Source organism: Gymnogyps californianus, chromosome 1, assembly GCF_018139145.2.
Source record: "Gymnogyps californianus isolate 813 chromosome 1, ASM1813914v2, whole genome shotgun sequence".
NCBI lineage: Eukaryota > Metazoa > Chordata > Aves > Accipitriformes > Cathartidae > Gymnogyps > Gymnogyps californianus.
Window position 1 is genome coordinate 132,540,753 of NC_059471.1, and position 56,686 is coordinate 132,597,438.

The 56,686-nt window shown below is 52.1% G+C and overlaps 3 protein-coding genes and 1 non-coding gene across 5 annotated transcripts; all 4 read left to right on the forward strand.

The window, feature by feature from the left end:
- Nucleotides 1-27,350: 27,350 nt before the first annotated feature.
- On the forward strand, nucleotides 27,351-36,706 carry ATN1 (atrophin 1). Its single transcript, XM_050904801.1, is given in 12 exon segments — nucleotides 27,351-27,431; nucleotides 27,630-27,767; nucleotides 28,152-28,265; nucleotides 29,631-29,883; nucleotides 29,886-31,088; nucleotides 31,091-31,594; nucleotides 31,597-31,636; nucleotides 31,913-32,135; nucleotides 32,243-32,960; nucleotides 34,256-34,399; nucleotides 34,682-34,862; nucleotides 35,455-36,706. Coding segments are annotated over 12 exon segments (3,630 nt in total). The 5' UTR covers nucleotides 27,351-27,353; the 3' UTR covers nucleotides 35,489-36,706.
- A 700-nt stretch (nucleotides 36,707-37,406) lies between these two features.
- LOC127029799 (U7 small nuclear RNA) lies at nucleotides 37,407-37,466 on the forward strand. Its single transcript, XR_007768231.1, has one exon. It is a non-coding gene; the product is annotated as a U7 small nuclear RNA (small nuclear RNA).
- Nucleotides 37,467-37,554: 88 nt separating this feature from the next.
- Nucleotides 37,555-38,463, forward strand: C1H12orf57 (chromosome 1 C12orf57 homolog). 2 transcript variants are annotated; one of them, XM_050908666.1, is made up of 3 exons: nucleotides 37,555-37,622; nucleotides 37,695-37,784; nucleotides 37,964-38,463. In XM_050908666.1, the coding sequence occupies exons 1-3, from the start codon at nucleotides 37,574-37,576 to the stop codon at nucleotides 38,110-38,112; spliced, it is 288 nt and encodes a 95-aa protein (XP_050764623.1). In that variant the 5' UTR covers nucleotides 37,555-37,573; the 3' UTR covers nucleotides 38,113-38,463. The 2 variants fall into 2 exon arrangements, with proteins under 2 accessions (XP_050764623.1, XP_050764617.1); XM_050908660.1 differs by having other exon boundaries at nucleotides 37,695-37,871; nucleotides 37,964-38,461.
- Nucleotides 38,306-54,661, forward strand: PTPN6 (protein tyrosine phosphatase non-receptor type 6). The gene is given in 19 exon segments (XM_050908650.1): nucleotides 38,306-38,329; nucleotides 38,332-38,368; nucleotides 39,187-39,193; nucleotides 39,341-39,360; nucleotides 39,661-39,736; nucleotides 45,039-45,161; nucleotides 45,469-45,663; nucleotides 48,846-49,068; nucleotides 49,781-49,897; nucleotides 50,064-50,177; nucleotides 50,590-50,686; nucleotides 51,103-51,182; nucleotides 51,267-51,416; nucleotides 51,532-51,663; nucleotides 51,945-52,099; nucleotides 52,397-52,464; nucleotides 52,858-53,009; nucleotides 53,719-53,816; nucleotides 53,932-54,661. Coding segments are annotated over 19 exon segments (1,977 nt in total). The 3' UTR covers nucleotides 54,041-54,661.
- The last annotated feature ends 2,025 nt before the right edge of the window (nucleotides 54,662-56,686 follow it).

The window sequence follows — 56,686 nt, forward strand, 5'->3', positions numbered from 1 at the left end:
TACACTGGAACTGCAAGTCTTTGGAAGAGAAAAAGCTGATCCTCCTCCTCCCCCAAAAGGGGCTTGCAGAGCAGTGAATGGAGGGGTAGGTGCGATGTCAGTCTCTCTCAGCTCCATCTTGTTTCACAGGGGCAACACAGCAGTACTCGGGGAAAGTAGCCCGTGCTCCAGCCGGTGCCCCAGCAGGCTGAGTGCCAGCAAACCCCAGTGCCTGCTCAACAGCGTTGCTCTGGACAGACTCCAACGAAGGCAGGAGGCTGGGGGGTGCTACTGTGAGAAATCCAACCCAAGCTACGACGGAGAATAAATGATAAACCCACCTTGCCCGCCGTTATCGGTTCATGTCAGCAGCCCCTCTAAGTACTTGGGCACACTCAGGTCCTGCAAACCTCCTGCCCCACTTCACTACAGAAAGTTTCCGGACCCTCTCTTAAGCCACACCGCCTTGTCTTTTGTGATGAGCAAGGACAAGGGTAAAGACCGAGGTTGCTCAGCAAGTCCCAAGCCCCCTCGACTGCGTCCTGATGCAGACTTTAAAATCAAAAGACAACACTTTAAAACATTGGCATTTCACTGCTGATTCTTTACTAAAGAGCATAGAAAAGGGAGTAAGTTCAAGAAGGGAAGACAAAGGCTAGGGCACACATGCCCAGAACAGAAAAGAGGGTGGGAGGGAGAATGTAAGGGTAGAGACAGGATTGGTTTCTAGGGGATCACTCGTGAATACAGAACAAATTTCGGTGGTAATGAATAGCTTGTGTCCTAGCTGCTGCAGGCCATCTCTCGCCCATGCTCTCTGTGAAGTCTCCCCCTCAGCCTCTCAGAGCAGCAGCGTAGCTGCGGAGCAAAACTCACCCCAAACTCAAAGCCTGCACCTAAAAGCCAGCGTATCCAGCTCCACACCTTATGCCCACGGATGAACAAACCCACGCAGACCCCGGAGATGCCGGGAGGCACACGGAGGCCGCTGCTGGCCATGCCGACGATCGGCAACAAAGGCGGACACACTCCTGCAGCCGGGCGGCGAGGCTGGCTGCCGGACGCCCACCCCCTGGGGAGGCAGCGGCGCCATCGGCCCGGGCTGGCAGCCCGGACGAGGGGACGGGGACGGCTGAGGGCCGGCGGGTCCCACGGGCGGCTGCCAGCCCCGCAGGGCGGCAGGGCCGCAGCGGCCTTCTGGGAGCTGTAGTCCGGGCGCCGCTCGGGGAACGCTCCATTTTCCCGTGCCGGAGCCGCACCGCAAAATGCGGCCCCCGGCAGGGAGGGGGAGGGGGCGGCGGCGGCGGCTCGCGCTCCCGCCGGGCGGTGGCACCCGCCGCCCCGCGCCCGGCCGCGGGGGCGGAGGGCGGGGCAGGAGGGGGCGCGCGCCCGCGGGCGGGAAGGGCGCGCGGTGTCCCCTGCAGCGGTCCCCCGCAGTCACGTCTCCCGCAAAAGCGTGTGTGCGCGACAGGGCTGTTTTTGTGGAGGGAAGTGCATTCTGGGTGCGTGCGTGAGGCACGGGCAGCCCGCTGTTTCTTCCCGTTGCACGCCGAACTGCTGGTTTCCTTTGTTTTAGGTGCTGGGGTTTTGCAAACGGTATGGCTATTGCTGAGCAAGCAGGACAGTTTTTTGGAGTAAAGTTTCTTAGCTTTCATGTTCCCAAGAGCATCTCGCCCCCCTCCTTTGTCTTTTTTGTGCAAGGAAGGAAAATGAGTACCCAAGGTAGCCTGTGTTGCCCATTTAAATGCAGCAATGCTGTAACAGCAGGGAACCGGTATATATGTCCCTACATTGTGCTAAGAATTTGTTAGTGAAGAGTTATCGCCAGTGAGGTACTGCCACGTCCCTGTGTCAGAGAAGATGCGTGAAAGCACTGAGATGATGCGAATGCATTGTGCGGTAGCAGTGCCTCACCTTGGTGCCTTTTCTAAATCAAAAGAGTTTGTCATTGATGGCACAATGTATATAAGGAATATGTGACACTGGTATGTTTGCTTGGGTCACTGCAAATATTTATCCTTAGCCAATGTATCATTAGATATAAGCTGCTTTCTCTTTGCCTCAGTGGCAGAGATTTGGTTATAGTTTCCGTGTGATAGAAATGTCCAAACACTTCGCTATTCCCGCACCTGTGGACTGCTGTTGTATAAGCTGATGTCTCCATCAGATTGCTGTGCGACAATGTGCATTCAATCAGAATATGAGGAACAGCAGAAAGATGGGCTGAGATGTGACAATATCTGTAAAGGGAAACATTTGTTGGATTGGTCTTCTTTTAACTCTCAAATCATACTCTGTTTAGATGACATTTTCAGAGCAATGTCGAGCTGTTAAAGGGATAATTTAACACTAGGTTCCCCCCCCCAAGCCTGCAGAATTGTTTTCGTTTCTAAATAGGCGCGTGTGCCCATAAAGGAGCTGGAAGGGGAGATGTCACTGAATTAGGCTTGTTGTCTACTCTAGTGCACAGGGAAGCCTTAACGATGAAGAGCTACTGAATTTCTCCGGTGCCTTTTTGTCTCTCTCAAGAACAATGGAGTTGTATTCAACCTTGGGAAACCAACATCTTTAACATAGGAGCCTGTCAGAGATACTCTTCTGCTGAACATCTGACAAGAGGTCCAAAAATTTGGGTGCTGGGTAATTCCTGTAAGGTGCAGGACACCTTACTTGAATGAAGAGTACTTGGCTCTGTTGCTGGAAGACTAAGGACAGTGTGGACAGGTTGTCAGGAGGGCATTATGAAGCTCGCTCTCTGGGCAAAGATCAGCTTACTAGACCATTGCATGTCTCGGTGTGGAAGCAGCTAAAACCGTGTGCTATGCCATGTATGGGGGAGATAAAACACCCCTGTAAATGATGCCGGTGCCGCAGTTTTGGATAAACTGTGTGCATCTTAGGGGTCTCTGCTGGCACAGCGCACATCCTGCTGTGCCTCAGAAATCAGCCGTGCAGCTATGACATGGCACATCTAGTGGACAACTGAACTAGGGTGATGGGTAAGGTTACCACCCTTGCCCCTCACTTCTAGAGGCTGCCAGAGTGGCACATGAATGAAGCTCCACAATGAACAGCTCCCTGAGCTGCAGCTCAGGCCCAATTAGCTTGATTAAATGGTAAACTGAGGCAGCTCATTGTTTCATTACCAGTCACTGAGCCGTCTCGGCCATGGGGACAGCCATTGCTGGGAGACTGGTGAGACTGGGCAAGGAGATTTATAACCTTCTCAGTGTTTCATTTACCAACAAACACCATTTTGCAGGTATTATTTGTCTGAGTTTGAGAGAGCAAGCCTGTCCTTGCATGCCACAGGCTCTAGCACCTTAACTATCTTATTGCCCCCCTGCAGGACTCTGTCCGGTTTATCAGCACCTCTCTTGTGCTCTATTTCTATGAGAAGGCTACATCCCCGCCAAGGCCTCTCATTTCGCAGGCTACTGTTTGTCCCCTGGTAGAACTGGAAAGCAGTGGGATGATGCAGCTGGAGAGACCTCGCGAGGCAGCGTGTCCCATCCCCCTGCTCCGAGGCAGGACCAGCTGCACCCCAGCAAGCTTGGTATCTGCTTGCCGAGCCTCCTAGCTGGGTCACAGACTCCCCGAGTCATTTATCCATCCTGAAAAGATACAGCTAATAATACTCTTGATTTGCCCAAGGTCTTCAACCTGTTGATTTCAAAGGTGAGATAATTTTATTTCCCATGTTCTGTGGCCAGTCCACCTTGGTCTCTCCGCACGAGCACACACGACCGCTTGTGTTTCTCTTGTCTATTTTCCCCTTACACTAACCGCCCTGAATCAGAGTAGAGTGTGGTTTTACCTAGGAGCAATTTGGCTATGAGGATTTCTGAGCAGGGAAGGGGAAATGGTTTGTCACCTTTGGGAAGGCTGACAGCACCCATGTCAACACTCCTCACAGCCCTCTGGAAGCCTGCTCCTGGTCACGTCTTCCATAGCCTGTCCTCAGCCAGCCATAGATCCCGAGAAGGTCCTGACCAGCTGCACTTGTCTTCAACCACTCCTCATTTTTCATCCCTCTGGCCAAAAACCTTGGACATTAGTGGAGATGCCGCTTTTTGTCCACAAGTAAGCCCTCAGAAGTCAGGATTATACAAATGCAAATTGTTACCCTGCCCCCCTGGTCCAGCCTCTCTCGTGAATCACCTCTGATGTCTTTTCATAAACTAAGACCGCAGGTTTTACAGGAGACAGACCACCTTTGGCTGCCTTCTTGAAATAACGCTAAACCTAGTAAGATTTTCATAAGGCATTGTCATGTCTGCCTCTTCTATGGAAATAATAAATGACACTAAAATCTTGATAATAAATTTAACATTTGTTTAAGTCAAGTTTTTGAACTCAAGCAGCTGACCAGGTTATGGGAGATGATGACCTGAAAACCATTTGGGGCTTGACTTTGTGGTTAAAAAAACTTCGTGTGACATGTTACTGATCCAAGACCCTGCGACTGAAGCAATACCAACCACTGTAGCTTTCACAGAGGCTTTTCCCCAAATCACAAACCTTAGGGATCTAGATATTTTGTTTAGCATCCAGAAAACAGGGGTTTTGACAAGATCTTCCTCCTTCATGAATCATTACTTTGGCCTCTAAGGGTCACACTCATTAGGAGCTCGGGATGGAAGGCTGTCAGCTCCTAAGGTAACAGTTTGAAGCAGCCGTGACAACTGCAAACACTCCTACCCCAACAGCAATAATAACCTTCTTTCTTGTTTTCTGGGGCTCAGCTTGGTGAGGCACTTTGTGAAGCAGATAATGCTTACCTCTGTGCTTGGGATCAACAGGGTGTTCTCTTCAGCATAGCACCTCTGCAAAATAATATTCTGAAATGTTTCTGACTGACCACCCAAAATCAGTGGGCATTTTTGCAAATGTTAGCCACGGCTTTTTCAATCCCCCACTCCACGTGGGGAAACCAGAAAGTCCTAGGGAACAATAGCACCCCGGGATTACTGCGCACAGGGCGGAGGCTCTCGGCGAGGGTCAAGACAAAGAGGTAGGTTGGGGAGAAGGGTGGATGAAAGAATGACTGAAGGCTGGAGACATGAGGCGTGCTTATGTTGTGCAATGGGGTGCTGCGTGCCAACGCGGCTGGCTCGGGAACGAGAGGCACCAAGAGTAACACTGCGTCCAGGGTACACAGGGAGGCCCCGAAATGGCACAGTAGCCCTGGGAAGAGGGTGTGGAACAAGCGCGTCGGGAGCCATTGGCTTACAAGGGTGTTGCAGGGACATTGTTATTAATGTTTTTAAAGTGTTCGGGTGATTAGCACTACAGAAAAACCCACGAGGAGGAGATGAATACATCTGTAGTCAGTGCCGAGTTTGGATGCCATACAGTGAATAGCGCTTGGAGCCATGTAACGGACAATAAGCATTACTGAATAAAAACCCGTTGAGAGAGCACCATCCAGCCTGCTCACTGAAAGGTCCTGCCGAGGAAATATTTCGTGATTAAAGGCTATCAGAGTGCAATACAGGGACTTGCCCATACGCACACAAAGTCTCTCTTCTTTATACGTGCAGGCAGACATGCCTGCGTCTGCACGATGCAGCCTGGGATTTGCTTACGCGACCAGCCTTAGCTTCCGAATCGCAAACGGTCGGGAAGGGCAGCATTTGGTCACTCGCAGCTTCTCCCCGGCCCACGCTCCCCACCTCCAGCCGGCCACGCTCCCAAAGAAGTCAGGGGCAGCGGCTGTAGTTGGATCAGACCCTTCCCGGCCTTACCGGGTAACAAAACCAACGGGCTCCCCCCTTCCCCCTTCCCGAAAGTCTTCCGTCGACGGCAACTTTTCCAAAATGGCCATGCACGCCCTCGGTGGGGCTGAACTTCGCCAGCGAGGGGAGGCGGCCGGTTTCCTAAGCACACCGGGGAAGGACGCTTCACATTCTTAACATCTCGGCGAACCGGAGCTCCCCGCAGCCCCGGCGCGGCCGCCGCTACCCCCGCACCGCACGGCCGCGTTTCTGGCGGCGGCGGGGGGCGATGTGGCGCCGCTCGAGGCCCGCCCGGGCGAGGCCCGCGCCCGCCGGCTCTCCGCAGCCCTGCCGCTGCCGTGACCGCGCTTTGCGGGGGGGGGAACCGGGACACCCCCAGCCCCCCCCGCCCAGCCCCTGGGGCGGCCCCGTCGCCCAGCGCGGTGCGGGCGGGGCGGCCTCCCCCCGCCGGCCCCCGCGCGAGGCTCTCCCTTTGTGCCGTTGCCTGGTAACCGGGCGGGGGATGGGAGGCGGCCGGGCGGGCGTGGGGGGGAGGGGGGGCGCGCGCGCGCGCGCCCCGCGGCGCGCGCCCGCCCCGCGCTGCATACTGATGAGCGCCAGGCAGGCGGCCGCCGCCCCCGCCCCCCGGGAGGCCTTGCCGCGGGCCCCGGCTCCGTGCCGCCTCCCCCGCCGCCCGCCGGGCCCGCTCCCGCCCGGCGGCAGAGTCCCCTCCCGCAGCCGCGGGGAGCCCGGCCCCGGCCGGCGGTTCCCCCCCCCCCCCGCCCCGGGGGCTCGGTCGCCCCGGCCCTGTCCTGCCAAAAAGGCTCCTCCGGGCTCTCCACCTTCCCGGCCTTTGTGCCGGCGCCGGGGCGGGGAGGCGAGAGCCGGGGGAGCGGGGCCCGGCGGCGCGGGGCGCGGCCGGGGCGGGCTGGCTGCTCGCCCCGCGCCTGGGTCTCCTCCCCCGTCCCACGCTCCCCGCGGGCCCGCTCCCGCCGCCCCCCACCCCCCGGGTGGGTTGGGAGGGGGGTGTGTGTGTTTCGCGGGGCCCCCGCGGCCGCCGCGGGGAAGGGTGGCGGGGAGGGGCGGCGGCGAGCGCGGCTGGGGGGTGACAGAGCGGAGGGGCGGGGGAGGGGGGCTTGTTCTGGGCTCTTCGGAAATGGGAGGTGGCTAAGGCGGGCAGCGGTCGGAGCGATGGGAGGGCGGCGGGGCAGAGGCGGCGGCGGCTGAAGGCGGGGTGCGCGGCGGGAGAGGGGGCGACAGAGCCGCGGGGCGGGGGGGGCCCCGCTCCCCGCCGCACCCCCCGGAGCCGCTGCCCCGCCACCGACTGGTTATTCCGGAGACGCGAGAGGAAACGAGGGAGCGCGGAAAAGGAGGAGGGAGGAAAGGGGAAAAAAAAAGGGGGGGGGGGGCAGCGTTTAAATCCCTTCCCCCGCTCCTCGCCGCCTCCATTCCTCCCTTCATTCGACCTCCCCTCCGGAGCCGCCGGTGAGTCCCTCGCCCGCTCACAGCCGCTCCCGCCCCGCTTGTCATTTTCGCCCACTCGCTGCATTCTTCCGCGGGTGTTTTTTTTTTTCCCTTCGGTCCCTCTGTCGGGAGGGGGGGCGAGGCGGCGGGGGGGGGAACAGCAAAGTTGGGGGGCGGGGGGGGGGGGCGAGGGCGGGATGGCGGTTAACCCCCGCGGCGCTGGGGAAGGGCCCCCGGCGGTGCCTACCCCGGCGTGGATGCGGCGAGGGGCCGGGAGGGTGCCGGGCCGCCGCGGGTCACGGAGTCTCGGCTCGGCGGGGGCGCCGATCGGCCCCATCCCGCTCCCCGCGGCGGCGGGTCCCGGCCGCGGCTGGGAGCCCTCGTAGATCACCGGGGGGCGCTGCCCGCCCCAGCCCGCCCGGGGCTTGTTTGCCTTGGACGGTGGCGGCGGCGGCGGAGCGCCTTCCCTCCGGAAAGGGGAGGGGGGGGGGAGCGGGCAGGGGGCTCCGCGCCCGCGGCGGGGGTCCCGGGGCGGGGACACCCCCCGCCGCGCGCCCGGCGTGACGTCACCGCCCGCGGAGCCCCCTTCCCTGCAGCAGAAAGTTCGGCGGGGGCCGGGGGGTGAGTGCCCGGCGGGGGGGGGGGGGGGGGTGCGGGGGGGCCGGGGCGAGGCGGGAGTTGTGAGTTTGCGGCCCGGCGCCGTGCGGGGAGGAACGCACAACAGTGCTGGGGGGGGATCAGCCGGGGCGCTGCCGGCCCCCAAAGCCGCCTCCGAGCGGCCCCCTCCGAGCGGCGAGCCTCGTATTGTCCCTGCTTTCCCAGGTGCGGCCGGGGAGCGGGCAGGAATATTGGGAAATGATGTTTCCGCTGGGACCTGACCGGGGGAATCGGGGCACCGAGAAGCGTGTTTGCTCCCACTCCGTTTCTGTGGCAGGCACGGGTGGGATTCGCCCCCCTCCCAGTGCCACCCTCAGCCTGGGGACCCGCTGACCGCTCCGCTGAAATGCCGGGTTGCTACCTGGGGACCAGGGAGCAGACCAGACCCATACGGTTGGGCGGCATCAGGATGGTGTTTGCACTCCCTTTGAGCCGGCCGAGATCCCTGGGTGCGCCAGGCTAGTTGTCCATTTGCTATTTAGTTTTTTTGGAGAAGTGGCATCTGTATTTCCCACGCTGTCCTTCTGGCTGTGCCATCGAGCCGGTGGCGGTTCTGCCCTGCTGGCTTCTGCAGGCTGCTGGCCTGTGGCTGCCTCGGCTGTTGTTGCCCAGCGAATTGCTGGTTGTATTTTGCCGAGTGGCCGCTGTGCTGTTGAAGTGGCAGCCATTTGGTCACCGTGGCATTACTTTACACGCTGCCTTTGCTTGCCGTTGAGTTCTGCCTTGATAGCTATTGTATGTTCCTGAAGTTGCTTTCCAGGCGGGCAGTGTCTGTCTTTGCATTTGGCTCTGTGCTGTGGCTGCCTTGAGTTATGCGGCAAGTTACTTAGTTGCCAGGATGGCTACTGTAAGAATTTCTATGGCTTTTGTGTGCAGGGTCTGTTTTGCAGTGCTGTGGTTCTTCAGGAGCAGCATGTCCTTACCGAGCTAGCCACTCAAATCTGGTTTTGGTATTTCCGATTGTATTGGGTGGATTGCATGGGAACCGCCATGCTTTCCAGCACTGTAAAAGTGAGGAGAAAGTAGTGGGCCATTATCGTAAGGTGTGTAGCAGGAGAGCAGAGGAGGAGTTGGAAATGCCATTTGTTTTGTGTCCACCTGAACGGTGGAGCACAGTTACACACCCTGCAGGTATGCATATGCCTAAAGCTTCAGAGTTCAGCCCTGACTTCCCACCAGAATCAGTGGGTCGGTGTCAGCGTATCAGCCAAATCCCAGCCAAATCCGTGCCTGGTTACCTCAGTTTCGTAACCCAAATCCCACAGTTGTTTGAGCTGAAAGCGGGACCCTCCTTTCTTCTAAGCCTGAGGGTGTTGTGCATCACTGCTGTGCTGCACATGCATCCCTGAGGGGCTGGAGCGCCAAGTTCATCACCCATGGATGGGACACTTGTAAATGTGGATGGTCAGATTGTTTGTTGGAATGAATTTCATCCTTTCTTCCCTGTTTCTTGCCCAAGTTGTTGTTTTTACGTTTGTTATTGGTGACTGCACAACCAATCGTTTGTGTATTTCCCCAGCTTCTTGGGAATGATCTGGTCTTTCAAAGCAGACTTTTCCAATTGTGATTCATGATGGAGTTTTTCAAGTATGGCCATTAAGAAGTGAACATATAGTACCATGGTTTGTGCTGAAACAATAAAAACCCTCCAAACATTTGAAAATTAAATGTGCAGTGAATCCTAATGAAGAAGATTAACAGGTTTAACCTGCTGCGATGGCCTGCCTTTACCTCTCTTCATATGCATTTACCTCCTCCCCCAGATTTTGTACCCCTTGGATACCTCTGAAAGGTTCTGGCATTCTCACCTTTAGGTTTGTCTGCACAAGGAATTACAATAAGGTTTCTTGTGGGCATACTTGTATTCCAAAATAATAATGGGCATGCAAGGAGCTATGATTCTATAGCGTAGTGGGATCACTATACTAAAAGCAACCTGATCTGTATTTTTCTTCAAGAGGAGGAGCATCTGGTCCAGTTGGACTAGATGATCATTGTATGTCCCTTCCAACTGAAATATTCCATTCTGTTTTTATTTGTAGCTGAAATGAGTCAGGCGGGCTCTCCTCTTCCCAAAGTTCAGCCTCTGTCACTCCTTGTATACCTTCCTGATTTCTCCTGGAGCTCCCTCATGGTCATTAGCATTTTTCTGGGGGGTGGAGGTGGAGTTGAGGGGAGGAGTCGCTGTGGAATACAGAGCTGTGTAGGGAAGGATTATTTATGTACCAGATCTGGGGTGTAATACCTTTGCAAATGCACTCTCTGGAGTTGGTCTGAGCATTTATTCAGCTGTGTCCCTCCTTAAATATCTACCTGAATGTTTACCCAATCTTAAAGTTTTCTCTTTGGGTGTCTGCCTTTTCTTCTGATAACCTGCTTTCCTCCTCTGTCAGGCTGTGTCTTCCCCAGTTCTGTTTTTTCTTTCTCCCATTCTCTTTTGGACAAATAAACTACTTTCTTGCCTCCAGTGGATTTTCTGATCTCTTTCTTCCTCCATTAGGAGATGCTATGGAAGTATGAAGTATATTTCCTGCATTTATCTCTTCATCTCTTCCATCTGTACTTGAGGACTGTTCCTAGTGAAGTACGGAATAGTAATGCTTTACAAATTTCTTAAAGGCCAAAGGAGAAGGCAACACAAGTTCTGAGTGTGTTTAAAAGTAGAGGCATCTCTGAAAAAGTCATGCTCTTAACCAAGTGAGCTACACCGAGGGTATGTATTCTCTGCAGAATTAATTCATGTAATCACTGCCCGAGTCTGGTCACAGCGGATGGTTTAACATGAACATGAGATGCTCCATCTCAGTGCCTTGCCTGAGTTACTGAAGCTGCAGCGGTGCCCAAGATGTGTTGCCAGGTTGGCCAGGTACATGTCCCATTGCTCTTTGTGTCATGCTAAGCTGAACGCCGGAGAATCTTTCTGTCCTTCAAGTCATGTGGTGGGCAATTGTGGGCCCACAGCCCATGTCCTCAGTGAGATGTGTATGGAGAGTGATGAGACAGAAGGGGATGTTTCCAGCTCAAGTGGTTTGCACTTCACCTCTCTCCCTTAGTCTGGTTGGCTGATTCAGGCTTCGAGCATTTGGGGGTGAGGATTTGGCATATGTTAAAAGTTTAACACAAGTCAACTTTGTGAGGAAGCGATCCCTTCAGAAGCATTGCCTTGCTTCCAGTTCTGATAATGCTCCTGCAGAAATCTCTGGCAGTCTGTTTTCTGTTTGTTGTGGCAGCAAACACTGATTTGTTATTGTCTCCTGTAAAAATACCAATGTTTGATTGATTGTTGTGGCAGTATTTTCACCTACAAATGAAAGGGTAACTGCAATATCTTCTCCGAGCAATTTCAGCCAATGATGGTCTGTGTGGGCTTTGCTGAAGAAGAGTAGCTGGTTGCTTTCAATCTTCCTTCATGTCTCTTGCCCTGGTGACATTGTTCATCATAGATCAGTTTAGCTGGAAAATTTTAGTCTTGTACTTCCCTGCCTTACAAGGCACTTGGTGATACCCTGTTTCTTCCACAAGGTCTCTCTGTGTTATAGATCACTTAAGTGAAGGTTGCATTTGAGCAACCTTCATCGCTTTGGACAGTGGATTGGATATACTGTGTATATATGTATTTATGTGTGTGTGTATATATCACTATATATATAATAGTCTGTATAGTATATGTTATATAATACATAATGTTATATCTTATATTAAATTTTATATTGAGATATATAGCAGAGTGTATTGGATATAAAGTGTATCTATAGCATAGTATTTTGGATATACTACTGTTTTTCTTTCACGCAGTGCAATAGATGAAGTGATTTTCCTCAGAATTATTCAGAGTTTGCCGGACCCATGAAGAGGGTAAACCCTCTATGAAGAGTGGTTTATCCAGTCATGATTATCCACCAAGCTTTCCTCATACATTGCTAGACCATTGCTTTCAAAGTACATTTTCACCCAGAGCTAGACCCCATCACCTCTTGGCCAACATCTCTATGACTGCTAATGACTTTAGTATTGAAAAACCTGTTCTGATCAACTGGCTGGTCCTCTCCCCTGCCCAGGACATGGCAGGGAATGTCACCTGGCAGTCTTTGGAAAAAATATTAAGAGTATTTATTTTAGAATAAAATAATAAAAAACACCCTTAAAGATTTCCAGGGATACACTAGATCCCTATGCAAGTTTTTCAAGTGATTGATTTCTCCCACTTTTCAGATTTTGCACTATTTCTGTGTGGAATTTGTCTAGCTTCAGCTAGATCCATTGGATCTGGGTTCTGGGGTCTTTGTCTTGTAGGTTAAAGAGCCCTCTGCTGTCAGAAATCTTCTCCCTTTGTAGTACTCATAGGCCATCTTCAAGTTGCCTTTTAACCTTTTCTCTGATAAATATATTGAGCTTCTTAAGGCCCTTACTGTAAGGGGGAGGAGTTACCAGACTTCGTTCCTGTTCTTTTTTGGAAGTTTTCAATTTGTCAGCATCCTTTTTGGAGTACACAGGTAAAAACTGCATGCGCGACTCCCATAATGGTCCCACCAATCCTGTATATAGTCAGGTAAAAATAATCTCTCTATTCCTGCTCCTGAAGAGTATTCCTCTCCTTATGCACCGGTAGGTTTCATTCATTCAGGAATAGCCCCCTTAGAAGTCTCGTGCTGGGAACTCATGTTCCTTTTGCCGTTAATTACAAGGCCTTTTCCAAGCTTATGTGTATCCTTGGATCTTCGTCCTTGAAAGCATTCTACATTCTTCTGTTCTTGATGTAAAAATCTTCCATAATTAAAACGCTTGTCTTTCTGTGCGAACCCCGTTGCAGCAGTAACGCCAGCTGGTCTGTGCCAGAGTTTCCATTTCATCGTTTACCATCTCACCTGCCTCAGCACCACCTGCAAATTTTACCCATGTTTCTGCAAACTTTCTTCAGTCGGTGCCTTCACCAGCTACCAATGATATTCCATGATAGGCCACCATTGCCTCTCAACAGCAAGCTTTGGGGGACTTGCTTTTTGACAGTGGATCCATGCATGAGGTCTTTTTGCTGGGACAGGTCATGCTTGTGCCATAGCTGTGCGCCAAGCTTCAGCTCACAGGTTGTTACATGCTGCTTTACAGAGATTACCCAAGGCATTAAAAATATCTCAGGCAGTAGTTTCACTTGCCATCATGCCTTTTCTCCTGGCAGTCCAGTCTGAGCCTAATTTGGGTTCAGTCTCTGGGCTCAGGTGCCCACTTGAGAGGTGGAGGCCTGTGTCTGTGGTCGGTAAAGTAGGTTATGTATCTGTAGATGGTAGCTCTTTGGCATGAATTGCTTGCTTTGAATTCTCTTGGGATCAGGGAGAATTTTGGATACTTGTGACTTTTAATTCTTCATTGTATCATGACCAGGAAGACCTTGATTTAGCCATAAACATGGTGTTTTCTGATTTCATAAAACCGTAAGAACTAAAATCGTACTTCACTGTGAACTTGGTGAAGTATGTAAGACAAAACCTCTCCTTCCTCCCAGGGGTAGTTCAGCACTGGCACAGGTTCCCACGGAGACTGGGGACACTCTGTTCTCTGAGATGTTTGTGACAACCTCATCTAGCTTTGCAGTTTACTATGAACAGGGGGTTTGAGTGGAGACCTCCAGCAATCTCTTCCCGTGTAAATCTTCCTGGACACACTGTTCAGTTTTCCTTCCCTCAGCCCCAGAGGTGAGGGCAGGATCATCCCATGTGGCCAGTTCTGTAGACGAAGGAAAAGCTGTGGGATCCCAAGTGAGGGAGTGACTCAAAGCTTATCAGTGTCTCAGGTCTCCTGTATGATTGTTCCTGTGCCCATCTCCCTTTCCTTCTGGATCTCTCTGTCCATCTTCATCCTGTTCAGACACTTGCCCTTTGCACACATGGCTCTTGTGTTCGCTTCGCTGTCAGTCATGAATCCCTAGAAACAGAGAATCAAAAGGGTGTCCCTTGGGTCACTGGCCGCAAAGTCGTAGCATCATAGAATCGGTTACGTTGGAAAAGGCCTTTAAGATCATCGAGTCCAACTGTTAACCTAGCACTGCCAAGTCCACCACTAAACCATGTCCCTAAGCACCACATCTACACATCTTTTAAATACCTCCAGGGATGGTGACTCAACCCCTTCCCTGGGCAGCCTGTTCCAATGCTTGACAACCCTTTTGGTGAAGAAATTTTTCCGAATATCCAATCTAAACCTCCGCTGGTGCAACTTGAGGCTATTTCTTCTTGTCCTATTGCTTGTTACTTGGCAGAAGAGACGACACCCACCTCGCTACAACCTCCTTTCAGGTAGTTGTAGAGAGCGATAAGGTCTCCCCTCAGCCTCCTTTTCTCCAGGCTAAACAACCCCAGTTCCCTCAGCCGCTCCTCATAAGACTTGTTCTCTAGGCCCTTCACCAGCTTTGTTGCCCTTCTTTGAATACGCTCCAGCACCTCAATGTCTTTCTTGTAGTGAGGGGCCCAAAACGGAACACAGTATTCGAGGTGCAGCCTTACCAGTGCTGAGTACAGGGGGACGATCACTTCCCTAGTCCTGCTGGCCACACTATTTCTGATACAAGCCAGGATGCTATTGGCCTTCCTGGCCACCTGGGCATACTGCTGGCTCGTATTCAGCGGGCTGTCAACCTATACCTCCAGGCCCTTTTCTGTCGGGCAGCTTTCCAGCCACTCTTCCCCAAGCCTGTAGCGGTGCATGGAGTGTTGTGACCCAAGTGCAGGACCCAGCACTTAGCCTTGTTGAACCTCATACAATTGGCCTCAACCCATCGATCCAGCCTGTTCAGATCTCTCTGTAGAGCCTTCCTGCCCTCAAGCAAATCAACGCTCCTGCCCAGCTTGGTGTCACCTGCAGACTCACTGAGGGTGCACTCGATCCCCTCATCCAGATCTTTGATAAAGATATTAAAGAGAACTGGCCCCAATACTGAGCCCTAGGGAACACCACTTGTGACCGGCCACCAACTGGATTTAACTCCATTCACCACAACTCTTTGGGCCTGGCCATCCAGCCAGTTTTTTACCCAGTGACGAGTACTCCTGTCCAAGCCATGAGCAGCCAGTTTCTCCAGGAGAATGCTGTGGGAAACAGTGTCAAAGGCTTTACAGAAGTCCAGGTAGACAACATCCACAGCCTTTCCCTCACCCACTAAGTGGGTCACCTTGTCATAGAAAGAGATCAGGTGAGTCAAGCAGGACCTGCCTTTCATAAACGCATGCTGACAGGTTGATCACCTGGTTGTCCTGTACATGCCGCGTGATGGCACTCAAGATGATCTGCTTCATAACCTTCCCTGGCACCAAGGTCAGGCCGACAGGCCTGTAGTTCCCTGGATCCTCCTTCTGGGCCTTCTTGTAGGAGGGCGTCACATTCGCTAACCTCCAGTCAACTGGGACCTTCCTGGTTAGCCAGGACTGCTGATGATAAATGATTGACAGTGGGTTGTTGAGCACTTCTGCCAGCTCCCTCAGTACCCTTGGGTGGATCCCATCCGGCCCCGTAGACTTGTGTGTGTCTAAATGGTGTAGCAGGTCGCTAACCATTTCCCCTTGGATTATGGGGGCTTCATTCTGCTCCCCATCCCTGTCTTCCAGCTCAGGGGGCTGGGTACCCGGAGAACAACTGGTCTTACTGTTAAAGACTGAGGCAAAGAAGGCATTAAATACCTCAGCCTTTTCCTCATCCGTTGTCACTATGTATCCTCTGGCATCCAATAAGGGATGGAGATTCTCCTTAGCCTTCCCTATGTTGCCAGTGTATTTGTAGAAACATTCTTTATTGTCTTTTATGGCAGTAGCCAGATTAAGTTCTAGTTGGGCTTTGGCCCTTCTGATTTTCTCTCTGCGTAACCTCACAACATCCTTGTAGTCCTCCTGAGTTGCCTGCCCCTTCTTCCAAAGTTCATAAACTCTCTTTTTTTTTCCCGAGTTCCAGCCAAAGCTCTCTGTTCAGCCACGCTGGACTTCTTCCCCGCTAGCTTGTCTTTCGGCACATGGGGACGGCTTGCTCCTGCACCCTTAAGATTTCCTTCTTGAAGAATGTCCAGCCTTCCTGGACTCCTTTGCCCTTCAGGACTGCCTCCCAGTCCCTTTGGGCACCGTGCCACCTATTTTCTTTTGCAAACGTAGTGAATTCTGTCTTAATAATAATGATTTTCTTTTGCCTCTGTTATGCTTCAGGGACAGCTGTTCCAGAGCTTCACCATATGGCCAGGACTCTTCTCATTTCCATCTTAAAATCATCGGTGGCCTTTTTATACCCATTTATTCATAGCAACCTTCTCCGTTAGCTTAAATACCCCTTCTGACTCATTTGTGTTTAGTTTCCGGTGTTTTACAGACAGTAATCACATCACCTCAGCTTTTATTTTGTGAGGTTAAAAAAAGTCAAGTCTTTATAGGTCTTGTACATAACAGAGAGGCTCTTTGTGTCCCTCAGCATTCTGGAAACTGCTTTCTGCGCCTTTTCCAATCCGCTTTGGTCTTTCCTGATGTTGGGTAACTGAAGCATTACATGGTCTACCAGGGGGTGTCTGACAGGTGCAATGTCCAGTGGCATTAATACCTTTTCTCATTGCTCGATAATACCTTGCTTGATGCCTTTGAAATAACAATGGTGCCCACAGCTGTCCTGTGATTAGTAAATGCCTCTCCTCAGTGCTCCCTACTGATGAGCAGAAGTTCTTACAGCAGATGTGGTTGCCACTTCTCTTCAGTGTATCACTCAGCACTTTGTACTATTGAACTTGTTAAAAATATGCCAATGACCCTACTAGGTCCATCTAGTGCAGAGTCCACTGCTCTCTGGGAAGGAGGGTAAGTTAAGGCAAGCTTACGTGCTGTTTTCCTCTGATACTCCTATAGCTTCCAGCTGTTCTCAGCGGAGGGACTGCCATACCTGGATGTGGTTTCTAGCTATTCAGAAAGCGCCAGTTATTCTCTCTTGCATGAAACTCTCCAGTCTCCCGTCAAATCCATGCAAACTTCTAGCACCCATAGTGTCCTTTGATTGGAAATTCTGCAGCCACCCATTTCAAGAACAACTATCTCTTTTTGTTGGTTTTGAACTTGTTTCTTTGTAGTGTTATTTGATGTTCCTCAGTTCCTGTACTGGAAAAGACAGTGAAAAATTATTTCCTACCCAACCTCTACTTTTCATATATGGTTTTACAGTCCTCGATCACATCCTCACTTAATAACCTTTTCTCTGGACAGAGATGTCTAACCCACTCAGTCATGCCTCTTCATTGCCCGTTCTAGTTCCTGTGGAAGGAGCAGAACTGCATACACATTTCAAGATGTGGAAAAGCCATGGGTTTGTGCAAGGGCATAATGACATTCTCTGTTTTGTTTTCAGTTCGTTTCTCAGGAATTTCTAGCATGTGGTTCACTTTCTTCATGGCTGCCGAATGCCAAGGTGACATTTTCATGTACCTGCCTCTCGTATCCCAAGAGTATCACTCTTGAGTGGCACCGGTCAGCTCAGAGTCCACCATTTTATATGTGGAGATGGAGTTGTTTTTTTCTCTGTGTGCATTGCTTTATATTTATCTAGATGGAAGTTCACATATAATCTAATCGCCCAGTCAATCCTCTTGGAAAGTCCTTCTACAGCTCTCCTCAGTTCTCATCTTCATTATTACCCTCATTAATTTACTTTTGTCAGCCACATTGGCTTCCCTTTGCCCTTTTTCTATATCCAACCTGGTTTTGCTTCTTTAGTGTTTTATTCTCTTAAGTTCTCTCTTGAATTGTGATCATCTGTGACACTGACAGTGTATCCTAACTTAATGCCATTGGGAGGTAGGACATTGATCCTTGTGAGGATCCAGCAGGCTTTCTTCCACCTAGCCTGATACTTCCAGCACTTCATTCATTCAAATCCATTTGCAGAGTTTGATCCTTCTAGCTGCTGAGCTTCTCTCTGGTTCTTCTCTACACTCTGACTAGTTTGGGTGGGACGGAGGGCTCCGAGCAGAGTCGTATCCTTGCCCCGACCTCCCTCTGCCAGCTTCAGAACAATACGGGTCTTGGCAGAAAGAGGTGACCATGCCTGCTGTTCACTGGTCTGTTACTGAAGGGAGGGACGGATGGTGTGGCCACCCTGACTTTGGATTCAGCTTCTGGTTTCCTGTATTCTTATACGTGTCCTGCAGCTGCAAAGTTGCCAGCAATCTTCCCCAGCAATGACTTGCAGCAGAAATGTGGAACCATGATGAGTTGACAGGTGGATAACTTCCATGTACCAACAGTGAGGAGCTATGGTATGTGGAGTCACGGTCACAAGTTGCAACAAGGAAATTACGACTGGTAATGGGCGTTTCCGCACTGGAATGGGTGTCCCAGGTCATCTGGGGAAGCTTCGCTCTTTGAGATGTTCAGGGCTTGCCTGGACAAGGCCCTGAGCAACCCCATCTACATGTGGGGTCAGCCCAGCTGTGAGCAGGGCTTTGGAGCAGAGACCTGCAGGTGTCCCTTCCGGTCAACATCTTCCTTTGAGTCTCTGGGCAACTAGCCTGTGATGTCTTTGAGTAATTTACTTTGCATTCCTTAGTAAAGGGACATCTGTGTATAAAAAGAGGGGTGTTAAGTATTATGATAGACCCTTAACCCTAACAGCTCCACAGGTAAGGTGTGCTCAGGCATTGCAAATACAGAAGATGCTGCACTTCTTAAAATAGTGAGTATGGAGAGTGTGATGTGTCCTTCCTCTGCATCATGCATCCATAGGCCTCCATCCCACTCGCAGAGGGAAGAGCCCAATGTGTTGCGTTTTGTGATCCTCCACTGGGCTCTACCAGCCTGTGTCTCCAAGAGATCTGGAGGCCTTCCTCTGGGGAGACTGAGTGATTCTTCTGAGATTTTTAAGTAAATCTGTTACATAGTTACAGTCATTTTAGTGTGCCCTCAGGAATCGTTTTATGATTAACGTAACCTTCTTTAGTACATCTAGCCTTCATTTAGTGAATCAAACTTTATTTTCAGTTACTTCTGCAAAAATTAGTATCTTCTATGCTGTAAATTAAGCTATTGTTAAATGCATGAATGTTTTTATTATTTATTACTTCGCTTTAGCTCTAATTGTTTTTATTTCACTCTGCTCATCAGAAAATATTTTTTTTTCTCGGATATGTTTTTCACTGAATGGAGGTTCCAGAATTACAGCTTTCATACTCAGAATAACATTCTTACTCCCCATGGTTCTGCAGAATTAAGAAAACAAAACATTAATATAGACTTAATAAAATGTAAACTGGCTTTATCTCCTAAGACTGCCAGCACTCTGCAAGTTTATTTTAAAGTACTCTTATTTGGCACCCTTTCCTGAGAGGTGAGCATTTTAATTTTTATTTATTATTGTACTGGGGAGAAGGAGCACCTAGGTAGCATGACAAGTGAATTTGTCAACAAGTACTGTTGACAGATAAGTCAACAAGTACATATAAGAAAAGGATTAAAGTTTTTGGCTCAGGTTGAGTCCCTGTTTTGCATGGGAGGTATTATTTTACGCGTAGAATCATAGTATCACAGAATGGTTTGGTTGGAAGGAACCTTTAAAGATCATCCAGCCCCTCTGCCATGAGCAGGGACCTCTTTCACTAGATCAGGTTGCTCAAAGCCCTGTCCAGCCTGACCTCGAACACTCCCAATGATGGGGCACCCACACCTTCTCTGGGCAACTTGCTCCAGTGTCTCACCACCCTCATCGTAAAAAATTTCTTCCTTATGTCCAATCTAAACCTACCCTCTTTCAGTTTAAAACAGTTGCCCCTTGTCCTGTCATTACAGGCCTTGGTAAAAAGTGTCTCTCCATCTTTCTTATAAGCCCCCTTTATATATTGAAAGGCCACAATAAGGTCTCCCTGGAGTCTTTTCTAGGCTGAACAACCCCAACTCTCTCAGCCTTTCTTCATAGGAGAGGTGTTCCAGCCCTCTGACCATTTTTGTGGCCCTCCTCTGGACCTGCTCTAACAGGTCCACGTCTCTCTTCTACTGGGGAGCCCAGAGCTGGACGCAGTACTCCAGGTGGGGTCTCACGAGAGCGGAGTAGAGGGGCAGAATCACCTTCCTTGACCTGCTGGCCACGCTTCTTTTTATGCCGCCCAGGATACGATTGGTTTTCTGGGCTGTAAGGACACATGGCCAGCTCATGTCCAATTTTTCATCCACCAGTATCCCCAAGTCCTTCTCCACAGTGCTGCTCTCAATCCCTTCATCCCCCAGCCTGTACTGATCCTGTGGATTGCCCCGACCCAGGTGCAGGACCTTGCACTTGGCCTTGTTGAACTTCATGAGGTTCACATGGGCCCACTCCTCAAGCCTGTCAAGGTCCTCTGAATGGCATCCCTTCCCTCAAGCATATCAGCTGCACCACTCAGCTTGGTGTCATCTGCAGACTTGATGAGAGTGCACTCAATCCCACTATCTGTGTCATTGATGAAGATATTAAGTAGTAGTGGTCCCAGTATGGACCCCTGAGGGACACCACTCATTACTGGTTTCCACTTGGACATTGAGCCGTTGACTGTAACTCTTTGGACGGGGCCATCCATCCAATTCCTTATCCATCAAACCCGTATCTCTCCAATTTAGTGGCAAGAATGTTGTGGGGACTGTATCAAAGGCCTTACAGAAGTCCAGGTAGATAACATCTGTAGCTCTTCCCTTCTCCACTGATGTTGTCACTCCATTGTAGAAGGCCACTAGATCAGTCAGGCATGATTTGCCCTTGGTGAAGCCATGTTGGCTGTCTCTAATCACCTCCCTGTCTTCTGTATATTTTGACATGTCTTCTAAGAGGATCTGCTCCATGATCTTACCAGGCACTGAGGTGAGGCTGACTGGTCAGTAGTTCCCAGGGTCCTCCTTATTACCCTTTTTAGAAATGGGTGCGATATTCCCTTTTCTCCAGTCACTGGGGACTTCGCCTGACTGCCATGACTTTTCAAATATCATGGAGAGTGGTTTGGCAATTACATCGGCCAATGCCCTCAAGACCCTGGGATGCATCTCATTGCGTCCCATGGACTTGTGTATCTTCAGGTTCCTCAGGTGGTCTCGAACCTGATCTCTTATGATGGGATCATGAACCTGCTCTTCTCTTATATACATAGGTAGATCTAATTCAAGAGAGTTCATTCAGCTTATATATTAAAGTGTGTGTAATTTGCCCTTCGGTACAGAATGAAGTTTCTGAAAGCATACCTTTACATTTATTGATTAAATCTATTTTAAAACATCTCATAGTGACCCATTTTATGTGATATTTTGAAGATAGAAGAATCCAATGAAATTCCAGTACATTGCCAATATGAAATCAATTTATTTATAGAAAATGACAAAAATTGACAACTGTCACTGTTTTTACACTGAACTATTTTTATACTGAATTCGTATTTTGATTTCTGAGCAGTAATAGCAGTTTTCACTTGCACTGCAGGCATTTCTGTCTAAGTTTGCCGTGTAACACCGTGCTGCCAGCCCTCCCTGGTGGGGCAGGTCTCAGCCCTTCCCGGCCACGTCTGATGGCTGCTGGTGGTGGGATGCTCCTGTCACATGCGCAGTGTCGGGGGCTGCGGAGGACAGGGAGGTGTGTGCTGTGATTGTGGGGTGCGTGTGTGCAGTGGCACAGGAGTGGCCCACAGGAGCAGGGCGAGCAGGTGGAGAAAGCTTTAGCTAATGCTCACTGCCTTCAGCCTGGGCTCATGAGTATTTCAGTCCCCTGAGATCCTCCAGCTTCATGCTAGTACTGCAGGAAGGATGTAGTTAAACTTCATCCACTGGGTAGGCAAGAGTTTTAACTGGACTATGATTATTTGACCAGGTCTACAGTCTTATTCCTTGATTACTCCACCTTCCAGCCTGAGTTCACAGCCCCTGCATCCACCCAGTGTTGTAATTATTTTGTAGGAGACAGAAAAATGCCTGTGTTTCAAAACTACCTTTCATTTGGTGTCGCATAAATATATTTCTTCTTAACAAAGTTTACTGAGTAAAAAAAATTTGCAAGTCATGGGAATATTCACACCCAAGATAATATTAGCCACAAGCGTTTGCCCACTGCTGTCTTGGTATTCAAGCATTTTGGCATCCTAATCCATTCGCTCACACAATAATTTTCCATTTTACAGTAATGTCACACTCCATGTACCTATCAAAATACTGACAATAAGACTGTGACATGCAGCCTGAACCCTGACCTCTTCTTTTATTGCTGTCTAACACTGAACACAGCACCCTTCCCCTTCCTTCCCTCCGTTTCTCCACCTTGCTCTATAGGAAGATGCCAGGGTTCAAGCATGAAGTCAGGTAATTAGCCATTGGCAAATGTTGTACTTCAGGTTGTCTGATTGCAGTATTTTGGATGAAACTTTGTGTTTTCAGTATACTACACAGTTGTTAAACCTGATTACATTTCTGGGAATTTTCCCTTCATTTTGTAAATGAGGGAAATGGAGGCAGGAATTAAAAATGTGTTGCCTGGGACCGTCATCCACTGGGCAGTATATATATATGCCAACTTCTGACTTCCCACCCACGGTGCGTGTCCCCTGGCTATACTGCTCCAGTGGGCACTCCCTTCTGAGCGATCTTTACCTGTCAAGAGGGATCCATTGGTTATCATCCCATCTTACTTGCAGGACACTTTCCAGCATCTGCAATGTGTTAGAAAGCAGCTGTGTTCGTTTTGCCACCCTGGTTTCTCCCTCCAGTGCTAACCCGTCCCTTTGCAGAAGCGGGAAGAGAAAAATGAGGATGGGAACTCGGAGCTAATGAATTGCAGAGAAGCAGACTCAGTTTAATTCTCACATCTTATGACTTCTAAGTCCCTGCCTTTGGATGCCAAATGCCTTTGATTTCACATTGGATTTTGGATGTAGTTCCTACATTTCAAAAAATTACTTAAGGAATAGTCACTGTGTACTTTCAACAGCTCCCAACTGAAGAAAACAAGAGGTTTGAACTTCAGACTATCTGTACTTAGACTAAAGGAGGAACTTCACTGACTCCTTACTCCAAATTTATTTTCCGTGGACTAGCATCTACTGGAAGAAAACGCTGGCTATGTCTATAGTAACAAACGAAACGGGCCCCAGCACTGGTGCACAGCACTGTCCGTCCATTAGGATGACGTTCCTTTGTACGGTCTTTGGTCTGTGCCAACGAGTGCTCTCCCAGATGATGCCTGAGCGTGGTTTAGGAGTTGGCATAGGAACACACCGATTGCCAGTGGCCAGGTTAGATGTGTCCGTCCCCTTTTGTAGGGTAGGAGAATTTTGCCATCTGGGTGCAAGCTGTGTAATGCCGATCACCCCCAGGACCAGAGAACAGGCACTGTCCTATTTTGTTTAACAGTACAGATGCTGTCAAATTGCCCCTTCTTGCAGCGTTTGTGGTGGCAGAGGTTTTAATTCATTTCTTCTTTGAGACTGAATGATCCAGCCATGCACCTTGACATCTTCGCACTCAGTGCCTCCAACTGGTATATGGTCTACCAGGCAGTGCCTAGGCAGAGCCTTGGTGGAGAGAGGAGGCTACATAAGTCCTATTCCCCTCCACCCCCGAATCATCACTGGCTAGCTCAGGGTGGGCTGCTGTGTCACGTACTATAGTCACATTCTGCCTGCTGCACCTCCCCTCCTGCTTGGACCAGGTCTGAATCCACCTGAGGTTACTGGAACGTGACAGTCGGAGAAGATCAGGAGTAGCAGATAATAAGACCAAGCAGATGTGGGGTTTTCTTTCCCCAAGAGAGGAGTAATACAAAAGAAGGGGAAGAGACCATGGTAACTATTGACAACTGAGAACCAGCAGTTAATCTCAGTGAGGCCTGGATCAGGCCTTAAGTGTCTGCTAGCTAAAGAAACACTGCTGAAGTAATGGTAGTGTTACCTCTTTTTCTTAAGTGACATGGATACTGGGAGCCTTCAGCTCTCCCTTCTCCTGTCACTGGCCCCAGGGAGGGCTAGCTGAACCTTAGCTGGCTTTTAACCTTCTCAAGCAGACTGGAGCCCCGGACTCAGGCTGCCCATCCTGGAGCTTGCTCTGCCATTGAGCACCAGCTGAAGCGACAAAACCCTTCAGCCCTCCGTGGATTTGGAGACACCTTCCAGATTTCCTTGTGTCACTGGAAATTGCCTCCCTGCTGTTGGGAGATGTGCTGGGTGTACCTGTGTGTGCAGCCCCAGCATGTGCAAGCCTTTGGGGCACATGACTCATTTGTCATTTACAGTCCCAGCCAAGTCCCCAGACACCATCCCAGATAACTTGGTCCTGCTCCCATTTCCCCTGCTTCTGCTGCCATCTAGGAAAGTGTATTTTCTCAGACCCTCAATCTAATGTGTAAATGCTGTCCTGAGCCAAGGACAAACATTCACCCAACTTTCTAAGTGAGACCAAGGGTGTATACTTAAGTAGGTAAAACTTGAGTGCATCTCATTTGAGATGGACTTGATTCCAGTTTTGTTACCTGTGAGGAGTTGTTCCACACTACAGCCTGGGAAGGAGAGAGCTTATCTGCGTCCTTTGACAGAAGAGGAACTGGAGCCTGTGGTCTCCTGGCTGCCTGTGCAGGACAGTCCACCTTTGGCAAGGAGAATTACTTGGAGCTGGGGGAGGAGGAGGAGCGGGATCCATTTTGGATCCCACGTGGGGATGCCTGTTGAGCGTGCGTTGCTGGCAGGAGACTGCACCAGGGCTTACATGAGAATATGGAGGGGTTTGGGCAGTAAGCCAAACCAAGCTGGGCTGTATGAAACACAAACAGAAAATAGCAATTCGCAATGCCTCATAACTCAACCAAACCTGTAAAGGGCTTCACAGGGCCAGGAAAAGGTTATCCCTTCGACAGCAGCCCTGCCAAATGTCTCATTTCCTTTCCAAAACCTCAGAGCCCTAAGAACTCTTCAGAGACATTTACAGGGATCTTCGGTGATGGGAAGGGTTAGGTGTAACCGTTAATTGTCAAGGCTCACATTGCAAGCTTTTATTTCATAGATGTTAAAATTAGAAGGCAATGTTGTGATCCTCTCATCTGGCCTCTGACATAACAATTGCTGTACTGAGCCTAATAGTGTGTGCGTCAATTCTGTTACATATTTTAGAAAAGTCTTCGCTCTCTAAGTGATAGAAACTTCTGCCCCAGTGGTTAATTATGTCTACCGAAACATACCTATTTGTTTCTGCCTTTGTTTGGTACTGCATATTCAGCGGTTGACATAAGGACCGAATTGGTATCTCTTTTAAAAAGGGAAGTTTCAGTATGTGGTTGGCTGCATGTTATTTCTCTGACTTACTTCTCTGGAAAGAAGCCCATCATTGTCATTACAGGGTTACTGCGAAGCTGAAGTGAGACCTGTGCGCTGCGTTATGATGTTCGGTTCTTTAGTGTGGGAGGTGTGGGTGGCATCCCTGTTGAATGTAGAGAGCAGTGACATATTGGTAATGTGCTGTTGCTGCTTCTGTGTGTTCAGAGCTGAGCTAATACTTGAAGGTTGCCAACATGGCGTGTGTTGAAGTTGAGTTAAATTAGGATCGCCTTACTTACAATGTTTGTTTCATGTAAGAACCGTTAATTCTAGATGCTTATCTAGAATAGCATCAGTATAACTGGCTGAATTAGCAACCAAAGGCCAAAGTATGACAGAAATGTAAGGCTGTAAAACACGTCAGCTGGTAGGGATTAGGAGAGTGCTCTGCCTCCATTAGGTCAGTTATAAACTATCGTGAGCTATTTTTCTATTAAAGAAGAGGTCTCAGTTAATGAATTGTTGTGTGTGGGAATTAATGCTGGATGAGTCCCCTGTGGCTTCCATGATGAGGGTCAAATAAAATATTAATGAAATTAAAACAAACAATCCCCTGCTCTTCCCAAGTACCTTCTGGATGGGTTTCTCTAAGCGTTGGTCAGGGAAGATGTGGAGCCCCAGAAGAGACAAGCCAGTGTCATTACTCCCTTTTCACAGGCAGGGAGGTGGAAAGCAGCAACCCTGGGGCCACACAGTCCAGCAGCAGGGCTGCACAGGAGGTCCAAGAGTTCTCCTGTCTGGTGCCTTTGCTCTGATCCCTGGTTTCAGCACCCTTCTCAGAGAAATGAAAGTGCATCCAGACTGCTGCTGTACTGGCTGGCTGGAAGCTGATCTTTCCAGGTCTGGGATGGCCTTTAGGAGTCCCACATCTCAAGTCTTCTTATTCACAAAACTTATCTGTGCTTCCAGATCAGAGAATATAACCCAGGACATGTGGCTCTCTTCTCCTGATGCCTCATCCACAGGACACATTTCCTTGTCTTGCAGATTGTCCATTCCAGAGGCTGAGTACAGGAGCTCGAATGACAGGCTGGGGAAGGACAGTCTCTTTTTGGTTAACATCTGTGCAGTGCAGTGCAAAAGATCTTAAGCTGGATGGAGCCAAGCAAACTAGCTTCAGGAGCAGCATCCCTGAATCGCTTCAGTCCAGTTCCCAGGCTAACACAGTCATGGTGCTTTCATACTCTAAACTAGGAACTGTGTGGCATAACAGGGTGTTAAATATCTACGGTGCTTTTGGACAGGGGACAAAGCTGTAAATTTATTCAGAGGGATCTCAGAAATCTTCCTGCTGCTGCAAAGCGTAAGGATGTACTCTGCATCTCTGGGCATGACTCTATCTCATACACTGAGAAACAGTCCAGTGTATGGAGAAGAAGGAGACCTAGGCAGGCATTCCAAGCTAAACAGAGTTGATTCTGTTTGCACCATGCAAAAGCAAAGCTAAGTGCATTTTCTCGCACCTATTTGTGTACCTTGGGCATCGAACAACCTAAGGAAGACTTGTCACATTTTCTGCATAACGTGCTGGTGCATGCATGCATGTGCATATGCTCTGGAGAGGGCAGGGCTGTATAATACCCCTTCAGCAAAGGCCACTGGGGGCTCATTACGCAGAGCTAGCTAATGACAGCATATGGCCAGTTAAGGATAGTGTAACTTACTGCACTGACAAGAAGTGCAAAGAGGAACTTAGGAAGTCAGGAAAATTGTCATTAGGAACATTTTAAAGCACTTCCCCATTATTTTTTTCCTTCTCTCTCTGAAGATCAAATAAACAAGGAAACGGAAATACTAAAATTATTTCAGAGGACAGTCAGCATACTGATAACTGCTTCCTCCCTGCTTCCTCCAAAAATTATTGTTGGGTCCTGACTGCCTCGCATTGTGTGGGTACCACTCCTAGAAATTGGAAATCAGAGGTGACAGTGGCCGAACCTTTTCACCTTCTGATGGGGAAGTTTATTGCATTCTTGGTAAAGATCCTTGCATCTGTAAATAATAATTAAGGAAACAGTAATAATTTCGTCATATTTCTATAGCAAACCACAAAAGGATGTCCCGCAGTCCGCTCGCTCTTTCTCCCCTCTCATCTCCTTGTCTTTCTTTCAGGATTCACTGGGATCTTGTTGCATTGCTGGTGTAAGCTCCCCTTCTAGAAGAACTGCTCTTGCCCGTCTCCGTCTCCCCGGGAACAGCCGAAGGGGGGTGCGGAGTGATAAAAATTTATGTTTTCATCAAACCGGGCCAAGGAGAATGGGGGTCCCACACTCAAAAGAATGAAGACACGACAGAACAAGGACTCAGTACGTGAGATGGGAGAGGAGGGTGGGACACCAGAGCCAAGCTGGAGCTGTGGGTTGGAACTGAGGCTCACAGCAAAGCTCATGGACATGAGTTTGGCATAGTGGAGTGCCAGGGGTTCAGGGGCTTTGGGAGGCTGGGGAGAGGACGGGAGTGGAGGGAGATGCAAAGCAGGACTGATCCAGTGATCCCTCTCTTAGATGTCAATGCGGAGTGGACGGAAGAAAGAGACTCCAGGGCCCCGAGAGGAGCTCAGGTCACGGGGTCGAGCTTCCCCCGGGGGTGTCAGCACCTCCAGCAGTGATGGCAAAGCTGAGAAATCCCGACAAGCGACAAAGGTAGTATAAGCTAGTACACAAGTGTGGGGTGCCCGAGGACTGCCCAGACTGGGTAGGATCCATTTGGGGATCCAGGGACGCAGACCAGAAGGGATCCACCGAGGAACCCATGCTGGGTTAGCTCTCTGGAACGGGCGGGATCCCTCTTTCCTCTCATTCTCAGCATCTTGCACTTCCCACCATCTCCCAAGAACTGGTCTTCAGTCTCGCCAGTCCTTTTTAGTGCTAATCTTTGCCATATCCTGGCTCAGTGTTGCTCTGCTAAGGTCTTTAACACATGCACCGTGGTGGCTGTGTTTTGCCTGCTGCAGTGTGTGAAGACCTGGCAGGGTGGGAAATTCCCTGTGACCCTCCCACCTCCTGTTCTCCTTCTCTCCCTTGCAGAAAGGCCGGGTGGAGGAATCCTGCACCCCCAAGGGCAGCAAGCAGGGCCGAACAGAAGAGATCTCAGAGAGTGAAGGGGAGGACACCAACGCTCCCAAAAAAACCAAAACCGAGGTGAGTTCTCCCTGCTGTGATTGCTGGCATGTCCCAGGTCCAGGGCAAAGGAGTCTCCTGGTCCCTACCTGTGCTACTCACGCCCGTCCAGCTTGAGGTTCCTGCTGCTTGGGAGCCCTGGCACCTCGGGTTTCGCACTGCAGCTCTTCCACCCTAAATGGCATCTGCCTGGCTACAAAAATGCCACCAGGAGCGATGACTGAGCAGATGGAGGCTCTCCATCTCTTTTGCCTTGTCTGCAGGGGACTGACGTGCCCTCGGGGCTGGGCACATGCCCTGCCTTTCCTGGCTCAGTGGCAAGAGCCTGGCTCTGTGCGCAGCTGCTGGTCGGGTTAGACTCAGGCTCTTTTGCTCCCCCCAGAGCAGTGTGAAACAGAGCTGCTTGAGTCGTCGTGGGTTCCAGGTGACGGTTGTGCAAAACCTGCTCATGCACACGCTCTGCGTGGTTGTGGCAGGGCTTTTCTGAAATACCAACAGCACTGGGCTGGATTGGTGGTTGGATGGTTGGAGGAAGACTCAGCTCTTGCGCTTCTCAGCTCCCCGTTAGCCTGTTCAGGGAACTGGCCTTAAAGGCCTGCAAACACGGGGATATTTGCTCACATTATGAGGTCATTGTAATTAAACCACGGTGGTTACACCTATGTAATTTCTCCACATGGACACTCCATTCAGCTCAACAGTGATCTTTTTTCAGTTTAGCCTCTCCTGTAAGCCCGGAGGCTCAAGAGTGGCACTTGTTAATTATCCATGCTAGCTGCTTAATCACTGATGCTTCATTGCCTGAGGCAAGAGGTGGTGGAGAGGAGCAGGGGTTGGAAAGTGCAGGGGGGACTCCAGGAGGTAAGGAGTGGGGCAGTGAGAGGGGGCCGGAGAGGAGCAGGTCTTCTTGCCCAGGGAGAGCTCTGCAGGGACAAGAAGAGCGATTCTGGGTCTGGGCGCTGTGCTGGGCTGTGCTGGGAGCACTGTGGTGCTTGCTGCTCCGTGCCACCTGGTGGTATCATACCCTGGCCAGTGGCCCATCACTGATGGTGGTGGTGCTAGGACCTTTCATATCTAGTCACGCTCAACCTCGTCTGTAACAGTTCCCTGCCCTCCTCCCTCGCTGCCTCTGTACACAAGGTGCCCATCGTTACCTCCTCCCTGAGCGTGTGATGCTCATGAAGGACCTGAGAGCACTGAAGTTGCTCCAAGGGGAGGCAAGAGGACTGGTGTTATTTATACCTTGCCAGACAATATCTCCTTCCCTCTGTGGGGTTTTCTAGTGCTGGCAGAGAAAGGTCAGAAAGCAAGTTCTCTGGGAACTTGAAAAGTATTGTGCATGGTCTGGGAGGCCACGTAACGTCTCTCTCCTTCTTCCTACTTCAGGAGTTGCCCTGCCCTCCATCCCCGTCCGATGTTGACAGCCTTGATGGCCACAGCTTCAACGATGAGATGAGCAGTGACCCACGGGACATTGACCAGGATAACAGGAGCACCTCACCCAGCGTCTACAGCCCTGGCAGCGTGGAGAATGACTCCGACTCCTCCTCCGTGCTGTCCCAGGGGCCGTCTCACTCGTACCACCACCCTCCGCTCTTTCCCCAGAGCCCGCCGGTAGCTCCCCCTCCTGACAGCCTGGCCCGCCACCCGAGCCCAGCTTTGGGCTCCCGGGCGAGGTGCACCCCCAGGGACCCCCTGCAGGGAGCTACCACTCCCAGCTGGAGGGCCAGGCCTCCCGCATTTTCCAGGCTCAAGCCCCGCAGACACCCGCCTCCTCCTCCTCTGCTGTTCCTGCCCCTCCCGCTCCCCCTTCCTCCTCGTCCTCCTCCTCCTTGTCCTCCTCCTCCTCTTCCTCCTCCTCCTCTGCCCACACTCCTCTTTACCCTACGGCCAACGTGGTCCAGGTTGGGGCCAAAATTGCCAGTGGAGTGGGGGGGCTCCCAGCACCAGGGGGTCGCGAGCAGACCCTCAGCGCCAAGCACAATCCGCCACCCACCACTCCCATCTCGCTGGCGTCAGTGGTCGGGGGGCTCCCCCCTCAAAAGACACCCCCAGCCAACCCTCCGGCCGCCCCCCCAGCTTCAGCCCCTTCCTTCCCCCACGTCTCTGCCAATCTGCCTCCCCCCCCGGCCCTGCGCCCGCTCAACAATGCGGTGGCTGCCTCCAGCTCCCCGGGGATGGTGGGGCAGGCCCTGGGTGGCCACCTTCCCTCACCCCATGGGATGGGGCAGGACAAGGCACCGGCCCTGGCCCCCTCCCGCTACCCCTATGCCCCACCGCCACTGCCGCCCTCCAGCTCCTCGGCCCAGTACCCCCAGCCCTCCCCAGCCCAGCCCCTGCCCAGTTACACTGCCTCCTACGGCCACTCCTTCCCCCCGCCCAGTGGCCTCTCCGTGTCCAGCCAGCCCCCCAAGTACACCCAGCCCTCCCTGCCCTCCCAGCCCGTCTGGAGCCAGGGGCCGCCCCCCTACAGCCGCCCCCTGGGCAACGCCAGCTCCCACCCCGCAGCCCCCTTCCCTGGCCAGCCCCCCCATCACCAGCAGCCACCCCAGCAGCACCACCACGGCCACGGGAGCGGCGGGGGGGTCTCCCTGGCAGCTGCAGCTCCCCCCCAGCCCCCCGGGGGTTACCCCCACGGCCTGGAGTCAAACAGCCATCACTCTTCCCATGCCACCTATGGGCTGCGCCTCTACCCTCCCCACAGCCAGGCTGCTTACAGCCAGGCCCCCTCGGCCGCTGCTGCTGCCGCCCCCTCTTCCTCTTCCTCTTCCTCCTCTTCCTCCTCTTCGTCCTCCTCCGCCTCTTCCCAGGGAAGCTACCCCGGCATGTGCACTCACCCCCCGGGCAGAGTCCTGCCACCTACACCTTCCCCCCGCCGCCGCCCCCCTCCCCTGCCCATGGGGCTGGCCCTCCGGTCACCTCCGCTGCCACCACCCTCTCCACCGTCATCGCCACCATGGCCTCCCCCTCTGCGGCCCCCTACAAGACAGTCTCGCCCCCGGTACCCCCCTCAGCTGTGGCCCCCTATGGGAAGCGGGCAGCCTCCCCCGTCCCCACCTTCCAGCCCCCGGCCCCCTACAAGCCAGGCTCGCCCCCTGCTTCCTCAGGCGCCCCTTTCCGGGCAGCCACCCCTCCTGGTTACCGGGTGGCCTCCTCCCCCGTGGCGGGGGGCTACAAAGCCCCCTCGCCCGCCCCCTCTGCCCCACCACCCCTGCCGGGAAGCATGGCCGCCCCGGCTCCCCCACCACCCCCGCTCCCCCTCAGCGCCGCGCAGATCAAGCAGGAGCCGTCAGAGGAGTACGAGCCCCCCGAGAGCCCCGTGCCACCTGCTCGCAGCCCCTCGCCGCCCCCAAGGTGGTGGACGTGCCAAGCCACGCCAGCCAGTCAGCCAGGTGAGGGGCGGCTGTGGGGGGGCCCCGGGGGGTGTCCCCAGGCTGGGGAGGGATGCATGGGGCAGGGAAGGGGAGGTCACCCCGAGCATGGGGTACAGCTGCGCCCTTGCCCCTTTTCCGTGATGCTCTTCCCTTTCCCACAGCACCGAGCTCGGCTTTGCCTGCCCCTGCCCCCATCCCTGTCCCCATCCCTGTCCCCATCCCTGTCCCCATCCCTGTCCCCATCCCTGCCCTCCAGCCCCTTCTGTGCTGACCGGCTTTGCCTCTCGCCCCCAGATTCAACAAACACCTGGACCGTGGCTTCAACTCCTGCTCCCGCACAGACCTGTACTTTGTGCCCCTCGACGGCTCCAAGCTGGCCAAGAAAAGGGCAGACTTGGTGGAGAAAGTGCGGCGAGAGGCTGAGCAGAAGGCACGGGAAGAGAAGGAGCGGGAACGGGAACGGGAGCGGGAGAAGGAGCGAGAGCGGGAAAAGGAGCGGGAGCTGGAGAGGAGCGTGGTAGGTCTGGGGGTCCTACTGCAGCAGCACAGCTGGGGGGATGCTCGAGGACCGCCTCGGCCGCTCCCTGCTGGGACCCTGATGCTGGTCTCTCTGCTCTCTTGCAGAAGATGGCCCAAGAGGGCCGGCCGGTTGAGTGCTCGTCCCTCGGGCCAGTTCCCCACCGCCCCTCCTTCGAGCAGGGCAGTGCTGTAGCGACTGTTCCGCCATACCTGGGCCCCGACACCCCGGCTCTGCGCACCCTCAGCGAATATGCACGGCCCCATGTCATGTCCCCCAGCAACCGCAACCACCCTTTCTACGTGCCGCTGGGTGCGGTTGACCCAGGCTTGCTGGGGTACAACGTGCCGGCCATCTACAGCAGTGATCCAGCGACGCGGGAGCGAGAGCTGAGGGAGCGGGAAGCCCGTGAACGAGACCTGAGGGACCGGGACCTGCGTGAACGTCTCAAGCCCGGCTTTGAAGTCAAGCCAGCCGAGCTGGAGCAGCTCCATGCCGTGCCAGCTGCTGCCATGGATCCGTTCCCACGCCATGGCGGGCTGAGCCTGCAGACGGCCCCCGGCCTTCATCCCGCTTTTCCCTTCCACCCAGGGCTGGGCCACTTGGAGCGGGAGAGGCTGGCGCTGGCAGCTGGCCCGACCCTTCGTCCCGACATGTCCTACGCCGAGCGCTTGGCGGCTGAGCGCCAGCACGCCGAGCGGGTGGCTGCTCTCAGCAATGACCCTCTGGCCCGGCTGCAGATGCTCAATGTGACACCTCATCATCATCAGCATTCCCACATCCACTCCCACCTCCATCTCCACCAGCAGGATGCCATACATGCAGGTAAGGACCCCACGGTGGTGGTGCCCTGCACAAAGCCCTGCTCTCCCTCCTACTGTGCCCCCCTTGCGCTCCCTCCCTCTGGCCCTGGGGAAGCCCAAAAGCTGCCGAGACCAGACTTTGAGGCCCCAGATGCCTCTTCAGCCTGAAGAGGTCAACATCGTGGTCATTCAGCCTTGCCCTCGCTCCCATCCCAGCAACGACACTGACATCTGTTGCAAGTATCGGGGTGTCTGAGTTTGCTGCTTAGTGGCGAGCAGAGTTGTTTGTGCCATGTCCTTTAGTTCTGGATCTCTGGGGACGCAATATGAGTGCTGGGGTCCCACTGGCTACCAGGGTGGCGGTGCTGTGGACTGCATCCCTCACACTGTGGTCTGCAGGGGGAGTGGGAGCCCTGCTAACAACAGTTTCGACAGTATCCTTACGACTAATGACATGTCGGTTCTCTAGTTAGCTCCTATGGCTCTTGCTGCAGGTGGTGGGATGGGATGGGAGAGAAGATGGGCTAATTGTAAGGAACTGGAGGCTGCTGTCCTTCAGAATTGAGTGGTGGTCCCTTCCATTTCCACATCCTACAGGAAAGCAAGGTAAAAAGAAGTTTAGGCATGAAAATCTCAGGGAAGTAAAGCCCAAACTGCAATACAATAGGAAAAAGTGCTGTGCTTGCTCAGGTACTGTGAATGGTTAGTGGGATCTGGTGGCAGAGACATGGACAGACACCCACTCTAAGCAGTCACAACTACTCAGGGATGGCATCAGGTACAAATGAATGTCCATTCCCCCACGCTCCGTAGCCGGGCACCTCCAGCCAGCACTCTGGCAGTGAGTCCAAAACACTGGAAAGAGCAGTTTTCATATAAATAGTACCTTGCATTTCAGCCTTAGTACTTGCAAACTTTGAGTGCCTGGCACTGAGCATCTGTGCTGGATGAGATCTGGAAATGGAAGCACCCAATATGAGCATGCACATGAATGACAGCCAGGGTGGCAGATAGGCACGGTACTGGGTACAGACGTGATTGCAGAGCAGGTCCTTGCAGAATTGACTTTAAGGAGCAGTAGTTCTCCCTGAGGAGCGTAGGGACAGAGCTATGCCAGACTGGTTCACGTGAAATTCAGTGCAGGCAAAAAGAGTAACACTCAGAAGGACATGGTACTGCGTTGTCTAGCCTTGAAATCATTCCATCCCTAACACACCCTGACCCTCTCCATGTCTGTTTTGTTGTGCCTTGCGCCTTTCTCCGTGTTGCCGCGTACAAAGCATGGGACAATTATCTTGTGATACCTTTTCTTTCCAGCCTCAGCCTCTGTTCACCCTCTTATCGACCCACTCGCCTCGGGATCACACCTCACCCGGATACCATACCCAGCTGGAACCATCCCCAACCCTCTCCTGCCTCACCCACTACATGAGAATGAAGTGCTGCGCCACCAGCTTTTTGGTAAGGATGCTCACAGGGACTGCTTGTCTCCTCTAAAGAGCATCAGAAGAGCTCCAAGGGGCAGGGTGGTCACGAGGGGGTCACAGGACCAGACTAAGGTCTATTAAACAGAGCTCTGACGTGGCATAGGACAGGCCTACGCTATCAGGGGATGAGCAAGTCCTGCACATGGGCAGGGCTGGGAAAGGAAATGCAGTAGAGTCTTGATGGAGCTGTGGGGCCGGGGTGAGGATGGAGCTGTTACGTTAACTTGTTTTTTCTCTGTTTTGTCTTTGGCTGCAGCTGCACCCTACAGGGACCTGCCGGGCTCTCTCTCAGCGCCCATGTCAGCAGCACATCAGCTCCAGGCCATGCACGCACAGTCAGCTGAGCTGCAGCGCCTGGCTCTGGAACAGCAGCAGTGGCTTCACGCCCATCACCCTCTGCACGGCGTGCCGCTCCCAACGCAGGAGGATTACTACAGGTGCATGGACCCGCTCTCTCTGCGGCGCGGGGCGAGCGGACTGCTCTGTCCTCACAAGTACACCTCCGGGCCCGGCCCTGGCCTGGGGGTGGCAGAGGCGGTGGGGACAGGGAAGCGTTGCCCCTGAAGTGGGTGAGTCGGCCTGAGCCCACACCTGGGAGCAGGGGTGCCTTGCCACTGGGGCACAGCTGTGGGCTGGCCACCAGGAAGGTCATTCTCAGCAAGCGGCTGTTGGGTGGCTCATCTCCTCTGGGGTCTCAGCTCCTCTCCTCTGGGGCAGGGGGGTAAACTTGCATGTTTCACACATGCTAATACAGTTATGACTAACTGATACTCCTGCCAAAATAACCGAACACTCGCAAGGGTTGGATGCTTTTGCCAAGATGAGGCTTTCACAAGTGCAGGGGGAAGCACGTTGGGAAAGAGAGAGGTGCAGTGTTGTCCCTTTTCGATAGCATCTCCTACTTGAAGGATTTGCAAAACTTCCCAAGCCAGCAGTGTCGTGCAGGGTCCAGACTAACAAAAGGCGGTGGGAGGTACTAAATTGCCTTTTTCTCTCTCACAATCACCTTGTTCCTCTCCTTTATCCTAGCCACCTGAAGAAAGAAAGTGACAAACCCCTTTAAATGGACTTCTGCTGTCAACATGACATCATCATGTCTTTCTCTCAAGAGGAGCAATCGATCAACCAAATCCTGGGGGAGGGGAAGCTGCAGAGTGACACATCCTGACCCCACCATGCAGTAGAGTGCAAGAGAAGACGGACGAAAAGTACGGAATGGCATCCTGGGAGCAGAAAGTGGAGGAGAGAAAATGGGGAGGGACTGAAAGACCACTAACGGACATGAAACGATCGGTACGTGATTTCAGCAGAGCTCTGAAGAAAACAGAATCAGCATTGCACAGAGCTCAGAAGGACAGAGACTGACATGAGTTCAGGGTGGCAGCAGCTCCATCCTTTGTTTTGGGGGAACAGTTGCATTAAATAGAAAGTGCAGAGCATTGCAGGACTTCACGTACATGATGCTGCTGCCTTTTCTGCTTCTGCGAGGAGGAGGTGCGGCCCAGAAGTAACTCAAGACCCAACAGAGCCTTTTTCCAAGATGCCTCCTCACGCCCCACCCCCCTTTAGGTGTAAGATACCGCTTCGCCATACAGAAAAGCAACGTGGAACTTTTTCAGATCAGCCAGAGCGGCTTCCCATTCTCCAGCATCCCTTCGGATGCAAACAGAGCATCACGGGACCCCTTCAAAAGCGGCCGCTCCTGCCTGCAGAGGGACGGGTCCCAGCCAACTGGGGTGCAAAGCATCGGCGAGACTGTTTGCAAGATGGTGGCTGCGCTTTCCCCGCGGCTGACGGGAACGGGCGCGGCCAGGACGGTGCAAAAGCACCAGGAGACCGTTTCCGAGACTGCAGTCACCACCGTCACCCCTTTGAGCCCTGCGGGGAGAGCTGATGTGGCCGAGTGATACTGCCTCCTGGGACTGTCTTTAAGATGGCGGCTGCCCCTTTCCCCTCACCCATTCTAATTGATGTACTTTTAACTCATGCACATCCTATTAGACGTGGCAGTTTTATGTAGCAACTTGTGACCCCCTTGCCCCCGCGTGCGTGTCTGATTTCACACTTGTATCTCTCGATTGGTCCCCATATATATATATTTACTTAACCATTAAAAGGAAAAGAAAACCAACCAACAACCCAGCTATGGAAAAACACCCAAACAACGTTCCCCACGCACTCCCAAGCCCCAACACGCATTCTAATAATTTATATATATAAAAATATATATGAAGCTCTTAAAAAAAAAAGAAAAAAAACCAAACAAAAACCAAACAAACCCTTCCGGAAACAGACTCCATTGTGTTCATTTCTTTTTACCGGGCCCAGGAGGGGACCTGGCCGAAGGGGGTGACGGCGAGCGGCTCGCCGTGGGAGCGGGCAGAAACACGCCCTCTCCAGGCAGGGAGGGGTGAAAACCGGGGCTGCGAAGAAAGGCTGGGGAGCCCCTGCCCGCCGCGGGGCCGCTGGGAGCGGGCCCCGCCTCAGGAAAGGCCGCGGAGGCGCCGGTGAGCAGGCCCCGTACGGCCCGCCGGCGGGGGAAGAGGCCTTGCGAGGGCCCCGCCAGGGGCGGGCACTGCCCGGGGGCGGTGCGCGGCGGGAGGAGACCACGCCCCCCGCCGGAGGGGCCGCTCGCGGGGCCCGGCGCCGCGACTCCTGCCGGCTGCTCCCGGCAAGCCCCAGCGCCGGCTCCCCGCGCCCTGGCGGCGGCGGCGGCGCGGCAACGGAGAGCCCGTCCCCCCGCGGGGCGGGGCGTGCGCGCCGCGGCACCAATGGGAAGCGGCTCATCTGCATACGGCCCGAACACCGCGGCAGGGCCCAGCTTGGCGGCGGTCTGCCGCCGCTGCCGGCGCGGGGCGCGGGGGCGCGGGGCTGGGGGCCCAGGCGGGAGGCGGCCCGAGGCGGGAGCGGCCCTGGCGGCCCTCGCCCTCACCTCGGGGCGGGTCGGCGCGGGCGGGGCCCGGCGCGGGCGGGGCTCACGGCAGTGATTTCAGCTCTTTTAGTATTTGTCCAGTAGGTTTCCCGCCGCGCGGGAAGCCTCACCCACGGGTGTAATGGCAGGGAAGGGCGGGGCCGCGCATGCGGTGGGGGAGCCGGCGCTCGAGGCTGGTGAGGGGGCAGAGCGGCGGCCGCCCCCTCGCCGGGTGCCATGGCGGCGTCCGCGCAGGCCGCGGCGCTGAGCGCGGAACAGGCTAAGGGTGAGTGCGGGAGGGGCGGCGGGTGGCCCGGGCGCCCGGGCAGGCTGGCAGCAGTGTCCCCGTCTCCCGTAGCGGTGCTGGCGGAGGTGATCAAGGCTTTCGGGGCGCCCGAGAACGCGCAGCGCATGGAGGAGGCTCGGGACAACGCCTGCAACGACATGGGCAAGATGCTGCAGTTCCTCCTGCCCGTGGCCACCCAGATCCAGCAGGACGTGATCAAAGCCTACGGCTTCAGCAACGACGGCGAAGGTGGGTTGTCCCCCGCCGGGCGGGGAGCTCCAGGCCCGCCGAGGGGGAGGCGGCGACGGGCGGGTACCTCCTTCCCACCCCTTTTCTTGCAGGGGTCCTGAAGTTCGCCCGGCTGATCAAGTCCTACGAGTCGCAGGACCCGGAGATCGCCAGCATGTCGGGCAAGCTCAAGGCCATGTTCCTGCCGCCCATGACGCTGCCGCCGCACGGGGCCGGGACCGGCGGAGTGGCAGCTTCCTGAGGCCGTGGACCTCTCCTGCCCCGCCGGGTCGCGGTGCTCTGGCTGGTGCCCTCCTTCCAAGGTGCGGGTCCCATCAGCCCCGGGAACGGAGCGCTTGAGCAAGGGAGACGCTGACCTGAAAGGAACAGGATGCTTTGTGCCTGCTTGCGCATCTGCTCGTGAATAAAAAATGTCTTGAAAATGCCCTTGTTTTATGAATGAACGTGAGCTCAGCAGTGCTCCTCAGGCACAGATGCTTCTCCCTGGTGCAGAGGCAGTTACAGCAGTGCCCGCCTCATGCCTGATGAAACCTGTGCTAGTGTTTTGAGGGGCCCAGTATGTACCAAGTTCTGCAAAAAGGTAATTGTTTATGCAAGCCTTAGAGTGAAGCCCTAGGACTTGATCTCAAAGTGACGTCTTTTTTTTTTTAACGTTTCAGAGGTGCTAAGCCCTGCCTAAGAGCAAGCATTTACAAATGTGCTATTTGAAACATACTAGGTAATGTGTCCCTAAACACGATCTAGTGCTGTTCAGCAGGTGCCGTAAATGCCACTGAGACTCCTGTCCCCAGCAGGGTCGGTGCAGCTAACTCACTCCTACCGCCAGTGCCTGTGGCTGCATTGTTTTCTGGCTGAATGTGCAATCAATCATCAAACACGTTAGCCCTAACGAAAAAGGCAGCAGAGAGATGCAGCAGGGAGCAGCATGGTGTGGGAGGGCTGGGCTTGCACCATTCGGCTGCAGCCTGGATTAGAACAGCGTAAACAACATAAAATTCTATATCTTGCAGCTTTTGTGACTGAAGAGAGAGAAACCTAGCAGAGCAGCCTTGCTCCAGTGTGACATTTTGTGTTTCCGACTTGTTTCCAATGAAGGGACATCAGATACGTCTGCTTGTAGCCTCCTGCCTTGTGTGCCTGTTGCCCTTGGAAGCGTTGAGGTCTTTGGGGAGGGCGATGGGGGCCAGGGTGGCAGGGCTGGGGGTGAAGAAGCCGGGCCTGGGAGAGCAGGGAGCTGCGAGCCAGGTGTGAGAGAGGTGCGTCCGGTTTTGCCTTCGGTGCCTTTCAGTTACAAACCAGGCAGGAATGTAGCCAGCGAGGGCGTGAGCTCAGTGGATAGGAGGCAGGAAGAGCAGTCGGTCCCTTCCGTCTCCATCTGCCTCTCCCAGCTTGGCCTTGGCCTTCCCCCACCCCTCTAATTATTCATTAACTACAGCCCAGGAAGTGCTTTGCAAATGGTGAAAATTAAGCCCTCTGCTTGAGGCCTGCGGTTTGCCTGACCTGGAGCTACCTTCTTCTTAGTCCGCCCAGGAACAGGCGGAGTTCGGGACTGTGCCTGTGCGGATCAGACACAGGTGAGTTACGGGAGGTGCTGCAGCCCCCAAACGCTGCCAGCTGCTCCTCCAGAGCCGTGGCACTCACCGCCATGAGCATCCAGCCCTGTCGGGAAGGTGTGAGTCCACCCCTCCTCTGTCAAGGTCTCTTGATGTCTCTCCCAAGTCCGTCTCAAGATACTGTCTTGATAATTCCAATATTGCTTTATTTTCTTTAGTAGGACCCCCTGGTTAAGGTACTTCCTCCACCAGCTGCTGTCAGCCCCCCGTCAGTGGGGATCTGAGAGTCAAGATCCTGATGCCATCCTGTGGGTGAGTGCTGTGAATGCTAGTTAGGGGAAGAAAACAAGAGTTGTTGGTGAGAAAAATAAAAATACTGGCAGTAGGAATCGGGCACAGAAGGGAAAAAACCCACCTTCTAATAGGAGCTACAGGATAGCCGGAGGACTGGAGTTCACAGTGTTTTAGGTTGTTATTGCTGTTACCATTGCTCCTCCTTACTTTGATAAAAGAGCAAGCAGGGTTTGCCATGCCCGGTCCGCTACAGTTGCTCTGCCAGCCCCACAGCTGCAGCATCTCTGAATGTTTTTGTACAGAGTGAGGTCAGGTGGTTGACCTTTTAAATCCCGGTTATTTCTTGATTCGCTATAGTCTTTCTAGCCCTTTATGGAACAGCAGGATGTAAAAATCTTCATGGTCAGTCCAAATGGGTGCTCTGCTCTGGAGACTGCAGTGGCATGGTGTAAGGAAATGGGATTCGCACTAGCATTACTCTATGGTAAGGGTCTGGGCAACCACAGTGGTCCAGCACTGTCCTGGGGTCCCATGGCCTGACAGAGAGCATCTGGCTTGGGCAAGTCACAGGAAGATGGGCCATCTGCCCACTCCCCAAGCCCAGATGGCCTTCACTCTGCACTAACAACTGAACTACAATGCAGTTCTGTGCAGAACAGCAAAACCTCCTGTCTAAAATCATCTCAGTGCTGAGAATAAGGAGTAACAAATGCAATGTTGATTCTCAAAAAGGGCTCCAAATGAGATCCCCCAAATGCGAGGGAAGCACAGAGCAATAAAGTTGATACCTGGGCAAGAAAATAGACAGTATAATGGAGAAAGCAATGAGTGTGATACTAAAGAACGAGTCAGCATCTGCTTTTGTAAAGGCAAATCCCGTCTTGTAAAACTGGAGTCTTTTGAGGGACTTAGCAAGCTTGTGGATAAGGCACGTCTGGCTGATACAGTTTCCTTAGATTTCCAAAATATTATTTGACAAGATTTTCTCATCAAAGTCTTTAAATAAAGCTAAAGTCATGGCATAAGAAAGAAGATGAAGTTTTTCTTGGGTAGAGAATTAGCAGAAAATAGGAAATGGAAGATAGGAATAAATATCCAGTTTTTGCAGCAAAGGTAAGTCATCAGTGGTCAGATCACAGGGGCCTAACCTGAAATACCCGCTGTTCGGTATATTCCGAAATGACCTGGAAATAGAACTTGGTGAGGTGAGAAAATTGGCTGATGGTAGAAAGTTATTTGGGATAACAGAGTGGGAGTTGACTGTGAATAATTGCAGAAGGACCTTATGATAGTGAATGAGTGGGCAACAGAACAGCAGATGAAATTCCATATAGGCATATGTAAAACAATGTTCATGCAGAAAAATAATTCAAAATGTACATATAAAAGAATGAACTGTGAACTAATCGTAACCTCTCTGGAGTAAGACTGTGATCGTATGTAAGTCCATGCAATTGTTAGCTTAATGCTCGGTTGTGGAGAACAAATAGCAGAAATCATCACTGTCTTTGTATATGTCCATGAGTCACCAGCATCTTGAACACTGATGTTCAAGTTCTGTGCCACCCTTCACTATTGTCTCTCAAACAATACACCAGAGTTGGAGACATCTCAGAGAGGGACAGCAAAGATGATCAGAGGTGTAGAATAGTTCTGTACAAAGAACACCTTAATAGGGTTGGAGTCTTGAGCCTGGCAAAGAGCTGAGGAAGGATATGGATGTTACAGGTCTGTATCATGAGCAGCTTGAAAGAGGTGGATAGGAATCAGGAATCAGTCATTGATTTTTCTCTCTTTACGACAACTAGATGTTAATAAAAATGAGGCAGGGAGCAGGTTATAAGCAAGCCAAAGGAGGGGGTGTTTCTGTAGCTGAGCAGTGGAACTTCTTGCCAAAGGATGCTAAATTTGTTATGGATTTGACAGTTGACTCTACAAGTAGCTGCAAATACAGGCTTAGGGAGTACAGGGGGGAAAGAAACGCTATACATAACCTCTTCCTCTACTTTTCCTTTGACAACCATTTTGACCTCTGGATCACCTAGGCCAAGCCCCGGCTCACAGCAGAGCTAACCCCAAAGCTAGATCAGGTTGCTCAGGGCCTTGCTCAGGTGAGTCCTGAACACCTCCAAGAGTGGAGATTCCCCAGCCTCTCTGGGGACCTGTGGCAATTGCTGAACCACCCTTGGGGGGGAGTGCATGTGTAATTTTTCCTGATATCTAATCAGAATTTCCCTTGCTGCAAGTTATGCCTGTTGCCTCTTGTCCTTTTGCTGTGTCCCACAAAGAAGAATCTGTCTCATTGTCTCTAAAACCCTCAGTCACCTTTTAGGTAGTCTCAGACAGCTGTTAAATCCCTCCTTAAGCATCTTTTCTCCAAGGTGAACAAACCCAGGTTCCTCTGCCTCTACTGTGCTCCAGGCTCTTCACTGCCTTAGTGGCCTTATGCTGGATTCTGTCCAGTTTCTCAGTGTCTTTTCTACAGCAGTCCAGATGTGGGTGTCTCTTAATTAGCTATTTCATTTATCTTCTCCTCTGAATTTGTTCCTGTGCTAGCTGTGGCTTGGCTCCACAAAGGATTTACAAGATGAGGTTCTACCACCTGTGTTGTACTGAAAGCCAAACAACAGCATAGGAGTAGTCTCTTTGCTGAAATCTCTTGACCTGTTAATTATATTAAGAAAATATTTTAGTGGCTCAGTTATAGTCTGCTGTTCCATGCTGCAACCATTTGGGAGAGCAACCTTCCAAGATACCAACCAAATGCTTCTCTACTGTGATATTTCCTTTCCTTACCAGCAGGAGCTCCTACCTGGTAGTTTTTAATGAGATGGCCCAGATCAAAGACACCAAGGCAGCTGCGTGCATCCAGTCCTTTCCTAAGCTGAAAGCAACCAGAAGTATAAATTCATCCTGTAAATTATGTGATTTGGGATTTGTATCCACACAAATACTGACATGTGGGTTACACTGCACCCCGTGGCTTGTCCTACTGGAGGATACTGAATTACATCGGTTTAGTGCTAACTCACCCTTTCTATTCTGATCTGGGCTCTTTCCTACCTTGTTCTTTCCCTGTTCCCCTGTGTCCCACTAATGTTCTCTTCCTCAGACAAATTTTCTCCTTCAGCCAGTTCATAAGGCATAGGGATGCCTAGGTTTTATTTTTTGTCTGCTGTGGCTTCATATCAACCCTGCATAATCTAATATTCTTTTGATATCAGGAATTCTCTTTTGGGACTTCTGCCCAGAAGTTCCTGTCATTTCTCTCCTACCACTAAACTATATTTCTTTCCTGTGCCAGTGCTAGACTGGCTCTGATTTAGGTGCAGTCTTTTAGGTGCAACTTTTACAACTTTGTGTAGAAGAAGTTGTTCCCTTGAGCCACAGGTCTCTGTGCCTTTAAAGTCTCCTTTTTTTTTTAATATCAGTTTTAAGTCAGTACAGCTGGATCCCTGCAGCTCACCACATCCCTGCTTATCATGTGTGTGAAACTAGAAGCATTTCAAAGGAAGCTGTTGTAGGTGCCTGGGCTGCCTTTCTAGCAATGAAGTTTAGCTTCCCACTCAACTCTCCCGTACTTCCCTTTGTTGTTAGTTTCTGTCTTGGCCACGAGTTTTGTCTCGGTCATTTCTAGCAGCCTGTTCAGCTTTTTGCAGGATTTCCCAGTCTGGTGGTATGCAGGGAAGTCTGCAGCTGCTGAGACTTGAAATGAGCAAGTCTCTTGCTGTTCCTGCTGCCCACGCTACCACACAGGGTAGCTGAGATGGCCCCAGGGAAAAGTCAGGCTCCTTTGCTAGCCGAATTGCCATCTTTGGCCACTGCTTATCTCCCCATTCTTTCATGAGACCTGCTTGAAAGACCACTTGAAACCAGTGCTATGGAACAGGGCAGTCATGGGCTGTAGCTGGAAATGGCTAGGTAGCTGGAAATGGCTAGTTTTCCTTCTTTGTATCTAGCTGTCCAGGTTGACAGCTTTGGCCTCAGTATGCCGTACTGGGATCTTGAAGGTCCTAGGCTAAGCTCTCTTGGTGCTGCGTGGGCCCACTGTAGGTAGTAGCTGTTTGTCCTGCTCTCTGCCTGCTTTTCTGGGCAGCTTCAGCACCACCTCCCACCCCATCCCTTTCGAGTTACCACTGCTCGTGTCAGCCACATCCCCCAGCAGGCTGTTTTCAGGAAGGCAGTGCTGTGCTTGGAGTGCTAGCCTGGACCTCAAAGTCTGCAGCTCTGGGTTTGCACAGATTCGCCCTGTGGCTGTACAGAGCACGTAGGATATTCACCCGCCTAGAAGGTTCATCAGCAAGCTGGAGTATGGAGGTTTCAGCTGGGTAGCAGAGGGCAGCGCAGCGGAGCCAAGCTGTGTGGCTGGGCAGTCATAACCTGCAGTAGGGTGCTTCATTGCTCAATGTATGCTAGCATGTGCTGCCGGCTTCAGCCTTGCAGGTGTGTGGGTGACCCCAGGCAGCTGTGGTCCCCTTGGCACCACAGCAAATGCTTGGGGGTGGGGAGCACTCACGTCTCTCGCTGGCCTTTTGGGGAAGAAGGGGAACAGAGGACGTGCAGAACTGAATTTTGTGAGCACGGCCGGGACCCAAGATGCACTCGTAGCGTCCGTCCTGGTGTGAAAAAAGACAGGGACCCAAGAATAACAGGGGGGATGGGGAGGAAAGACACAAAAGGAGAAGCAGAAGTGTGTGCAAAGCAGCTCGGGGCTGGGGAGCTGATGGCTCAGAGCGCTTCCTGTTCCTGGAGCCGCGCGTGCCCAGCTGCGCATGGGCTTGTGCCTGCCTGTGCCCAACAGCACTGCGCAGAGGGCCAGAGATCAAGGCACGTATCCAGAAACAGGTGGACGGAGAGGGTCTGAATGGACTGACGGTAGATGCCGGGAGAGATACATGGCCAGCTCCCAAGAGGCGCAGAAACAGCTTGGTGTTGGGTGCTCCAGCAAAGACCGCCGACTTCCCTTTTCTCGCCAGCGCAAACTGATTTTTCCTCTGTGTTTTTTGAGTTGCTTTGGTGGTAGCCACTTGGCCCCCTCTTTTGCCCTCCACGATGGTGAGGTAAGAGGGGCTGAGAAGTGTGTGTGTGTAAGGAGGGGGACCAGGGAAGTAGGACAGATCAGAGCGGGGATCATCCACCTCAGTGGAAACCTTTCATAGGCTGGGGGAGGTATCAGGTAGGAAGGGATGCTGCTGCTGGCTGTCACCCATATGGGTATCTCTAGGGATGCTGACCGGGGACCGTTCTTCACTGTACAAGTCTCCACAATAGTGCCTGGCCTTTTTTATTCACTTGGTCTTGTTTTTATCTCCTCTGCTAGGTGGTTTCACCGTGACCTGAGTGGGCTGGAAGCCGAAGCCTTACTGAAGGGACGAGGTGTCCATGGGAGCTTTCTGGCCAGACCCAGTCGGAAGAATCAGGGGGATTTTTCTCTTTCAGTCCGGTAAGTAGCTTGGACCCCAACTTCTGTCTTTCCAGGGTTATATACATAGAATGCTTAGATCCTTACATGTCTTGTGGCATCTTCTTCATCCTATCCTTATTCCTTTGAGTTCTTTCCAAGCTGTAAAAGGATCCAAGCTTCCCAGCATCTTCTAGACCCTCCCTCAAGTTGCCCCAGGAACTTCTCTTTCCAGTCATCTCCTTTCACTGGGATGGTTTGCTCTGGCTCCATGGCAGGAGGTAACACAGAACATTTTCTGCCTCTTTTCCGACTGCCTCACTGGACTGCTCTGTGCATCATCCCACAGGGTTGGTGACCAGGTAACCCACATCCGCATCCAGAATACTGGAGATTTCTATGACCTGTATGGAGGGGAGAAGTTTGCCACCTTGTCGGAACTGGTGGAGTACTACACGCAGCAACAGGGCTCACTGCAGGACAAAGATGGAACCATCATCGACTTGCGATACCCGCTCAACTGTTCTGACCCCACTACAGAGAGGTACGGAGAAAGCAAAGCAGCTGGCATGTCTGTGATGAGACCTCCTCTGTGTTTCATGGCCTTCTTTCTGTCCTGCCTGCATGCCCAGAGCAAACCCTGCAAAAAGAGTCTCCTGCCTCCCATAGCCTCCTGTGCTTCCACGGGGGCAGCATCCCCAGGAATAGCTGGACGTACCTTGACCCATCACAGCAGACCTAATAGGGCTCTATTTTTACTTTTGGTTTCCAGTTGCCTTTGCTATTTATATACTGTTCCTAAAAGCAAAGGTTGTGGCGTTAGTTAATGGGTCTGCAGCAGTCCATACAGCGACATGTTATGTGGAAGCCCTTAGTCTTGCCCCAAACCTCCTTGGTTACTCCGGGCCTGGGTGACTCACGTAGCTGAGAGCAGGACCATGTTCCCCTGCTATTCCTAGCTTGCTTAGTCTCCTTCCTGTCCCTGCTTTGCATATGTCTCTGACACCAAGTTCCTAAATCAAATCAGGTGGTTTTGCCCTTGCATTGTGCTTTCAGGCTCTTTGATGCAGCTCGGGGAGCAGTCGCGCGGTGCTCTGGGGCGGACGGGTCCTCCTTGCGCACCTGGAGACAGGGAGCAAAGATGCTCTGGGTGAAGCGCCTGGGGACACCCCTGCTTACTCTGGGGTCAGGCTGCAGAGGGGCCAGCGTCTGCCTGCCGGCTGTCCTCTCCACTCGAGGCCGTTGGGTTGTGGCCCTGCAGTTTCCTCCCTTCCTCCCTGCGGTTGGAAACTTCTCCCCCCCCAGGCTCTTACGAAAGCTCCTCTCACTCTCTCCCCAAGTGATTTTCCATCACGTGGCTTTGAAGAGCTGGGCTCTACTGGGGGAAGGGAGAGGGGAACAGGACCCATTAACCCCTTCCTACCTGTGGAGGGGAGGCCCGGAGACCTCTTTGATGAGCAAAAGGGGTCAGCCATTCCCCGGGGGGCATCTGAGCATTGGCATACGGTGGCTGAACACTTCTTTGGGAGGAGGTTCAGAAATTAGTGGCTGCCATGCAGTGAAAGTCACCAGCTGCTACTTGTAGCACGTGAGGCAAGGATCCACAGAAGTTACTTGCCAAGGCACAATAACTGTCTGCCACATCTTGCTGTCAAAATGGTTCCTAGATGTTGTGTAGAGGAATGTGTTGCTCTGGCCAGATGCAGGGGTGAATGAAGGCCCCCGCTGCTTCTGTGACTGGGGCATGGCCTCCTGAATTCCATTTCAATTCTTGGGAACAGATAGCCCGAACAATATGAAGTTCACCATAGACACCAGTACCACCCCAGGCCTCCACTGTTAGCTGTGGGCAGCACATGGGCAGCAAACCTGCTCCTACAGCTCTAACCACACTGGCTCGTCTACTGAGCATCAGCCTGGCCTTGACGGCAGCGCGCCCAGTGACGTACGGAGCTGGTGCTTGTTGCGGTACCTGCAACGAGCGGGAGCAGGGAGGGGCGTTGCAAGTCGGTCTGATGCAACAGCTACCTGCTTTTGAAATGCTCTTCACCGGGGGAGATGGCCAAAATGGCTGTGTCTCCAGCTGCTGAGGCAGCTCTGTGGAAGCAGGACAGAGCTGCAGTGAACATGGCCTTCAGCTGGCACAGCAGCTGTGCTGCAAAGGCCCCTGAACGCAGAGCCCAGCACATGGCTCCAGCTGGAGAAGGGGATGTCCCAGGACCAGAGGGGCCTGTTTGAACCATACCCATCCCTGCTGGAGGAGAAGGGCCCAAATCCCCTCCCTGACACCGAGCTGGGAAGGGGTGAAGGGGCTGGGGCAGGAGCACCAGGGCTGTGGTGGCCCTTGTGCTGAGATGGGTTCAGACCCAGCAGAGGCTCCACCAGAAAATGGGAGGAGTGGGATGATTCAGAGCATTTCCCAGTGCCCAGAGCACCTCACAGCTCTCAACTTTCTATAATTTGGATCTCTAGCTCCAGCTTCCAAGCGAGTTTTGTGGAAGCAGGACAGAGCTGCAGTGAATATGGCCCTCCACATCTTTACTTGGCAGCTCAGCAGTGCCCCCCAGGACCTTCTGGTGTGGTCCAAAGAGACTGTGGAGCTTGGGACGGGCATGAGAAACTAGAGGATCTGCACAGAGACAACCTGCGTCACATCTGGAGGTTCTGCAGGGCCAAGAGCCCTGCAGCAGGAGGAGAGGCCAGGGTTGTCCCATCTCCCAGCCTGCTTCTGGTGACCATCGCTTGCACCCACACCGCACAGCGCAGTGAGATCCCACCAGGCAGGCACACACCCCACCAGAGACCTTTGTAGGTGGGAAGGGGCTTGGCAGCAGCTGTGCCATTTGCACCAGCTGTGCCATCTGCACCACATGCTGCACCACCCAGGACTGCACCCTGGGTCCAGTCCTGCAGCAAGGCAGAGAGCACCTTGGTCAAATGGGGACGCTCCTCACCTTGTGCTGAGAGGAGAGAAGGAGCTGCTGACTGGGTGTTTGCATTGAGGACAGGAACATGCACGTGGATCAATGACAGTGATAAGTACCAGGAGCAGAATACGGGCTCCAGGTGGCTCCTGGTGTTCACTCCCACAGCTAGGCTGATTGCTGCAGTGTGATGTGCCCAGAGAATAAGAATTATCCTTTGATTGAAGAGGTGATTGAGTTTCAGAAGGAGGGATTGCTCGGATGGTTCTTTAATGATCTGATCTCAACACAGCCATCTGGGTACTGCTAAATCCGATGGGAGAGTTTCTGACTCACTGGGGGTTTATTTTTTTTCCCTGGTGTTTGAGTTTCCAAAGCACCTTGCAGCAGTAAGGCTAGAATCCCAATAATGCTGGGAGGTGCTGAAACCCACGGACTACCCTCCCCCAAATGGTCTTCAAGCCAGCAAGCATTGTTTACCTGTGCTTGTGTGTATCACACAACTGGATCACACTTGGTGCTTTCCCACTGCATCCTCTGGTACCAGAATTCTGCTCCCCGGGTCCCTTCTACCTCCACCTCATCCCTTGCCCTTTCCTTTTCTTCCCAGCTCTCTTATTGCTTTCTCTCATCTGCTTTTCCCAAGATCCTGCTCCTCCCTTGGTTTCCTCCCCTCTGTCTCCCCTTTCCTTTCTTCCTCCCTCACCCTTCCCCAGTGTTGCTGTCCTTCACTCATCAGCTCAAGGGCATCCACTTACCTGCATCTCCACCTCTCTTCTGACCCTCTCTTGGTTTTTCCTAGGTGGTACCATGGGCATCTGTCAGGCTCTGCAGCTGAGTCTCTTCTCCAGGCCAAAGCCACCCCTTGGACCTTCTTGGTGCGGGAGAGCCTCAGCAAACCTGGGGATTTTGTCTTGTCTGTCCTCACTGACCAGCTTAAACCTGGGTCTGATGCTCCACCAGCTGGGGCAACCAGTACCTCTGGGGCCCGGCTCAAAGTTACGCACATCAAGATCATGTGTGAGGTGAGCAGTTGGGAGAGCAAAAGGAAAGGGAGTGGAAGGGGTCTCTGCTGATCATGTCCTCAAAAGCATGGGCCCTGTCAGCTTGATTACCACCAGCAGTGTTTCTGAATTTGGATCAAAGTGCTGTCACCTTGCAGGTTCCTTATGTCCTTGCCCCAGCCTGGGTGACCATGGGCAGTGCTGGGTGCTCAGACATGGGAGGAAGCAGGGCTCAGCGTGACCGAGAACTCCAGTACAGGGAGTTTGTGGTGAAAGAGACAGGAGGATTCACAATCTAATTACAGTTCATCAAAAGAGTTAAAAGCTCTTGGAGGAGGAGGAGGAGGGGCATCTGCAAGGCCTCCATGCTTAGTCTGAAGGATGTTACCAACCTGGCTGCCACAAGTTCTCGTATTTCTTTCATGTGGGATGACGCAGAGAGTGGAGGGAGATTTCAAGGACAGAAAGCAACTGACCTTAAAAGAGAGCTGAGGGCAATATGCCTTCTCTGGGCTTCCATCCACTGAGAACAGGAGTCAGTTCACCATGCTATGAACTTAGTGTTCTCAGGGCAAACTACCATTTGACCTCCCTGCCAGAGGAAATGCTTTTCTAGATGGCACGGGGTGGTGCCTATGGCTTTGCACCCCAGTGTTACCTTTTCCCTGAGCGTTACCGGCTTTGTCTATAGGAATGTTATGAGTGGGATGTTACACATTCTTCCTCCATTTAGACTGGACGCTACACAGTTGGAGGTGCTGAAATGTTTGACAGCTTGGCAGATCTGGTGGAGCACTTCAAGAAGACTGGAATTGAGGAGGTATCTGGCTCCTTTGTGTACCTGAAGCAGGTAAATCCTGTTCCCTCTGTTTCTTAGCAATCCTGTGGAGGGACGCACTTGCTGTTTGTTTTTGCTATGTGTCCCTCTCCTCCTTTCTTCACAGCACACAGAGGAGACTTTGCTCTCCAGCAGCGTCTCTCTCTCATGCCAACCCATTGTGTTTTCCCATCCCCAGCCCTACTATGCTACAAGGGTGAATGCTGCTGACATTGAGAATAGAGTGCAGGAACTGAACAAGAAAAGTCTATCTGAGGAGACATCCAAGGCTGGATTCTGGGAGGAATTTGATGTAAGAAACTGCTGGGGGACATTATTCTGGCTTTTTGGGAAGTCTCTGTGCACCACCTCATTCTCCATCTTTCATTTCTTCCTGGACACAAACTTCTCAGGTGCCTTGTAAATTCTTGTCAATTTATCTCTGAAAGAAGTCTCTGTTTGGAACCTGTTCCTCTGGGGAGTGAGTGTCATCTTTAAGTGAACCCGGTGAGGTAGAAATGTGCTTTTTCATGGTTGGAAGAATGAGTCATCAAGACAGTAAGGGCACGAACCTTGGACTTTTCAAGTCCAGGTTTGCTTTTCACTTCTCTGCTCCCCCACAAGCATGCCCATGTGTCCCCAGAGTCACCATTGTTTCTCTGAGTGCCCATCTCCCCTGTCATACATTGTGACCTTGCCATGACTATTCTTTCTTCTGCTCTCAGAGTCTGCAAAAACAGGAAGCCAAGCAGCTGTTTGACCGTCATGAGGGTCAGAGACCTGAAAACAAGAGCAAGAACCGATACAAGAACATCTTGCCCTGTGAGTCTTGCTTCTCCACTATAAAAAAACCCCAGATAGACACAGACAGGCAAGGAAGACCTGTCCGAGTCATCCCTGGCCCTGCCTCAGCCTGCTCTATGCTCCAGAGCGGGTTACAAGGTGTGCAGCATTGAGGATTTAAGAGCTGATGAGAGAGGTCACAGCCTTTTCATGTCCTTGAAGGAAGGAGGGAGGGTTGCATCAGACTCATTAGCTTCTGATGGTCCATCATAGGGGTAGAGAGATGGGAGGACGGGGTGAGATTGGTCTGACCCCAGAGAAGGAGAGGTGAAAGTATGGGGCACACTGCATGCACCAGGTAGCATGAATGAGGTGGCGTGGGGCAGTGAAGGAGCTTCATGTGGCTGGGCACAGAGTGTCTCATTGCTCTGGTTATTCTTGCACTGCATCCTCAGTTGATCACTCCAGAGTCATCCTCCAAGGAAGAGACCCAAATATACCTGGATCTGACTATATCAATGCCAACTATGTCAAGGTGAGACTCTTGAAAGGTGGCTGTATGCCCAAAATGGGGGAAGGCCTCCTGCAGCCCTCCTGATCTTCCCCTGTCCACACTCAGAACAACCTGATCAGCCCAGATGAGTGCACTAAGACCTACATCGCTAGCCAGGGTTGCCTGGATGCCACTGTCAATGACTTCTGGCAAATGGTGTGGCAGGAGAACACGCGCATTATTGTGATGACTACACGGGAGGTAGAAAAAGGGCGGGTAAGTAGCATTTTGTAGGTGTCTCAGAGCTGCCCTCTTTTCCCCTTCAACCACTGCTCTGCTTTTTCTCTCCTGCCTTCTGCCTGTCCTCACCCTGCCCTCTCTGCCCACACAGAACAAATGTGTGCCTTACTGGCCAGAGGTGGGCAGCACGAAGGAATACGGTCCCTACCTTGTGGAGAACACTGGGGAGCACGATGCATTGGAGTACAAACTCCGGCACCTCTGTGTGTGTCCGATGGATAACGTGAGTGTGCCTGGTCGAGGGCTGTCATCGAGCCTGTGGGTCTAACAGTCACTGTACGTCTAAGGCTGGAAACTGCTGGGTGCTGTGGTGATGCTGCTGTTGTATCATTCTTGGGGTTGCTGTTCCCACCTGGTTTGGGCTGGAATCACACTGGTGGAATCACCAAGAAGTGCGCAGGAGACAGAGATTCCCTCTGGCTTCAGACCCACCTCTCCCTGGGACAGAGGCCAGGGATAGGACTGGGTTGCAGTTTTACCAGTGGGGTGTTTTGTTATTATCAGGGTAAGGCTGTGCGTGAGATCTGGCACTACCAGTACCTGAGCTGGCCTGACCATGGTGTACCCAGTGAGCCAGGAGGAGTGCTCAGCTTCCTCGACCAAATAAACCAGAAGCAAGAGAGCATCCCAGATGCAGGGCCTATTCTGGTGCATTGCAGGTTGGTACAGAGGCTGGGGTTTGAAGCATTCTCCATCCCTTATCTCGGGTGAGGTATAGAAAGTCTGTCCTGCTGCACCAGCTGTTCCCCAGGACTTGTGAGTGAAGCATATGCCACCCCCGATATTTGCTTTTTCCTCTGTGATGCCCCCAAACCAAACTCTCTGCCTCTTGAATCTGTGACTCTTTTGTGGCATTGCTGAACAGCTGCTACAAGTGCTGCAACCTTCCCCAGAAGCAGCTGCATTTTGTTTCAGGAGCTGTATTGCTCTGACCTCTGCTTGTCCTCTCCTTGCAGTGCTGGGATTGGCCGCACTGGGACTATCATCGTCATTGATATGATAGTGGAAACAATCTCCACCAAGGGTAAGAGGACCCCAAAGTATCTTGAAGTGAACTGGCCTACCCAGTAGGGCTGTGCCCTTAAGTTCAGCTGCAAAGGGGTGAAAACTATTAGTGGGAGAGATCCTGCCACAGCCCTGAGAAGGTCGTGCTGTCCTTGCTATGTGGCAGCTGCTGGATCTCTGCACCCTATCTACTTGCTGTGGCTTCAGCCTTCCCTGAGCTTGGGCTCTTCCTTCAGGGCCAGACTTGAAAGATGCTGAGCAGGACGGAGGGATAGGAGGTCCATACAGGAGTAAAGAGTATGGAGGGAGGTGGAAACTTCTTGACTGACCTCCACCGTGACTGCTTTTGGTGGAGAATTGGGAGAGGGGGGCAGTGAACATGTCCATAAGCTTTTCTGGTGCCCCTTGCTAGGGTTGGACTGTGACATTGACATCCAGAAGACTATCCAGATGGTGAGGGCCCAACGCTCAGGGATGGTGCAGACGGAGGCCCAGTACAAGTTCATCTACATGGCCATCTGCCAGTTCATAGAGACAACCAAGAAAAAGCTGGAAGTTATCCAGGTGAGAAAGGGGACTCTACTTTCCTGTCCTGTGAGTCTAGGCCCCACCCAAGTGCTCTGTTTCCCAAGCTTTAAGCTAGCACTGGGACCTACATAGACTATGATGGTGCACCAAGATTTGAGTCCCTGTTCCTCTCTTTAAAATTCAGGGGACAACATTAGCAGCTCAAGTACCAACCCCTTCTGAACTGCTAAGCAGCAGTAAGTTTTAATGCAGTTATTTTAACTATGTTCTATATAACGTCTCCACCAAGTGCTGTTTTGTTACAAGCTGAATCTAGGACAGGCAAAGACTTTGCCCTCTCCTTTCCTCTTTGTCTTTCCCATCCTGGTTGTGCAGTTGCAGGATTTTCTCCTACTAGCTGATAAGTGGCATCTTTTATCTCTCCTTGTAGCCTCTGGCAGCATCCAGTAGCTGCTGCTATCTGTTTAATATTCTTTAGCTGACACGTGGCACTCTCAGGCATTCCACTGCCTCCAGAAATTTGTTGTCCCACTGTTCACCCCCGTACAAGATGCATTTGCATCCCTGCTGCTCACCTGTGCGACAGCAGCAGGCAGAGTGCACTGAGCCTGAGGATGTCAGCAATCCACCAACCTCCACTGAGATCCTAGCATGAAGCATGGTTAAACAGCCAGAACTCGTCCATGATGACTCACATGCTTCTCCCAGACCACACTCTTCTCAGCTTGATTTTTCTCTCCTGTAGTCTCAGAAAGGCAAGCCAAATGAGTCTGAGTATGGGAATATTGCCTACCCCCCTGCAGTGAGGAATGTGCACGCCAAGGCTTCACGGAAATCCTCCAAGTAAGAGCTCACCTAAACCAGAGGCCCAGCTATGCCTGCCTCTGGCACTAGTCTCCCTGCTAGCTGGCTTTCCCCTCTTGCTCATTTTTTCCCTTGTTTTTCCCGGGTCTTACAGGCAGAAAGAGGAGTCAACGGTTTATGAGAACTTGGGGAAAAAGGAGGAGAAGGTGCGGAAACAGCGCTCCTCAGAGAAGAAGCTGAAAGGCTCACTAAAGAAAAAATAAGCATACATTGCAGGTAGCCCCATGGGGGTTTTGAACCTGGGGGTGCAGGACTGGAGCTTACGTCCAGGCTGGCCTGTCTCACATTCCTCGCTCTTGGACTGGAACTAGGCCTTCCCCTTCTCTTCCACGCTACCTTTCAGTGCCCTGAACCAGCCTGCTTTCCAGCTCAGCTGACCGACTTCATTGCTCCTTGCCTGTGCAGGCCAGAGAAGTCTCCTGCTGCCCCTTCATCATTCATTAACAGGAAAATATCATGCCCCTTCTTTCCCTTGCTCTCTGAGCACTGAGGCCCAAACTCACCTCTGCTGTGTCAGATTCAGCAGACGTCTTGAGCAAGAGCTAAGGAAGCTCTTTACAGGAGCTACATCTCTGCCCACTGCTGTGAGTTAGAGTTTAGCCTGTTAGTGTTCCCTGAAGCCTCAGCTTTCAAAGAATGGAGGTTTTGGCCCATTTCAGCTCAGCTCCTCTGCAATTCAACAGGAAACTTCCTCTTTCCTTAATACCAACCCTCTGCACTACGATTCTTTTTCTATTTGATCCTTTGATTGGATGCTGTAAATACACCAGAATTTGATGTAATCGCCATGTTTTCTCCTTTGTTTGTAAATAAACTTGTATTTGTTTGAATGCTGAGTCCCAAAAGTTTTTTTCTATAGTTTCTCTTTGAGTATAGCTGTACTCCTGGCTTCATTTGCAGCCCTGCAAAGACTTACAAGAATGGCTCTAGCTTAGTTATCATCACTTTCTGCAGCCTTCAGACGCCTGAACAGAAGCTGTGATCAATTACGGTGGCTCCTTGCTGTGAGGCTTGAGTGTTGGTAGTCGTCAGGTAAGTCTGAGCACAGAAAGTTAGCTGTGACAACCTCAGATGCAGGCTTTTGCACTTAAATTTTGGTATTCAGAAAAGTTGTCCTCATGCCCCCAAATCATTACACATTTTGTCATCTGTCTCCTCTGTCTTTGGTGGTATCCAGCCTGAGCTGGAGGGTAAGTCATAACGGCTGCTTCAGCAAACAGTGTAGTGCCTGACTGCTCCTTCCCAGGTGTCACTTGGTAGAAATGAAACTTCATCTTTATGGAGAAGGTAGACCAGAGCATGGCCACATTGTGGCTTCACAGATATTAGTTAGTCACCTACAAGGAGGGGCTAAGGGAGCTGGATTGTTTAGTCTGGTAAAGAGGAGGCTGAGGGGTAAACTACTCTCATCTACCACTACACAGAGGGGTGGTAGGAAGATGATGGTAGTGGCAGATAATAAAACCAGAGGCAATGGCCCCAAACTGCAGCTTGGGAGGTTCAGGTTGAACACTAAGACTGGTTTTATCAGACAGCATTCAAACAGATGCTCAGAGGGGAAACTCTGTCCTTGCAAGTTTTCAGTAATTGAATGGACAAAGCCACAGCTGATCTGACCTAGTGCTGGTAATAGTGCCACTTGCAGCAGCAGCAGGCACTAAAGACCTCCAGAGGTCCCTTCTCACCACTATTTATATCATTCTGTGAGTGCTGGAGAGCATTCCTTAGCGCTGGAGCCTATCCTTGGTGGTGTTAGAATGGGACTTGGCATGGTCTTGCCAGTTAAAACTACGCCCCAGCCTGTCAACCGTACCCAGGAACCATTTGGGAGAATGCTGAGAGAGTCTGGATAAAGCAACAGCTAAAGAGTGCAGACCTGAACCTTTCTGTGGCAGCTGGCTTAGATCACAGAGAAAGTGCTGGGGAATCCTTAATTTACAGGTAGAGGTACTGCTTAGGCTGTGGGCATTTGCTACTCAAAGAAAAAGATGGCTCAGGTGTCCCGGACTAGGACCTGGTTAGAGCTGATGGCAGGAAGAGCTCAGTTCCACTTAGGGAAAAGTCTGAGCTAGGTCACAAAGTGACCTAGGATCCAGACCACGAATGCTTAGAAATGTGGGACAGGGAATTTTGTCTGGTCTGAGCCACATCTAGGCCCTGTGTGGGAAGATAACTGTACAATCAATCACTATCAGCTGTCTGACACAGGACCATACCAAGCACTTTAAAAGTCCAGCTGTAATTTCCCCTGCTTTGGCGTGGGGATCTTAGGACCGGGCTCTCTCCTCTCAGTTTGGAGCACAAATCCAGATGGGGGAAGGGGTAGAAAAGAGAAGGAATGAGACGTAGTTTGAACTCTGTTCCATGTAGTTTGTAATACAGTGGCAATGGCCAATGTGCCTGCCAGGTGATGTACCTGCCTGGGGGCTGCCAAGGTGAAGCGGCTGCCAAGGTGAAGCAGCTGCCAGTCTGTACAAACCAGCTGGAAGCAGGCACTGCATCCTTGTAACCTCGCCACCTGCCAGAGGACATGTCCATACTCACCCACTTTGCAGGAGGGAGCAGGAACCCCATCAGCAAGGCAGTGGCAGGATGATTGAGGCAACTTCAGCTAAGTTCCCTGCTTTCAGCTGGTGCCAAATTCATTAAGAGAGCCGAGGCAAGGCTGGACAGTGTACAAAGGAGTGGACAAGCTCTATGGATGCTGTAGTGATTTCAGCCGTGCTAACACAGAGAATAGCATTCCCCAAGCCAATACTGCATGGCACAGGTACAGCAATAACGTACTTCCAAGATGAAAGAATTCATCCTGTTTGTTAGAAAAAGCAACTTCATCCTACGTCTAGGCA

Excerpts from the sequence above, each read along its gene's own strand:
- C1H12orf57 (XM_050908660.1), top strand. The coding sequence starts at position 37,574 with ATGGCGGCGTCCGCGCAGGCCGCGGCGCTGAGCGCGGAACAGGCTAAG. Across the intron at positions 37,623-37,694 it reads GAGCGCGGAACAGGCTAAGG|CGGTGCTGGCGGAGGTGATC; the intron begins GTGAGTGCGGGA and ends CGTCTCCCGTAG. Across the intron at positions 37,872-37,963 it reads CTTCAGCAACGACGGCGAAG|GGGTCCTGAAGTTCGCCCGG; the intron begins GTGGGTTGTCCC and ends CTTTTCTTGCAG.